The 64,700-nt window shown below is 44.4% G+C and overlaps 8 protein-coding genes and 1 long non-coding RNA gene across 11 annotated transcripts; 7 read left to right on the top strand and 2 right to left on the bottom strand.

Annotated features, from left to right (window-relative positions):
- The first annotated feature begins 232 nt into the window (after window positions 1–232).
- Window positions 233–3,749, top strand: LOC4335683 (uncharacterized). Its single transcript, XM_015778730.3, has 10 exons — window positions 233–531; window positions 625–696; window positions 1,136–1,215; window positions 1,366–1,465; window positions 1,547–1,600; window positions 1,710–1,787; window positions 2,320–2,417; window positions 2,515–2,572; window positions 2,999–3,120; window positions 3,387–3,749. The coding sequence occupies exons 1-10, from the start codon at window positions 277–279 to the stop codon at window positions 3,541–3,543; spliced, it is 1,074 nt and encodes a 357-aa protein (XP_015634216.2). The 5' UTR covers window positions 233–276; the 3' UTR covers window positions 3,544–3,749.
- A 2,722-nt stretch (window positions 3,750–6,471) lies between these two features.
- Window positions 6,472–9,753, top strand: LOC107280636 (uncharacterized). Its single transcript, XM_026024675.2, has 2 exons — window positions 6,472–7,773; window positions 8,911–9,753. The coding sequence occupies exons 1-2, from the start codon at window positions 6,587–6,589 to the stop codon at window positions 9,587–9,589; spliced, it is 1,866 nt and encodes a 621-aa protein (XP_025880460.2). The 5' UTR covers window positions 6,472–6,586; the 3' UTR covers window positions 9,590–9,753.
- Window positions 9,754–16,744: 6,991 nt separating this feature from the next.
- LOC9267337 (uncharacterized) lies at window positions 16,745–18,936 on the top strand. The gene is made up of 2 exons (XM_015779654.3): window positions 16,745–17,653; window positions 18,470–18,936. The coding sequence occupies exons 1-2, from the start codon at window positions 16,935–16,937 to the stop codon at window positions 18,681–18,683; spliced, it is 933 nt and encodes a 310-aa protein (XP_015635140.3). The 5' UTR covers window positions 16,745–16,934; the 3' UTR covers window positions 18,684–18,936.
- Window positions 18,937–22,976: 4,040 nt separating this feature from the next.
- On the top strand, window positions 22,977–25,319 carry LOC9268929 (uncharacterized). The gene is made up of 2 exons (XM_015779868.3): window positions 22,977–23,942; window positions 24,982–25,319. Exons 1-2 carry the CDS (start codon window positions 22,999–23,001, stop codon window positions 25,004–25,006), a joined length of 969 nt encoding a protein of 322 aa, XP_015635354.2. The 5' UTR covers window positions 22,977–22,998; the 3' UTR covers window positions 25,007–25,319.
- A 3,632-nt stretch (window positions 25,320–28,951) lies between these two features.
- On the top strand, window positions 28,952–32,154 carry LOC112938599 (uncharacterized). The gene is made up of 3 exons (XM_066309805.1): window positions 28,952–29,542; window positions 29,665–29,837; window positions 30,837–32,154. The coding sequence occupies exons 1-3, from the start codon at window positions 28,952–28,954 to the stop codon at window positions 32,152–32,154; spliced, it is 2,082 nt and encodes a 693-aa protein (XP_066165902.1).
- A 359-nt stretch (window positions 32,155–32,513) lies between these two features.
- Window positions 32,514–39,259, bottom strand: LOC112938600 (uncharacterized). 3 transcript variants are annotated; one of them, XR_010740547.1, is made up of 4 exons: window positions 38,537–39,259; window positions 35,449–35,617; window positions 33,132–33,375; window positions 32,514–33,033 (listed from the first exon to the last, which is right to left on the bottom strand). It is a non-coding gene; the product is annotated as an uncharacterized lncRNA (long non-coding RNA). The 3 variants fall into 3 exon arrangements; XR_010740548.1 differs by lacking the exons at window positions 32,514–33,033; window positions 33,132–33,375 and adding exons at window positions 34,427–34,838; window positions 35,076–35,151; XR_010740546.1 differs by lacking the exons at window positions 32,514–33,033; window positions 33,132–33,375 and having other exon boundaries at window positions 35,189–35,617.
- A 1,019-nt stretch (window positions 39,260–40,278) lies between these two features.
- On the top strand, window positions 40,279–44,271 carry LOC107275809 (uncharacterized). Its single transcript, XM_015779338.3, has 2 exons — window positions 40,279–40,749; window positions 43,380–44,271. Exons 1-2 carry the CDS (start codon window positions 40,397–40,399, stop codon window positions 44,065–44,067), a joined length of 1,041 nt encoding a protein of 346 aa, XP_015634824.1. The 5' UTR covers window positions 40,279–40,396; the 3' UTR covers window positions 44,068–44,271.
- A 1,624-nt stretch (window positions 44,272–45,895) lies between these two features.
- On the top strand, window positions 45,896–49,393 carry LOC136356344 (uncharacterized). Its single transcript, XM_066310095.1, has 2 exons — window positions 45,896–46,370; window positions 48,604–49,393. Exons 1-2 carry the CDS (start codon window positions 46,003–46,005, stop codon window positions 49,142–49,144), a joined length of 909 nt encoding a protein of 302 aa, XP_066166192.1. The 5' UTR covers window positions 45,896–46,002; the 3' UTR covers window positions 49,145–49,393.
- A 2,037-nt stretch (window positions 49,394–51,430) lies between these two features.
- LOC4335685 (membrane-anchored ubiquitin-fold protein 4-like) lies at window positions 51,431–55,523 on the bottom strand. Its single transcript, NM_001402352.1, has 3 exons — window positions 55,129–55,523; window positions 53,555–53,725; window positions 51,431–51,822 (listed from the first exon to the last, which is right to left on the bottom strand). The coding sequence occupies exons 1-3, from the start codon at window positions 55,307–55,309 to the stop codon at window positions 51,767–51,769; spliced, it is 408 nt and encodes a 135-aa protein (NP_001389281.1). The 5' UTR covers window positions 55,310–55,523; the 3' UTR covers window positions 51,431–51,766.
- Between the last annotated feature and the right edge of the window lie 9,177 nt (window positions 55,524–64,700).

The following is a 64,700-nucleotide window of genomic DNA, read 5'->3' on the forward strand; positions in this document are numbered from 1 at the left end:
TATTTTGTGGTTGAGGGGTACGATTAGATCTAAGGCAAGACAGGAGGGAGGCAAAGTAGACTTACTCGAAACCGTTATCGGGCCGCTGATTCCGTTTGCCCTTGAGATGGCCCTGCCAACATATTCCAGCCCAGCTCAGTCCAGCCTGCAGATCCGTGTACACGGGAGGGAGGGAGTTGGAGGAGGAGGAGAGGACACGTGTACTTACGGTGGCAGAGCCGCTGAGGCGCGCAGAGAGGGAGAGGAGACGCCATCACCACCACCACTCCACCTTCAATGGCAGCTCGCTCGTGCAGGTTCCTCTACTCCTCCTCCTCCTCCCCCATCGCCACCACCTCCCCGCTGCTCTCCCCCACCCCCTCCGCTGCCACGAGGAGGAAGCTTCTGCTCTCCTCCACCTGCGGCACGATCGCCTCCGCCGCCGCCGCGTCCGCCATGGAGGGGCAGGGCGCCCCCGCTGCTCCCGGAGGCAAGGGAAGCGCCATCGTCGTCGTCGACTCCCACCTCCACGTCTGGGCCTCCCCGCAGCAGGTGCGCGCGCGCCCTAGCCGTTGTTACTTACATTCCCCAATTTTTTTGAAGGTTTGCTTTGCTTTACGGGTGGCGTGTAATTCGCGCGTGCAGGCGGCGGAGAGGTACCCGTATTTCCCTGGGCAGGAGCCGCCGATCCGTGGTGACGTCGACTTGTTGCTCCAGGTTCTCCTCCATTCATCGGTCCCTCGCAAAATAATAATCATCTGCATTCAATCTTGTTTCGTCTTTTGCTAGAAATGTCTGTACATTTGGATGGGTGATAGCCTTGTTGGTTGGAGAATTTTTCATGTTTCTGTCAAAAATTTTGGGGATAACACTTGAGCTGCTCGATGGACAGTTTTTAACTTGGGAATTGGGACTTTATCGATTGAGGAAGACATGGCTATTCAATTCCTGTGATGGACAGAACCTGAATATCACTTAGCTGCTAAAATAGTGTTGCTAATTTCAGTTGAAATATCCATCCTGTTGATTTTTTATCCCCAAATGGTTTGGACTAACATCATGGGAGTGATGAACTGATGATAGTCAGTCTTTTGTGGTTATAATAGTTAATTGGAGATATTGTTTTGAACTCTGTTCCCTCCCTTTTTTTTTCTAGTGTATGGATGAAGCCGGAGTGGACGGAGCTCTCATTGTTCAACCTATCAATCATATGTTTGATCACTCATTAGTTACTAGGTAAATGTTTCTTGAATCCATCTGATCTGAAACTCATATGGTTTTATCGATAAAAAGAAGTTCAATTATAGGATTCTTTCTCTGATATGTTAATGCACATACCAACACAATAAACTAGGTTATAATTTGTTGATTTTGTTTTTGTTGTAGCGTGTTGAAGAAATACCCATCCAAATTCATTGGTTGCTGTCTTGCTAATCCTGCAGATGATGGAAGCGGCATTAAACAGCTTGAACATCTAATTGTACAAGTACATACCTTGGAACTTTCCCAAACCTAAAAACTGGTTCAAACCTACAGTCTGATATATGATTCATTTGCTTCTCACTAGGAAAAGTATCGTGCTGTCCGGTTCAACCCCAACTTATGGCCGTCAGGTCAAAAGGTTTGTAGGGGCAACTGTGCTGTATAAATTTTCATGTTCTCTTGAATGTTGATTATCGTAAATGATTTGGACTTCACAAGTCAGAACACAAAATGCCTTAAAATTATAGATGACAAATGAGGTTGGGAGGTCATTATTCGCTAAGGCTGGAGAACTTGGAGCACCAGTTGGAATCATGGTGATGAAGGTAAAATGCATTCCTCTGCCACGATGCATTGCAATGTGCATAGACTTGTCTTCTTAGGGTACTCACAATGTGCAAGTGTTACATAGTAGTTTAAGATTTTGTATGAAGTTATCTAATTCTAAAATGCCAATGGGAGCAAAAAGATTAGCAGACAAGGTGCAGGCTGGGTTTCGAAGTAACTGCTGAAAATAATAACTTCTATTGTTACTTGCCAAGTTTTTGCCAGCTGATTCTAACATTTGCATCAGTCAGGCTCTGAATGGCACAACTATGATCACAAATGTGAAATTCTTTTGTATGGAGGTGATCATTGCTGAAAGTCTGACTATTCTTCTCCTTTCAGAATACTGTTGGTGCCACCATTGCCATTTTACAATAAAGCCTACATTGTAACACTTGCACGTTTTGAGTAAAGTAAAAGGCATGTTCTTTTGGTCTACTAAGGCCTAGGTACTCTAGAACATAAAAGGAAATTTCATATGTTTTCTTTTGTCATTGTTAATCTATTCGTTCATGCTCTTTGCACATGCAGGGAATCAGTACATATATTCAGGAGATAGAGGAGCTCTGCACAGATTATCCAAAAACTACTGTTATTTTCGATCATATGGCTTTCTGCAAGCCACCAATGTAAACTTTTTTTATTTGCTTCTCCTGAACTGTAGTATTTGTAATCCTTAGCCAAGTGCTTCTTGTCTGTGTTAATGCCATTTCCATTGACATCCAGGAACATTGAAGAAGAGAAGGCCTTCACTTCATTTCTAGAACTATCCAGATTCCCTCAGGTACTTCATGAAACCATTCCAAATTAATGGCTTGTCTAATTCTACTTTAACCATTTACATGCAATTCTTTCATAGTTACCAATAACTTCTGAAAAAAATATTTATTGTAAATTTAAGCTACCTTTGGTACTTGTTGAAGCCTACATTCTTCCGTTTCTCTTATCAGAGATCATGGGTCAGTAGCTTTGTTTCCTGAACCGTGAGGTTTAGTACTCGAGGATTAATAGTATTTATGCAGTGATGAAATTATAGGAACCTAAATGAAATGAAAGAGATTGATATGATCTTTAGTTCCTATTCAAGTTTGTTGGTTGAAGACGGTATTGTACAATAAGTTTCTCAGCTATGAAATGGAATCAGTTCCTTCTGTTTGACACCGTTACACTTACACTGAATCACTGATGCTATAATGCTTGACTTGAACAGATTTACGTCAAATACAGTGCGCTCTTTCGTATTTCAAGAGAAGCATATCCATATGAGGACACATCTCAGCTTCTTTCCCGTGTGATCTCTAGCTATGGAGCGAATCGAATAATGTGGGGAAGGTAATTCACACCTTAAGTGGGACCTTCATTTTAACATATGCTCTGCAACTAGTAGTACCCCAATAAGAAGTCTTCTAAGGAATTATGCTAATAACACTACTATTGATCAATCGATTAGTGTTGAAGTCTTACAAAACCCTCCAGTAAGAATAACATAATCCGCACTCCTATTAGAAATCTGTAATGGACACGAATAGATGATCTCTTGCATGCTTGCAAACCCCAGTACCTGTATAAACTTCTTATGCTCTGCACTTATTCTGCAGTGACTTCCCCTTCGTTGTTCCTGAATGTGGCTACAAAGGGGCCAAGGAGGCGATCTCTCATGTCGCCGGCAAGATACCTGTTTCCTCGTCAGATTTGGAATGGATCTTAGGCAAAACAGTGACCCAACTGTTCCAAGGTGCATGGGTTTCTGCATGATAGGGGTGTCATTGGTTAGTGTAGCTTTTATTGGTCAGTAAATATCCTTGCAATGAGAGGGTGAAAAAGATTCTTGTATGAGAGGAAAACGGCGTTATCCAGTTAAAGCATTATTCTTTCTATTCGCTAATTGATAACCTGTTTAGGTTATCCTTTTTTGCAAGGTATTAAATGTTTATATACAATAGCTCGGCTCATTGCAAATCTTTCTGGTCACCCAACAAAGCACTTCAAAAGTTCATACTTCTAGTGCAAAATTGTCCAAAAATATTCAGCATGTGAAAATGATCTCAAGAAAATGATGAGATCATTATAAATCCAAAATCTCTGTTTCTACTCGATAATGTTTTGAGACCCGTTTGGCACTAAAATATCATTACTACGTTGTTTTCCTTGTGTTTCTTCATGGGATGGTTTGGGAGTTTAAGCAAACATCTTAAGCCGATGGGCTGAGAAATTGTCCTCCCAATCAAGGCCTCACAGTGGTAGTATTACTTTTCAAATCAGCAAGCTATATAGGCATCACACATTTTCTTTTTATTTTTTCTAGTCAGTAATGAATATGTATACCAGCCTTACATTACAACAGGATTAACAATAACATTGCATACAAACTCAAAAAGTAGAGGAGAAAAAGAGGAAATTATGGTCGAAATGTACAGGTAGACAACTGGAGAACACAACCAAGTACTGTAGCTATTATGTACTCCCTCCATCCCCTAATATAAGGGATTTTGACATTTTACTTGCACTGTTTGACCATTCATCTTATTGAAAAATTAGAATTATTATTTATTTTATTTTTGACTTACTTTATTATCCAAAGTACTTTAAGTACAACTTCTTATTTTTTATATTTGCATAAATTTTTTTGAATAAAATAAGTGGTCAAACAGTGCAAGCAAAATGTCAAAATCCGGAGCGAGTATCACTCTGCTTGTTTGGCACATATTGACCTAGCGTGGACTAAACCACATGATCAAATTGCGCCTGTACATGATATCATCACCATACTAGTCAAGTATGGACAATAAGAAGCTAACGATGCCATCGATGCTAGCGGCGAAGTGTTTTTTCCCCTAGTTAGTAGTAATTGTTAATGGGTGTTTTTGTAGTCGAGACATCAAGGCGCTTCATCAATGTCTCGACTACCAAAAACATCTTCTCCAAATACTTACCAAGACATCAAAACACAGTAATTAGTAACCAAACCTCTTGTTTATACCAGAGTTTGTTGGAGAAGATAATGATGCTGATATATATACTACATTAGTAAACTTTCAAACGGACATAGTGAGGGAAAAAAATATAATGAATGAAAAAGAAGAGGAATACAAATTAAAATAACATAAGTGAGATAACCTATGAGCTACCATGATCAATGTTTATGACATTTCAAGTATAGTTTCTAATGAATGAATTTAAGGAACAACCATCGATAGTAGACACCATCTCCATCTATTGAGGTTAGGGTTTATAATGTGGCACCAATTTTTGCTGGTGCATGTCTATATATTTTTGAAACCATATGGACAGAAAAAAAATTATTGGTACAACTAGCTATTCTCCTTATATTTCAATTATAAGTTCATAACATTAAATGATAACCTACATTTGCGGTACTATATAATTTTTCCACTATGTTTTGATCGTTGACGGTAGGTGTTGCTTGACCATTCAGAGCAACTTTCCATGCTCCATGTAACCGCTGACAGTCGTGGTAGGATACTTTCTTTTACAGATAAAAGAAAGAAAAACCATACATATATATATATATCATCATTCTAACATTTTTACATAAACAAGACAATAAGTACATCAAATGGCTCTACCGTTTTCCTTGTTTCCTTTACATCTACATATTAATTGTAAAACTATATAATTTTCTCTTTTATTTTTTTAGTCTTCATGAGGGGTCGTTTGACATTGTGTCTCGAACCGACCTCTCATGTTTTAATCATAGTTTAAGCACCATTAATCGTCAATAAGCGCTTAAATCTATTTTTTCCTACCTTTTATGATCCTCACATTTATATTTTCATGCAAACACGATAGTGAAAGGTTAACACATTAACCGGCTCTACTTTCCACGTTTCTATCACAATTTCTTATTAAATGCTAACCACATTTGTAAAACTATAGTATAACTTTCTCTTTTATTGCTAACCGTGTAAACGGTTACTTGACCATGTGTCCTTTTTCGGTGTTTCTTGATATAACCGTTAACGGTCAACTATGTGCCCAATATCCAATTTAGAGGAGTTTCTAGCTATAGCAGCTTCGACATATTCTCACCTAGATTATGAGAAGTTGTACCTATAGAATCCAGAAAATAAATTAGAAGTTAAAAAAACCAGCTACCAACCAACTGCTTTTCAGAATCTTAAAGCCTCATCGGTTACCCATATCCCCCAAAAAGCTAAAACGACTTATTAGGAAATAAAAATTATTAATTTATAAGTAAAACTTGTATATATTTGTTCGTAGCGACTTAAAAGTTAGTGTAAAAAGAAATTATGTCGAAAATATCTTAAAATTAGCTTCAAATCAATTTTTTGCTTTTGTTTTGGCTTATTAGTTTAACCGATAAGGATCTTATACTCCCATTATTTGGCTGATTTGAGAAATCAAACGAAACGTCATATTTACAAATAAAAAATAATTTATTAATAAAATTTTTATAGACGTGTTCTTAATGATCTAAAAGCAAATACTGAAAATAAATATCAAAACCAACTCTAAATTAAATATTAAAAATTCAAATTTCGATTAATAAGTATAAGCATAATAAAAAAAATTGAGGCCGTTACTTTCTCAAACATAGGCAAAATATCTCGATAGGCCATTTCCCGCACCTCTTCATGATTCCCAAATTTATTTTACCACCATCACGATATAAGTATTGGTTTTAACCGACCTTCAGGCTTCAGCCCGGCAAGGACGAGCGGATTGTATCTCTGCAAGTCTGCATCACGCGACCAAAAATAAACCCGCGGAGAAAAGAAAAAAAAAACACAGAGAGAGAGAGAGAGAGAGAGGAGACATGGGAGAGGAGAAGGGAGAGAGAGTAGAGAGACGGGAAGCGATGGCGGCGGCGGCGGAGGAGGAGGAGCCCGAGCAGGTGCCCATGGTGTTGGTGGCGCCGGGGAAGCTGGTGACCCCCGAGCAGTTTCAGCGAGCCCGAGCCCTACCGCGCCAGCTGGCGGCGGTGGCGGCGTCCCCGCGGCAACCGCGCCCGCTCGCCATGCAGCAGCAGCAGCAGCAGATGTCGCAGTCGATGATCTTCGGGCGGCCGTCCGCGCCGGCGCCGACGACGCTGCAGGGGTTCGGGTTCGGGCGCGGCGCAGGCCCTGGTGCGGCGGCGGTGGCGGCGCGTTCGGCGCCGAGGGGGATGGGGATGGCGGCGGGGCCGCGTCTCGCCATGCAGCAGTCGACGACAACGACGATGATGCAGCAGCAGAAGGGATTCGGGTTCAGCGGCGCTGGACCAGCGGCGGTGGCGCCTTCGCCGCGCGGGATGACGATGGCTGTGGGGCCGCGTCTCGCCGCGCAGCAGAAGCAGAGGCAGCCTACCCTCGCGCCGCCGCCGCCGCCGCAGCAGAATCAGGGCTTCAGCGGGGCCGGGGCTGGGGCGATGGGGGTGCCTTCGCCGCAGGGGATGGCGGTGGGAACGCGTCTCGCCATGCAGCAGCAGCAGCCGTCCATGATCCCCGCGCCGCCGACGATGACCACGCAGAAGCAGCAAGGAATGGTGTTCGGCGGTGGCGCAGCGGGAGCGGGGTTAGCGCCTCCTTCGCCGCGGGGGACGCCAATGGCGACGGGGCCGCGTCTCCTCATGCAGCAGCAGCAGCCGTCGACGATCCTCGCGCCGCCGCCGCCGACGCCGACGCGGCAGAAACAGCAGGGAATCGTGTTCGGCGGTGGCGCAGCAGCGGGGGTGGCGCCTCCTCCTTCGCTGCGGGGGATGCCGATGGCGTCTGGGCCGCGTCCCGCTAGGCAGCCGCAGCGCAAGCGGAAGCAGCGGACCCTCGCGCCGCCGCAGCAGAAGAATCAGGGCATCGGCGTGTCCGGGGCCGCGGCTGGAGCTGGAGCTGCGCCCGTGTCTTCTCCGCCGAGCGGGATGTTGGCGGCGGTGGAGATGGCGTTGGGGGATATGGCGGAGGACGCTCGGAAGGCGTGCAACCCGGACATCACGACGCCGTTCGCCTCCGTCGAGGACGCCATCAGCAGGTACGCGTGCTTCCCCTTCGCCGATCAATCTCCCTCCTCCTCCTCCTCCTCCTCCTCCTCCTCCTCCCGTCTCCGCCTCACTTTCTCTTCGTAGCGTTAAACTTTTTCTGCTGGTTTTTTTTATTAGTTCTTCTTCGCCGCGGTGAACAGCACCGAGATTGATCGCTGGTTCCTAGTTGCGATCGACTTGCGTTTGCAAGGTTTCGTCCGTGTTTTAGGGGATTCGGGCTTGTATGTTTAAGTTTTTTGGTGCAGCGAATCTGAATATCTGATCATTCGTTAGATGTTACATTCTCTGAAGAGGGGTTTATTCAGAGGATTTGAGTCGACGCCAAACTTCTAGTGCTTGCAAATCAATCCATGAACAATTTTAACGAAAAAAACATTGAGGAGTTTCAGAATTGTTCGCTGGGTTAGTTCATTAAAACAGGGAAAAGGGCACGATCAGCAACTTTGATTTTTCGGTTTCATCGTGTTCTGACGAAATGCTTTGGAATCTAATGTTTGGCTAACTTCATTGTGAGAATAATCCATTTTGAATTAACAGGGACATTGATCCTTGATTAATAATACTGAATAGGTGTTTTGGTTACGATCAATTTCTGATAGTATAATTTCTATCACCACACATTAGAACATACAGTATGTGATTTGAAACCAATGTTTCAGCATATAAATTTCTGTTGTCTCTGTTAGAATTGTGGCATGCTAATTAATCTTTACCCGTCTGATCACCAAAACTGTTTTTATCTTCTTTCGTTCATGTCTGCATTGTCAATAATGATGATGTAGCACACAATTCTTAACACTTGTCCAAGACTGATGCCATCATAGTGTCATGTATGTATGTTCACCGCATGGTATCCCAAATTCCCAATGATTCAGTGAAATTCATATCAATACATATAAGATTGATGCTGTCATATATGTATGTATGTTCACACTTTTGATGAAAGAAAACACTGAAATTCATATCAAGTATTGCTGCCAATCTCTGAATTCTGTATTGGGCCAAGAAGTTTCTTATGCGCAGTTGCTTTCATCCAGCTAACTACACTGAAAAAAAAAAGAATCATATACAGTGAGTATGTGTACAGTAACTATGTTGTTCATGGACTGTTTTAATTTGCCCCGCAGGCTGCTTCCATACAACGTGTACGCGGAGTACGAGGAGGACGAGATCTACGTCGAGGACCAGCCGCCGGCGAAGGACAAGTCGAGCGTGCAGGAGTGGGATGACGACCGCGAAGCCGAGGTGATCCGCATGGCGGAGGAGTTCGAGAAGCTGGTGCTGACCTACAACGTCGCCGTCCGGAAGTCCGGCGCCGGCGCCGCCCGCGGCGAGGAGCGGCTCATGGTGGAGAACCTCCTGCTCGCCGACGAGCAGCGCAAGTCGGAGCACGTCAGCGCCCTCGTCCGGCAGCAGCAGCAGCAGCTGGTGGCGCTGCAGAAGCAGCAGCAGCAGCAGGAGGAGGCGGCGCTGCAGCGGCAACGGATGCAGCAGCAGCAAGCCCTGCAGCGGCGGCAACTCTTCCTGGAGCAGCAGCAGCAGCAAGCAGCGCTGCAGCAGCAGCTCATGCTAGAGCAGCAGCAGCAGCAACAGATGATGGCAGCGCTGCAACAGCAGCAGCTGGCGATCTTGTTCCACGACCAGCCGCAGCAACCGGAGCCGCTGGGGCCGGCGTACTGGCTGGCGCCCGTGCATGCCGTGCCGCCGCCGCCGCAGCAGCAGCAACAACCGGAGGAGGGGCAGGCGGGTGGCGCGGCCACCGAGATGGCGCCGCAGCCGTTGAGGGAGCTTCGTGATTCGTGCTAGACAATGATCTGATCGAGCATGCGCGATCGTTTTTGTTGGCTTCGTGACTCTTTTTTGGTCCATATATAGATAGAGCTGAGCAGTGGCATTTGGCATGTGAATTGTGAACCTGATTCTTCGATTGACAAAGACCCAAGTTTTGGTTTATGAAATCTTTGAACTAATGTGGCTTGAAATTTCAGAATTTGTTCCGGGAGAGATAATCCTCTTGTTCAAGTTCCATCAGATGGGGACACGAACGAGGGCGCCGCACCCACCCCCACCCGCTGCCGACAACAAGAGGTACGTACGTGCCTTGTTGCTCTGTCTCTCATCTTGCTACCATCTTAATTTCGTCCAAGATTGAATAAATTGATCTCTCGTTTCGTTATTACTACTCCTGCGAGTCCGAGAAAAGATGATGCACTCTACGACTCGATCGCCACGCGCGAGAGTCCTAAACCGAACCTATGGCTACCTTACGATAACGGCTCTGTTTCTTCGATTAATTAACCACCTACTACTACTACTACTACTACTCGATCTAGTATATAAGTACCGCACCTGCGCCTCTTGCAAATCGATCTGCAACCACGAGATACGGCTTTCAATTACAAGAGAAATCCATGGACCACACCAAGGAATTCATCGACGAGCTCCACAAGCCCTTGACGGCAGAAGCGAAGGCGCGTATGGTGGCAGACGGGAAGAAGAAGGTTCAGCTTCAAGAAAAACAAGAGGACGGCACTGCGCTTCGTCAGGGGAGTCGTCTTTCGGCTACCGACCTCATCCGGTACACCCTCATGGGCATCCGATTTGCGTTCACGGCGGCGGATGCACTACTACCACTATACACAGATGCAGATGGTGCCCGAGCTTACAGGAACTACTTTTGGCGTGTTTTACAATTGTTTTCACTATTTTTTCATTGCTATCATTATTCTAGCTAGCTATATGGGTATTTAAGTCAGTCTTGATGGCTTAATCCAATAATATCGTTTTGTTTTTTTAAGTTCTAATAGGTCCTTTATTGTTTGTAAGATCAAAGCTTTACTTTAATAAATATTTGAAGTATATTTTGTCCTATATGGTAGTACCGTTTTATGCATATTTGTTTTTTTATGCATATGTGTGGTTGTCTTTTCCCGTTACGATCATTGATCATCGTGGGAAAAAAAATATTTTCGTTTCCCTGGTTACGATTTCTATTGTAATTTTTTTCGCTCTATCAATAGAACTTCGCACCGTCTCGTACTGAGTCGTTATAAAAAAAATTGTGGAGTTGGCTGTTTCGTTGTTCAACAATGAGCTGTGTAGAAACAATTAGTTAGGAATTTTTAGAGGTACTAGTTGAGTGCTCGTGCCTTGCTACGGGACAAAAGTATGTATCCATTTTAAGTCATCGAGTAAAATAATGTTAAGTAATCATTAAGTGTAAATTATAACAAAACCTTAATATAGCCCCACATTCAAAGAGACCACTCGATCTCCACACGCTTAACCTAAAAAAATCATGTTTATGTACTGTTGCAAAATTGATAAGAAACGTAAAAAAACAATGTATACCTTTTATATTGCCCTTGCATTATATCGATCACAATACATTTTAAGAACTATCAACCATCTGAAACCATTGAAAATTTAAAGCTCCTCGCAACCCTAAGAACCTCTATCCATAATAGCACAAGGGGATAGAATGGCATATAAACTTGCAGGTTTCCCTTACAGGAAGGAAGCGTATTTTTTTGCACTGCTGCTTCCCTTTGCCGATAGCCATCACAGGTCACCGATAGCAACCGCCCACCATGTGTTCTCCTTATGGGCCTCCTCTGCCTTTGCCTCCTCTTCCTCCACCTCGGCAAGGCACTTGGGTTTGTTTGCCCCAAGGGTAGCAGGTTTGTGCCTTCTGCAGGTGCTCCCCATCCTCAGCATAACTTGACTGCACTTGTTGAAAGGCAAAGCAAGAGGGTTATGTTCCATTCATGTCCTCACCATTCATCCACTATTGCAAGCGATTTGTGAAGTAAACAACAAATTCAGGTAGGATGCTTTAAAACACACTCCAATCATTTTTAAACGAGTGACTTGGATCAGTCCAATAAATCAACAACCCATAGGTGACGCAACAGAAACTAATATGCAAGTACCATCACCGATTGTTTTCTCAAACCAGTGCGCAACCTGCAGAAAAGTAAAAATTTGAAATTTATCTTAGGTGTCCGCATATTTACTTACCAATATTTCAAAAATTTGAACAATTCAACTCATCTAGGCGGGGGAGGGAGGAGGTGGTGGGTGGCGGCGGTGTCTAATTTGAAATTTTGAATACACAATAATTTGTAAAAAGAATATGATTGGAAGTTCTTAAGATAGTTCAAACACCAGTCAGTTGTTCATGCTATGCAATATAATGAATAGTCACCATTTATCTTTAAAATACTCTACAAAAGGCTGAAATGCCCCCATGAACCTTTGCTTTAACTGATAACAGTAGTGACTCAGGTAGAGTGCTTCTTTTTGCAAGTTCTTCAAATTACTGCGCCTAAGACGACGGCGCCAAGCTGATCTAGATCAGCTACGGCACTTGAGCTTGTCAATGAAGAAACCTTTAGAATGGTACCGACCAACTATGGGCTTCTCAATGTTTTGTATAACTGCTAGACAACTCACTCATACCAGGGTCTTTATTCTAGATGTGCAGCAAGAAATTATTAGAACAAAGCTTAATATTGCAGTCCAAAAAGGTACTTACCTGTGTACCACCATGATATGAAAATCCTTGCGCTGCAAACATAATACAGAGGAACATTGTTAAAATCTACAATAACGCATCCATTGTTAAGATATACAAACACAGGATGCATCGGTGTTAAAATTGAGTACTCTACAAAGGGACTCAAATAATTGTTTACCAGATAACATATTTGTGTTTGAATCATGTACAAATGACATCGCCAGTTCTCAACAAATTAAAGTAAGGATTCTAGCCCTAGCACTTGGGGAAAGCATGCACAGAACAGATTGTAATCACTCCCAAGTCTCAACTTTAAGGAAGCCAATGTTTATGTAAATACATAATGTATTAAAGACATTTTCCCTGGATTACATCTAGCATTCTGGCAAAAGGGACTAAAATATTCAGTTGGATGACTAATAAGAACAAACATTTTCAGTGCTGTAAGCAGAAATCCTTTGGTAGTAATATAGATATGCTGGCACGATATCTTACTTTTCAAAACAGTGACAAAAGATTTAATCTGAGATAAGGATATGCTGATATACAGAGCTCTAAAACAATCAAAGAGAAAAAAAAGGAGATCACTCAGCTAACACCTCCCTTTTGCCTTCAAAGAGGTGGAGAAATAAAGTAATAAAATGCTGCAGGAAAACAAAGCCACTATACTCTGGCCGAGTTTAGATCCAAACTTTTTCTTCAAACTTCCAACTTTTCCACCACATCAAAACTTTCCTACACACACAAACTTTCAACTTTTCCGTCACATCGTTCCAATTTCAACCAAACTTCCAATTTTAGCATAAACTAAACACACCCTCTTATCTTTTTTGTTCATGTGAAGAAGGGATTAGGCCATTAGGGAAAGTCAGAAAGAGATAAATTGGTGGCAAATAAACTTACTCAGATTTAACATGAAAATAAACCAAAGAAACATTTTGCCAAACCATATGCTATTAGCAAAATTGCTCTAAGATATCAGCATTGCACACGTATGTCTCAGATGTTTAGGTAAATATCCAAACTTATCCCCTATAACATGCAGTGATACAGGCAAACATGCAGAAGCCAAATATTTCGAAGCCATTTACTTACAGAAAATCAGCCAACCGGTTTGCAAGCAAATTTCTACTGCTCTACTGTCACTCCAATGCATCAGTTATCAATTCAATCTGAAATACGTGCAGCATGAGCATAACTTGATGAACAATATATAGGATGGATAATTTGCAGCCTATCAGTTGCTTCCCATTGTTTATTTCATATGTAGCAGATGTAGAAAAAGGAGGTAGGGGTGACAACAGCACAAGAAAATTTTGGAGCAGTCGAACACAGCAGCAATGACTAATAAGATGGACTCACAGTCATGGTGCCGACTCTCTTCCTGCTCTATGCTCTGGAACTGCCTAATTTACCTGAACAAAAGAAGAGGAATCAACAAAGAGAAATCTATTAAGCATAAAAGATACCGAATTGTGGCGGAGGGGATGGCGAGGAACGACACACCGGCCAGCAGCCCATTTTCAGGCAGAGGATTCAGATCGAGCGTCAGCGGTCGGACTTGGAGATGGATGATTTGCCTGATTGCCAGGACACATTAATTGCATCCTTTCAATCTAGCCGCGTGCGCAAAAATGGTAAAACCTCACCGCTTCCCACTCAAGGCTGCCTCCTCCATCGTTACCGACCAGATCAATGGAGCAACGGTGGTGACGATCAGGGAGGTGCGGCGTGGATGCCGCGAGCGGTCGGTTGTGGCGTCGGCGACGAACTCCACTCGTGGCCTCGTGGGCGTAGGGCACAGCAAAAATGGCGACGATGCCCTGATGCGGCGGCGGCGGCTGGTGATCTGTGGGGTTGAGGGAAAACCGGGCGAGAGGGAGGGAGTTACGACTTACGCGGTGGCGAAGTGAGGGGAGGAAGAGGCGCTCTCGATGCGGAGGGAGAGAAGCGATCTGACATGTTGAATTTGACGATCCACGGCTCACATTCCGCGTGTTTGCGATTGGCTTCTAAGTAGTATAGATATAGAAGTGTACTGTGTAAGCACTTCTCTTTTTTCAAAATAAAATTTCTAAGAAAATAATTCCCCACATGTCGAGCCGTTACGGTATGGAAACAGGCACGGGCAAATACAAATCCTCCATGGAATCTGAATCCGAATCTGAGCCGTTATACTCCATCCGTATTATAAGATATTTTAATCTTGCTTCAAATTTAACCCAAGATAAATTTATTGTGAAAATATATTCAAATATTGATATAGTATTATAAACATTACTCTATTTCTCTATAAATTTAGTCAAAAATATTTTATAATCTGCAACGGAGAGAGTAGTAGTAGATTATAAAGGATAGGTGAAGTAGATTAGGGTGTGTTCGGACACCCCTTTTTCCAACAATTCTCTCCCGTTTTCCGTGCGCACGTTTTTCAAATTGCTAAACGATATGTTTTTTTTGAAAAGTTTCTATATGAAAGTTGCTTAAAAAATCAAATTAATCCATTTTTTAAAAAAAATTAGCTAATACTTAATTAATCACGCGCTAATGGATCGCTCCATTTTTCGTGCGGAGGGTTCCGATTGGGAACAGGTAATAGCTAACCGAAAAGGCTAGTTAGCGCACGCGGTGCCAACGCGCATTTCCGGCCCACGCGGCCCACGCGTGCGCTCTCCTTTTTTTCGTTGTTTCTTTCTCTCCTTATTTCGCTGTTTCTTTCTCTCTCTTTTTCCGCTGTTCCTATCGTACCGTACGGTAACATAATTAGTTTAGATTAGTTTTTTTACTAGTGATTAGTTTACTAGTAATTTTTAAATCTTAACTTTAAAATTTTTAAATCTTAACTTTTAAATTTTAAAATTTGGACTTGAAAGTTTTTAAATCTCGAGTTGAAAGTTTTTGAATCTCGAGTTAAAAGTTTTCAAATCTCGAGTTGAAAATTTTCAAATCTCAAGTTGAAAGTTTTCAAATTTTTCACATCTGGACTTGAAAGTTTTTGAATCTCAAGTTGAAAGTTTTCGAATCTGAGTTGAAAGTTTTCAAATCCGAGTGGAAAGTTTTCAAAATTTGACTTTAAAATTTAAATCTTAAATCAAAAGTTTTCAAATCTGACTTAAAAATTTTCAATTTGTTAGTAAAAAAATCTCCCCATAAAAGAAAAAAAATCTTAAGAATGTTCCCTAATTACTCGTCATTAGTGTTAAGTAATACAATATAGTAGTTAGGGAGGTAATCCTATAAAGTAGTTAGGGAGGTGCTCGCTGCTGACGCGCACGTGCCAGCTAACAGCACCCATAGCTAACACACCCTGAGAGCATCCCCAGCAGCTTATCTAAATTTCTTCCTCCATGTTGTTATTTGGATGATCCTCCAAAAAGATTCTCACTCCATATTTCTCTTTACTCCAGCAGATAATCTATATTACATCCTTCATCCTATATTTTACAATTATCTTTCAACTGCCATATATTTGAAATTAATTTCTCTCTTCTACCTCTCCTTTCTCAACACTTCTTCTCTCTTCACTCCTCTTCTCTCTTCTCTCTCTTCTACCAGGTAGGGGGCGGCCGACGGGCGGAGGCAGGGGGCGGGTGGGCGTAGGCGCAGGCGGAGGGGGGCGGGCAGGCGCAGGCGAGGGCGGAAGCGGGCGGCGGGCGCAGGCGGAGGCGGATGCGGCGGTCGGCGGTTGGCGGAGGCAAGCGGAGGCGGATGCGACGGGCGGATGCGGCGGTCGGATCCCGCCGCCCCCCAGACGCCAAGCGTCGCCATCCCTGCCGCCCTTGGCTGTCGATCCAGTCGCCGCCTGTCTCACTCGCTGCGCCGTCGTCGCCCACAGCCGCCGCCTTGGCCGCCGGCCACCTCCTCCTTCCCCCACCACCATCGCCGCCTCCTGCTACGTCGGCAGCGATGTTGCACGCCACCCCACTGCCGCGCCAAGTGAAGAGGGAGGACAGGGACGTGCAACGGCGGCCGGCGAAGGTGGGATCGATCCGGACGGGGGCGGGAAAACTGGATGGCGTGAGGAGAGAGAAACACCAAATCCTGTTTTGGCGGATGTCTATTTTTGGAGGATGTTTTGGAGTGTCTGCTGGAGCCTCTTTTTTTGCTTCCATACGCCAGAGCTGCTGGGGATGCTCTAAGGTCGTAGAGTCCGGAAACCACAGGTCTCAGGGATGCCGTGTGGCGTTGCGGCCCATTGGAGGCCCAAGCGGGCCGAATCGGCCTATCAGCCTTGCCAGGTAGTTGCTGGACCTGATGGGCTCGGGCGTCCGGTGGTTTTTCCCTGTCGGCTCGGCTACTTAAAGCGAGTCCAGTGGAGCACAGAAAGTCCTGCACCCAAAGCAAACTCCTGCTTCCCAATTCGCACAGCCCAGCCAGCCCAAGGATGATGGCGCGATGTCTCCCCCGACTTCTCCGCTGGGTCCTCGCCTTCGCTGCGATTTGGAGCCAGCTGCTCCTCATCTACGTCACCTTCTTCGGGTTCACACATGTTATTTTGGTCTGGATCCGCATCGTCCGCATCGGCGTTGCCGCCGCCGTGGCGGCCTTCGTCCTCACCTATTTCCGCTGAGCGGAGGCGCCGGCGCCGGCGGCGGCTTCCTCCACGGCGCGCCGCCGGGCTCACCGCGGGGGATGGCGGTGGGAACGCGTCTCGCCGTGCAGCAGCAGCAGCCGACGAAGACGCAGCAGCAGAGGCAGCGGGGAATCGGATGCGGCGGCGCTGATGCAGCGGGGGTGGCGCCTCCTCCTTCGCCGCGGGGGATGCCGATGGCGCCGGGGCCGCGTCTCGCCATCGACCAGCAGCCGTCGACGATCCTCGCACCTTCTCCGACGACCACACTGCAGAAGCAGCAGGGGATCGGGTTCGGCGGCGCTGCAGCAGCGGTGGCGCCTCCTCCTTCGCCGCGGGGGATGCCGATGGCGCCGGGGCCGCGTCTCGCCATCCAGCCGCCGTCGACGATCCTCGCGCCTCCGACGACCACACTGCAGAAGCAGCAGGGGATCGGGTTCGGTGGCGCTGCAGCGGGTGTGGCGCCTCCTCCTTCGCCGCCGGGGATGTCGATGGTGGCGGGCCCGCGTCCCGCCAGGCAGCACAAGCGGAAGCAGCCGAACGTCGCGCCGCTGCAGCAGAAGATTCAGGGCTTCGGCGGGGCCGGGGCTGGAGCTGGACCGGCCCCGGTGTCTTCCTCGGCGCGCGCGATGGCGGAGAAGGCCGCAGCTGCAGACCCGGAGGAGGAGGCGCGAGCGAGGGAGCGCGCGGCAGCGGAGCAGATCGCGTACGAGGACGCGCGGAAGGCATGCAACCCGGACTTCACGACGCAGTTCGCCTCCGTCGAGGACGCCATCAGCAGGTACGCGTGCTTCCCCTGCTCCGATCAATCTCCTCTTCCTCCTCCATCTCCCGTCTCTCCGCCGCGCGCCGCCTCGTTGCTTTTCTCCTGTTTTTTTTTTTTTTGGATTAGTTCCTCGCTGCGGTGAACAACACCCAAATTGATCGCTGTCGAGTTGCGTTTGCAAGATTTCGTCCGTGTTTTAGGGGGATTCGCGATTGTTTAAGGTTTTCGGTGCGGCGAATCTGAATTTCTGATCATTCCTGTACTGCACACGATTCGTTAGATATTACATTCTCCGAAGAAGCGTTTCTTCGGAGGAATTGGATCGACGACAGCCAAACTTCTAGTGCTTGCAAATCAATCCACGAACAATTTTAACGCAAAAAACATTGAGGAGTTTCAGAATTGTTCGCTGGGTTTGTTCATTAATCTCCCGGTGATGGATGAACGGGGAAAAGGGCACGATCGGCAACTTTGATTTTTCCGTTTCATCGTGTGTTCTGACGAAATGCTTTGGAACCTAATGTTTGGCTAACTTCATTGAGAACAATGCATTTTGCATTAACAGGGACATTGATCCTTGATTAATAATGCTGATTAGGTGTTTTGGTTATGATCAATTTCAGATAGTATAATTTCTGTCACCGCACATTAGAACATACTGTATGTGATTTGAAACCAATGTTAAGTTTCAGCATATAAACTTCTGCTGTCTCTGTTAGGATTATGACGTTGCTAATTATGCGCCGTTGCTTTCATCCAGCTAACTACACTGAAAAAAAAAACCATATACAGTGACTATGCTGTTCATGGACTGATTTGATTTGCCCGCAGGCTGCTTCGGAACGAGGAGGACGTGGTCTACGTGGAGAAGCTGGTGCTGGCCTTCAACGTCGCCGTCCGGAAGTCCGGCGCCGGCGCCGCCCGCGCCGAGGAGCGGCTCATGGTGGAGAACCTCCTGCTCGCCGACGAGCAGCGGCAGTCGGAGCACGTCAGCGCCCTCGTCCGGCAGCAGCAGCTGGTGGCGCTGCACCTCATGCTAGCGTAACAGCAACAGATGATGGCGCCGCGCAGCCGTTGAGTTCAGGGAGTAGCACAGTACGTTGCTAGAGCTTTGTGATTCGTGATAGACATTGACCGACCTGATTCCTTGCCATGCGCGATCGTTCTTCGTGTCTCTGTTTTGATCGATAGCGAGTGAGATTGTGCATTGGCCTGATCCGTGGCTTTGTGCATTTGGCATGTGAATTGTGAACTTGATTCTTCGATTGACAAGACCGAAGTTAGTTTGGTTTATGAAATCTTTGAACTGGTGCTGGAGCCTGGAGGCAAGAGCTGGCGCTGGAGTGACGCGGATGACGCACGATGCGGACACGAGTGACGTAACGACGGATGAAAATGATTTGTGACATGGGTAAAATTGTTACTTTTTTTTTAAAGCAGGGATAGATTACAAACCAAAAGTCTGCTGGCTGCAGCCCGCATTGGTAAAATAGTCAATTGATGCTCATTGTCGTTCTATTGTTTTTTTCTTTTTAAATTTGATTTTACAAAACTACCTGATTGATAGGTAGATAGTAATAGTAATGCAGCTACAGGGAATTGGAGTCTATGCTGAACATATTGCATACATTTACGTAACAAAAAATTGAACAAGCACTGCCTAGAAAAAATACATCAAAAACAATACTATCACATGAAACAATATATAATATATATAATGAATATTTGTTAAACTAAAGCTTGGTCCTACAAACAAAGGACCAATTGAAAAAAGTATAGAACTTAAAAGATGACATTACTCAAAATCAATCCATCAAGACGAGTAGTCCTTGAGTTTACCTAGAATAAGGCCAATGATGAGAATATAGTGAGAACATGTGAAAAGATTGCAGAAAAGATCGTCTGTTCCTCGATGCTCGGCCATTAACTGTAAGGCCATTCACACTGCGCCGCGGAATCAGCAGGGGCTTTCTACCTCCACGTAAGCAAACCACGCTCAAAGCTACTCGGCTCACAATGCATGGCAGCATGGGTATCTAAAGTGGGCCCACCAAGTAATGCTTTTTCCCTACTTTTCTGGCTTCGGAGCTCCTCTCTCTCTCTCTCGCTTTTTGAGCCGAAGAACGTGTGACCAAAGTTGGTCACGCGGACTTCAATTTAGTGGGTCTAGAAGTAAACGTGGCACTGGATTGAAAAATCTCACAGATGTGGCAGCGTTGAGCTGAATGACAGATCATCCCACTGTGAATGGCCTAAATAGTTGTATTGTACGACCGCCAGAAGCGCCAACTGGATGAGGCCGATGACGTAGCTCCTCAAGCGACTCCTCTGACGAACCGTAGTGCCTGCATCCTTCTCTTCTCCTTGCGTCTTCTTCCCTTCCGCCGCCAACTTTGTCATCGAAGGTTTGAAGCCGGAATCTGCACCAGAAGAATCATTGTGGAGCTCATGGATGGAGTGCTCCATGAATAATCTCAATATGCTCTAACGTTTGTTTGGTATCAATGTAGCTTAATTTGCCTATGGTTACAGATCGATTGGAGAGGTCGTACGTTTGTGCAATATTTATAGTGGTAGTAGATTAATCGATAGTAGAAGAAACTGAAACGGAATCGATAGGCGAAGTGGATTACAACTCGCGGGGGTCACGTCGTCGTAGAGTCCGGCCACGTCGCGTGCGCGCGCATTGGAGGCCCAAGCAGCTGGGTGAATCGGCCTGTCATGAGGTAGGCCTTAGTTGCTGGACCTGACGGGCTGGCTCATGAGGCCTCGGAGATTGAATAAATTGATCTCTCGTTTCGTTACTACTCCCGCGAGTCCGAGATCGGAGGGTGATCGATGGCCGCGGCCAAATCGTTCAGCGGAAATCGAGAGATCACAAGCACACACGCGAGAGTCCTAAACCGAACCCAACCAAACCTATGGCTACTTACGATGCCGGCTCTGTTTCTTCGATTAATTAACCTACTACTACTACTACTCGATCTATATAAGTACGTACCGCACCTGCGCCTCTTGCAAATCGATCTGCAGCCACGAGATACGACTTTCAGAGATCATTGCAATTACAGGAGAAATCCATGGAGCACTCCAAGGAATTCATCGACGAGCTCCACAAGCCCTTGACGGCAGAAGAGAAGGCGCAGATGGTGGCAGACGGGAAGGAGAAGGTTCAGCTTCAAGAAAAACAAGAGGAGCTGACGGCAGAGGCGAAGGCGCGTATGGTGGCAGACGGGAAGAAGAAGGTTCAGCTTCAGGAGAAACAAGAGGAGGACGGCACTGCGCTTCGTCAGGGGAGTCGTCTTTCGGCTACCGACCTCATCCGGTACACCCTCATGGGCATCCGGTTTGCGTTCACGGCGGCGATGCACTACTACCACTGTACACAGATGCAGATGATGCCCGAGCTTACAAGAACTACTTTTGGCGTGTTTTACAATTGTTTTCACTATTTTTTCATTGCTATCATTATTCTAGCTAGCTATATGGGTATTTAGTCTGTCTTGATGGCTTAATCCAATAATGCCGTTCTTTTAAGTTGTAATAGGTCGCCTTTATCTCTAAGAACAAAGCTTTACTTCAATAAATATTTGTAGTATATACTCATAATCCTATTGGTAGTAGGACTGTTTATGCCTATTTGTATTGTTTTTTAAGCTCTCTTTTCTTTTTTTTTTTCCTAGGAAGGTCTAGGAGGCACCTACCGATCATATGTCATCATGCATGCATGCATGCAAAACTTTCTAAGCGAACTTTTTAACTATTTTTTCTCTTAAATTATTTATCCAAATCATGATTCGATGGCACCATTATATCCATTGCAATTAAATCTTTAAAACAAGTCCACACATGAATATAATCCGATGAAAAAAATATTTATCGTATTATTGAATTATTTTTAAATATTGCACGTTGTTCCACCAAGTATATCGGAGTTGTTTATCTAAGTATGTCGAAAATATTTCAATCGTTTAAAAAGCTGAAACATAACCAAATCAACTCATGGAACATTTTGCTACAACTTACGAAACAAACGGTTCCAAAAAATCGGGTGTTGTTTTACCATATATATAAAACAATGTTTCAGCAAATAGCTAAAGGATGTTTCAATTCACTGCAACATTTGATCTATACATAATGAAACATTACGAGTACACAAGGTGAAATATTTTTGGTGGAACAAAAAAATGAAATGGATTCCCTTAATAGAGGGATTCCATAATATGTGGGTGATTTGTTGCAAAAAGAATATTTCAATTCACTACAACATTTGATCCATATATAGTGAAACATTATTGGTACACTAGGTGAAACAATTTTGGTGAAAAAAAAATAAAGTGGATCCCCTTAATAGGGCATTTCTATTATATTGAGGCAATTGTTGCAACGGGGTGCGCTGTGGTGGGGACACGTGGCGGCGTGCGGACGCGCGTGGTGGGGTCTGGGTGGCAGCGGCGCGGCGCCCAATGCATGCACGCCTGCATCGGACGTCCGGCCAGAAGGATTTTATGAAGGTCTACTTTATTAGAAATCTAGTATAGTGTGATTGTCTTTTCACGGAGTTGGTTGTTTTGTTGTTGAACAATGAGCCGTATAGAAACAATTGCAAAAATGCTATGCGTTCGGCGTCTGATTTGGGGAGAAAAATCAGACGCCCGTACGGCGCACGCTCTGCCCGCCGCGTGTCCCCGCACCATCGGTGTGACGACGCCCCTGTCCGCCGACTACGTCACGAGAGAGAAGGTGAAAAAAAAGTGGGAGAGAAAGAGAGAGGAGGAATAAGAGAAATTGAGAGGATGACATGTGGATCCTACATATCAGTGGGACCCACAATATTATTTTGTATGTGAATGTCAGATGGGTCCCATAGATATTTTTTTAATTCTAATGGCACAAAAACACCACGTGGGACGTAAACCAGTTCAACACCGCCACGACAGTAAAACCGCCCTACAAAACCACTGAGGGAGTTAAATTGCAATGGTTTCAATAGTTCGGGGGAGTCATCCTATCTGGTTTTGCGGTTGATGGTCACGGATTAGATCCGGGTCCCTTTTAAGGGAAACGCAAAGTGGACTTATTGCTATTGCGCACAGTGGAGGCCCATGCGGGGCCAATCGGCCTGTTAGCAAGTAGGCCCTAGTTGATGTACCTGATGGGCTGTCTCATGAGGCCTCGGGCGCCCGGTAGTTTTTCCCCGTCGGCTCGGCTATTTAAATCAAGTCTAGTGGAGGCACAGCTGCGCAGTCCAGCACCCAAAGCAAGCACTACTCCAGAGAGCACCCAAAGCAAAGCCCAAGGAAGAAGAGGACGAGCGCGAGAGAGAAACCCATCCCAGCCAGCCCAAGGAGGCAAGGATCATGGCCCGATGGACCCTCCGACTTCTCCTCTGGGTCCTCGCGTTCGGGGTGATTCTGAGCCAGCTCCTCCGCTACGCCACCATCTTCGCGCTCGCCTTCGGGTTCGGGGACGGTTCGCGGAGGAGGACGCTCTCGTCCGCATCGTCGCTGCCGCCGCCGTGGCGGCCTTCTTCCTCGCCTATTTCCGCTGAGCGGAGTCGCCGGCAGCGGCGGCGGCTTCCTCCACCGCGCCGCGCGCCGCCGGGCTCCTCGACGAGGGGGATGGCGGTGGGAACGCGTCTCCCCGCGCCACCGACGAAGGCGCAGCAGAGGCAGCGGGGAATCGGATGCGGCGGCGCTAGTTGCAGCGGTGGTGGCGCCTCCTCTTCGCCGCGGGGGATGACGGTGGCGGCGGGGCCGCGTCTCGCCATGCAGCAGACGTCGACGATCCTCGCGCCTCCGATGACGGCAAAGCAGAAGCAGCAGGGGATCGGGTTCGGCGGCGCTGTGGCGCCTCCTCCTTCGCCGCGGGGGACGCCGATGGCGGCGGGGCCGCGTCTCGCCATGCAGAAGCCGTCGACGATCCTCGCGCCGCCGCTGACAACACAGCAGAAGCAGCAGGGGACCGGGTTCGGCAGCGCTGTGGCGCCTCCTCCTTCGCCGCGGGGGATTCCGATGGTGGCGGGGCCGCGTCCTGCCTCGCAGAGCAAGCGGAAGAAGCCGAACGTCGCGCCGCCGCAGCAGCAGAAGATTCAGGGCTTCGGCGGGGCCGGGGCTGGAGCTGGACCGGTGCCGGTGTCTTCCTCGGCGCGCGCGATGGCGGCGGTGGCGGAGAAGGCGGCAGCTGCAGAGACTGAGGATGAGGCGCGGGCGAGGGAGCGCGCGGCGGCGGAGCAGATCGCGCACGAAGACGCGCGGAAGGACTTCGTGACGCCCTTGGCTTCCGTCGAGGACGCCATCAGCAGGTACGCGCGCTTCCCCTGCGCCGATCAATCTCCTCCTCCTCCTCCATCTGCCATCTCTCCGCTGCGCGCTGCCTTGTTGCTTCTCTCCTGCTTTTTTTTTTTTTGGATTAGTTCTTCGCTGCGGTGAACAACACCAAGGTTGATCGCTGTCGAGTTGCATTTGCAATATTTCATCCGTGTTTTAGGGGGATTCGAGCTTGTTTAAGGTTTTTGGTGCGGCGATCATTCCTGTAGTGCACACGATTCATGAACTTCTAGTGCTTGCAAATCAATCCATGAACAATTTTAACGCAAAAAACATTGAGGAGTTTCAGAATTGTTCGCTGGGTTAGTTCATTAATCTCCCTGTGATGGATGAACAGGGAGAAGGGCACAGCCAGAAACTTTCATTTTTCCGTTTCATCGTGTTCTGACGAAATGATTTGGAATCTAATGTTTGACTAACTTAATTGAGAACGATGCATTTTGGATTAACAAGGACATTGATCTTTGATTAGTAATACTGATTAGGTGTTTTGGTTATGATCAATTTCTGATGGTATAATTTCTGGCACCACACATTAGAACATACAGTATAAATTTCTGTTGCCTCTGTTAGAATTATGACATGCTAATTAATCTCTATCCGGCCCGTTTGATCACAAAAACTGTTTTTATCTTCTTTCGTTCATGTCCTGCATTGTCAATAATCATGATGCAGTTCACAATCCTTAGCATTTCTCCAAGACTGATGTGTCATAGTGTCATTATGTATGTTCACTGCATGGTACCCCAAATTCCCAAATCCCAATGATACAGTGAAATTCATATCAATACATACAAGACTGATGCTGTCAAATATGTATGTTCGCACTTTTGATGAAAGAAAACACTCAAATTCATATCAAGCATTGCTGCCAATCTCTGAATTCTGTATTGGGCCAAGAAGTTTCTTATGCGCAATTGCTTTCATCCAGCTAACTACACTGAAAGTAATCATATACAGTGAGTATGTGCACAGTAACTATGCTGTTCATGGACTGATTTAATTTGCCCGCAGGCTGAAGGATCTGAAGGAGGAGTAGCAGAAGGAGGCGGCGGCGCTGCAGCGGCAGCTCATGCTAGAGCAACAGCAACAGATCATGGCGCGGCGCCGCAGCCGTTGAGGTAGTAGCACAGTACGCTTGCTAGAGCTTCGTGATTCGTGCTAGATTACATTGACCTGATTTCCTTTGCCATGCGCGATCGTTTTTTTGTTGGTGTTGGCTATTCGTGACTCTGTTCTGATCGATAGCGAGTGAATTGTGCAATTGCCTGATTCGTGGCTCTGTGCATTTGGCATGTGAACTGTGAACTTGATTCTTTCGATTGACAAGACCGAAGTTTGGTTTTTGAAAATCTTTGAACTGGTGCTGGAGTCGTCGTTCCATGGTGAGTCTCTGCCAACCGCTTGGTGATGAATTCGCCTGATCTTTTCTCGATCGATCGATCTGGTCCCAGCCCAGCAGTCGGTTTGAATCTTGGTAAGAGTCCAATTGATATATGGAGAAGACAATCTCGGCAAAGCCGAGCCTATTGCTGCATGAGCGAATCTCTCTCCGCTTTTTTCACGTTCCAGAATTCCAGTAGGATTGTGTGATTCACCGAGTTTGAATGTTTTTATGTTTGAATGTGATTGACCGAGTTTGTAACGACGGATGAAAACGATTGTGACCATGCGAAAAATTGTTACTATTTTTTTTAAAGCAGGGATAGATTACAAACCAAAACGTCTGCTGGCTGGCTGCAGCACGCATTGGTAAAAATAGTCAATTGATGCTCATTGTCGTTCTATTGTTTTTTTTTTAACTTTGATTTATCAGGTACAAAACTACCTGATTGATAGGTAGTATATAGTAGTAATGCAGCTGCAGGGAATTGGAGTTTAGGCCCGTTCAGGGGTGAAAGGTTTTTGTGTGTCACATTGGATATACGGATACGTATTTGAAATATTAAACATAGTCTAATAATAAAACAAATTACAGATTCCGCATGTAAATGCGAGACAAATTAATTAAGGCTAAATAATCCGTCATTACCAAATGTTTACTGTAGCACCATATTATCAAATTATGGCGCAATTAATCTTAAAAGATTCGTCTCACAATTTACACGCAATCCGTGTAATTAGTTTTTTCTTTTGTCTATATTTAATACTCCATGCATGTGTCCAAACATTCGATGTGACATGGTGAAAAGTTTTTGTCTGGAAACTAAACAGCCGCTTATCTTCATACCAAACATATTGCACACATTTACGTAACAAAATTCCAGGGAAAAAGATTGAACAAACACTGCCTAGAAAAAATACATCAAAAACAATACCATCACATGGAACAATATATAATATACATAATGAATATTTATTAAACTAAAGCTTGGTCCAACAAACAAATGACGAATAGAAAAAAAGAAAGGTATATATAGAACTTAAAAGATGACATTACTAAAATCAATCCATCAAAAACGAGTAGCTAGCTAGGCATCGTCCTTGAGTTTACCTAGAATAAGGCTAATGATGAGAATATAGTGAGAGCATGCGAAAAGATTGCAGAAAAGATCGTTGGTCCCTCGGTGCCTGGCCATCAGCTCCAAGTAGTAGTATTGCACCACCGCCAGAAGCGCGAACTGGATGAGGCCGATGACGTAGCTCCTCAAGCGACTCCTTTGAGGGAGCGTAGTAGTGCCTGCATGATCCTCCTTCCCTTGATCATCTCCTTGCGCCTGCTTCTTCCCTTCCGCCGCCAACTTCGTCATCGAGGGTTTGGAGCCGGAATCTGCACTAGAAGAATCATCGTGGAGCTCATGGATGGATCCCGTGGAGTGCTCCATGAATAATCTCAATATGCTCTAACGGGACAAGCGATTAAACGTTTGTTTGGTATCAATATAGCTTTGCCTATGGTTGATTGGAGAGGCCGTACGTTGGTGCAATATTTATAGTGGTAGTAGATTAATCGAGAGTAGAAGAAGAAACGGAAACGGAATCGATAGGCGAAGTGGATTAGAACTCGCGGGGTCACGTCGTCGTAGAGTCCGGCCACGTCGCGTGTGCGCGCATTGGAGGCCCAAGCTGGGTGAATCGGCCTGTCATGAGGTAGGCCTTAGTTGCTGGACCTGATGGGCTGGCTCAGAGGACGAGCTTCCCAACCCAAGGAGGAAGAGGACGAGCTTCCCAGCCCAGCCCAGCCAGCCCAAGGATAATGGCCCGATGGACCCTCCGACAAACGACTACTACAGCTGTTAAATTAAGTCATGCGAGATTGCTATTGGGCGATCAGTCGCGCGCCTCCCTCCCCGCGCGACTGCACACGTGTCGCGCGCGGAGAGAGGGCGGCGACGTGCCAGGAGTGAGTTTTTCGTTTTTTTTTGTTTTTTTCCTTTTTTTTCGTTTATGTTTGTTTTGTTCTTTTCTTCGGTTTTTTTTCTGTTTGGATTTTTTTTCTCCGGTTTTTTTATGGTCGGTTTGTTTTTCCCAGTTTATCTTCTTTCAGATTTTTCCCTTTTTTTTAAGATGTATAAATACAAAGTTTGTATTCGTATATATACCAAGTTTGTATTCGTACGTATAGAAAGTTCTATACGCGCATACAAACTTTCTATACGGGTATACAAACTTTTTATATGCGCATACAAACTTTCTACAGGCGTATACAAACTTTCTATACATATATACAAACTTTTTATACGCGTATACAAAGTTTATATACGCGTATATAAACTTTCTATACGTTATGTATTTTCTATTTTTTATATTTTTTTAGTGCATATACAGACTTTGTGTATGTGTGTATATATTTTTTATGCATTAAAATATATTCGTAAATATATACGTATGTATATACTATACACACACACAACATACGTATATATATAAGATGTATACAGTACCTAGGAGAGACTAGAGGGGGGGGGGTGACTGACCGCGCGCGTCCGGCTGATCGCGTATCAGCACCCCCCTAAGTCATGCCCAAGCGATCCAAGGAAAGCAAATTCTGAGTGATTTCCAAGAAAAAAAATCTGTCGCGTGATGTTTAGCAAAAAGGATATGGATGACTAGGGAAATGGGCACGATCAGAAAGTTTAATTTTCTGTTTCATGTTAATTTTCTGTGCGAGACATTGACTTGATCGAGCATGCAACTCTTTTTGTTTGTTTGTGTTGGCTTCGGGACTCTTTTTGATCGATGGAGTATGGTGTTGGCTATGTATGATCATGTTCTTCAATCTGGAATATGATGTCTAGAAACTGACTTTCTGAAACAATATAGATGATTTCGCATTTCATACATAGCCACCAAATTCATGGTTTTTGAGAATGATCAGCTATTATTGTTTGAGAATTATGAGCATCTTATTGATTGCCGAATCCAGGATAAGAACCATCTTATTGATCGGCTATTATTGTTTCATTGGTGGAACCATCTACCTGAGCAGCAGATATTTTGCACTGAACATTTACCCAGCCTCACCTACGACGCCCGTGGCCAGGAGAAGAACACGGGAGAGGAGGCACGGCGGCAGAGGAGATCGTGAAAGAGCGAGCCGACGACGTCGAGGAGAGGCGATTACGATCCGATGGAGGCGAGATGGGAAGGGAGAACGCGGCGGCGGGAATGGGGAAGCGGAGTTGCGGCCGGAGGAAAGGCGAGCCGTCCAGCTCGTTGACTCCGGCGGAAAGGCGAGCCGATACGAGCGAGCTGAGCTGACCCTTATCGTGCTGCGGCTCCAGGCGTGTGGGCGCGCCATCGGATGCACGCCTCTTTCACGCGTCGCGCATCTGACTCGGGTATGCATGGGCTGAGATTTGAATCCGGTATGCACCAAATTTTTTTCCGGTGACCCACGTTCGATCAGCCCAGTACGCCGCAGTATATATACTCCTAATTGTGCATTACACGCTCACGCATCCACGCGACCAGAAATAACCCAAGAAAAAAAAAAAGAAGAGAAGAGGAGATCGAAATGGGAGAGAGAAAGACACGGGAGGAGATGGAGGATGATTACGACGAGGCGCTGTCTCAGCTCAGGGAGCCGGAGGTGCCGTCGCCGCCGCCGTCCCCGCGCCTCCTCGCGATGCTGCAGTCCGCGGGCTTCGCTTCCCCGCCCCCGCCGACGTCGACGCAGCAGCAGCAGGGAATCGAGCTCTGCAGTGTCTGCGCTGAAGAGGCGGCGGCGGCGGCGGTGGCGGCGGCGCGGGGGATGGAGGCGCCGGGGCTGAGGCCCGCCACGCAGCAGCAGCAGCAGCAGGGAATCGGGCTCTGCAGTGTCTGCGCTGAAGGGGAGGCGGCGGCGGTGCGGGGGATGGAGCCGCCGGGGCTGCGCCCCGCCACGCAGCAGCAGCAGCCGACGGTCTTCACGCCGCCTCCGCCACCGCCGCAGCAGCAGGGGTTCGTGTTCGGCGGTAGCGGCGCTGCAGAGGCATCGGTGGTGCGCTCGCCGCGGGGGATGATGGCGGCGGGGATCGGGCCGCGCCTCGCCACGCAGCAGCAGCAGCAGCCGACGGTCTTCGGGTCGCCTCCGCCACCGCCGCAGCAGCAGGGGTTCGTGTTCGGCGGTGGCAGCGCTGGAGAGTCATCGGTGGTGCGCTCGCCGCGCGGGGGATGATGGCGGTGGGGCTTGGGCCGCGTCTCGCCATGCAGCAGACGCGGCAGGATTAGGGGTTCGGCTTCGGCGGGGCCGCGTCACGCTGTGCCCGTGTGCAGCAGCAGCCAACTCTCGCGCCGCCGCCGGCGCAGCAACCGCAGCAGAATCAGGGCGTTGGCTTCGGCGGGACCGGGGCTGGAGCGGCGACGACGGTGTCCCCTGCGCCGCGGGGGACGACGATGGCGAGGGAACGCGCGGCGGAGCAGCTCGCGTACGACGACGCCATCAGCAGGTACGTGCTCCGATTGATCTCCTCCTCCTCCATCTCCATCTCTGCCGCGCGCAGCCTTGTTGCTTTGTCTCTCCTCTTGCTACGATTTTTCGCCCAAGATTGAGTTGATCTCTCGTTCGTTCTTGCGACCGAGTTGTGTTGTGTGCTGCAAGATTTCATCCTATTTTGGGGGGAAACGACGCACGCGCGAGTTTAAGGTTTTTGTGCAGCGAATTCTTAACCCCATTGCATTCTCACGATAGAGGTTTCTTCAGACGGATTGAATCGATACCAACCTTCTACGTACTGCTTGCAAAAATCAATCCATGAACAATTTTAACATGAATTTTCAAAACTCTGCACTAGTTAATTTTTTCACTGCGATGGATGAACAGGGAAAATGGATTGATGACATTGATGAGCAACTGTAATTTTTCTCTGTCATGTACATGTTATTCTGACGAAATTCTCTGGAATATAATGTTTGGTTAGCTTCACTGCCCCATATATGTTGAGCTAGTTTTGGATCTGGAAGACAGCATATAAATTTTCAGAATGTAATATAATTTCTGGCATTGAGATCAACCTTTGATAATTTCTGTATGTGACTTGAAGCCAATGTTTCACCATACAAATTTCTGTTGTTTCTGTTAGAAAATTACGACATGCTAATGTACTCGTTTGATCATCAAAACTGTTCATCTTGTTTCATGCATATCTAAGTCATCAATGATCATGGTATCCCAGTGAATTGCTTCACACATTTGATTAAAGAGAAGAGTGAAATTTATTCTAGTAACCATGCATTCTGGTGGATATAGAATGATCGATAGAAATAAAATTCGCATTGAGTGAGTTTTGTTGCCAATGTCAGCATTCTGATATTTCTGAATTTTGCCAAAGAATTTCTTAATCACGTACAATTACTTTTTTCATCAGTGATCAACTCATAATAAGTGCGTACCTGCACTGTAGCAACTAACAATCAGTGTTGCTCATGGACTGAATTGATTTTGGCAGGCTGATCAACAAGTTCGCGGGGCACGACAAGGACGCGATCCAGGGGAAGAACACGTCGAACGTGCAGGTGTTCGATGACATCCACGAAGGCGACGCGATCCGCATGGCCGAGCTCGAGGAGTTCGAGAAGCAGGTGCTGGCATTGAACGCCGCCGCCTGGAACGACGCCGCCTCCTCCTGCGGCGAGGAGCCGGCCGTTGCGGATAACTTCCTGAACGGCGAGGAGCAGCGGGAGGAGGAGGAGGAGGAGGAGGCGGCGGAGCGGAGGAGCTGGACGCTTGAGCGGTGGGAGCTGGAGCTGAAGGCGAGCCGCCGGCGTGTGGTGGAGGCGAACGAGCGCGCGCGGGGGGTCCAGCGCGAGCGCGAGAGGGTGCGGCGGCAGGTGGCGGCGCTGCTGCAGCAACGGATGCTGAAGCGTCAGCAGATGTCCGCGCTGTCGCGGGAACGCGCGCTGGCGCACAAGCGATTCGTGCTCCAGCAGCGTCAATGGCGGCAGCAGATGGTGGAGCAGCAGCAGCAGCAGCAACGCGCGCCGATGCAGCAGCAGCGCATGCCGGTGGTGCAGCAGGCGGCGCCGCGGAAGCAACGAGTCTTCACGGTGACGGTGAGTCGGGCGTATGCACTTCAGCACCAACGGGGAAGCACGCCGGAGGAGCGGCGCGCGTCGGTGCGGGAGCGAGTCAGGCTAGAGCTGCAGAAGGTGGTTGCATTTCTGCAGCGACGCGAGCTGGAGCAGAGGTATGAGCGGGCGGCGGCACTGCTGAGGCAACGCGCGCAGCTGGAGCAGGCAGCGTTACAGGAGCAGCTCAAGCTGGAGATGCAGCAGATGCGGCGGCGGCAAGAGCAGCGCCAGCGCGCGCGTGAGCTGGCGATCATGCCGCAGCCGCAGGGGCATCGCGGCCGCGGCGGCGGCACGGCGCGGCACCCGGACGCCGCAATCGCCCAGGGGGGATCCGGAGTCGGACACAACCACCCCCGCGTGGAGGAGCAGCTGCCCGCGCAGCAGCAGCAGCATCGGCGGCAGCGCGTGCGATCAGTGCGACCGACGTTCGTGGCGCCGCGCGGCGTGGGCACGTCGAGCGGGCAGGCGTACCGGGCACCGCCCGCGAGGCAGATCGTTGTTCAGCCGCAGCCGCCGCCGCAGCAGCCGGAGCTGGCAGGGCAGGCGTTCCGGGCGCCGGCGCCGCAGACACCGCAGCGACCGGAGTCGGCGGGGCAGGACGTGCCGGAGCCGCAGCCGGAGGAGGAGGAAGGGGAGGCGGTGGGTGGCGAGGCCGTCGTGATGGCGCCACAGCCTTCGTCGACGAGGGAGCAGTAGGAGAGGCATGCAGTCGTGATCCGTGCGAGACTTTGGTCTGATCGAGCATGCGAGATGTTACTTTTCTTCCGTCTGTGTTGGCTTACGGCAATAGAGCTGTGGCATGTGAAGCCGATTCTTCTCTTCATCAAGTAACTAGATCAAAGTTTGGCTCCTGAGTTTGGGAATTGTGTTTTTGAACTAAGGTGATTTGAAATTGAAGTCATTCTGGTTGAGCTTCCATGCATGATCTGTGTAGTAGTTTGCCCCCCTTCCAGCCAAGGATTTTTTGAGTGTACCTCTGAAAGAATATGGACCGTTGAAGAGATAAGAGCTAAGGGTGGAAATTCGTTGCTACTACACCTAATAAAAAGGAGTAGTAAGGTAGTAGAAGGGTAATTGTGAAAAAAAAAATTATGTGGCATTCTTGTAAATTCAGTTTTTAGGGGGGTGTATTCTATAATTGTGCATGGATTTCAAATAGGGTTGGCCCATCTGATTGTAAGCCCACAGCGCCGTGCCGCCACACGCCTCCTTCTTCTTCTTCCTCTCGTCGCCGCTTGCCCCGCCTTCTTCTTCCTCTCGTCGCCTCTCCCGGCGCCTCCAGCGTACGCCTACCTCCCGTTCCTGCATCCGCGCCGTTGAAGTTGCCATCGCCCCCGAGGGCATCCGCAAGGTCAGTGATGGCATCCATGGAGCTAGATCGATCAAACCCCGGCGGCGGAGGGCTCGGTAGGGCGAGGTGTGGCGCTGGCCATACCTCGCGCCACCCACTAAACCCCCCAGCCCCGCGGTTTTCTCCGGGCAGGACGCTGAGCCGCAGAGAGCGCGAAGACACTCTGCATCAGATGAGCGACTGGCCGACATGCAAGGGCGCGAGGAGTTGCGTGCGCCATTCGCCTACAGAAAGCCAATTTTTTTTGACAATTTGACCCTTTGCGAAAACTTATTTCGCAAATGAACCGCGGCCAAAACTTATTTAAAAAATGAACACTGACCTCTGCGCCGATGCTGAATGTCGTGCCACCGTGGATGGGAGGCCGACTCGGCGTGCCAACGTGACAAAGCTCAGCGCCACCTGACTCGGCGCTGAGATGGCTAAGGTCAGCGCCGAGTTGTTTGGCGCTGTACTGGCTAACTTAGTCAAGCAGTTAGGTATGGCTTGGTGTAGTGCCAGAGCTCAGTGCCAAATATGTTGGTGCTGAAGTCGGCACTGTCCGTGCCAGGTTATTTGGCGTTGAGCTGTGCATAATAGGATAAAACTTATTTCTTTCAGACAAATTTGGAGTTGAAGTGAACACAACATTAAGTAATCAATCATTCAGTTCATAACCAGTGTGCAACCAAAGCAATGTTGCGATGTAAAAGTCAGAACAAAGCAAACCATGTAGCAGTAGTTAACTAGAGAACAAGTCTTAGCCGTACATCACATTCATTCCATTCTCTATGAACTACATGTCAATCTTAACAACAACCCTTACCAAACCCTAACCAAAACTTCTAACCAAAACCCTAACCAAACCACCCATTGCAACCTACCAAATCCCTCATTCCAACTAGGCTTCATTACCAATCAATCCTATTCCCCTCTAAATTACCCTCTCCCACTCAATTAACCGATAAATCAATTCAACCCTCATCCTTTCAAACCCTCTTTCTTCACCAAACCAAATCACAAAATGCAAAAAGTTTTGGATGGTTTCGAGGGCATTACCTTACACCACAATATCCACCACTAATCCCCTCCCAATCCCCTTGATTCCCCAAGGAATCGAGGAGTATTAGGGCTTGCAGGGGATAGGCGCTGTCATTGTCGCTGTGTGCGTCGCAAGAGGAAGAGAAATGAGAGAGGTTGCCTCTCTTGGCCGGGGCGTGTGGGCCTAAAAGACTCGAAGGTCAGCGCCAAACCGCCTGGCGCTGAATCCTGGCACCTCAGCGGCGAGTCGAGTGGCACTGACCTTTGACACGTCGAATCACCGAGTCAGCCTCGAATCCACGGTGGCAAGGCATTCCGCGCCAGTTGACCTGGCACCGACCTGTGCAAGTTCAGCGCCAGGTTATTTGGCGCTGAGCCACCGGTTTATTTTTGAAATAAGTTTTTGCCACGGTTCATCTGCGAAATTACTTTTTGTAAAGGGTCAAATTGACAAAATTTTTGACAGGAAGCAGGCCAAGGTCCATTAGGCTTGTTTTGTATAAACGTGGCTTTTGAGTATCAAACCCTACACCCAAACTTCTCGAGTTCTCTATCTCTACTTCCATCAAATCCCCTAATACTAGAAGAAGACTTTTACGGTACATTCTACTCAACAATGTAGCCTGAAAACATAATATCCTGAGATCACTCATCGTGATTCTGAACATTGAACAGTAATATAGTGCAGGAGTTAAGCACGTTCTTGTCATCAATACATACAAGCCGTGAATACTAATTGTCACCTAACTAATATTTTCTCCAACACACCAAAATATTAATCAAAATTGAGCCAAGTACAGTGAATATACTAATATCCATAATTTGTTTAAATTAGAAAAATAAGAATATGTCTGAAATATTTAGATGCAGTTATTTGTAAATCCTGTTGTTATTATTCTCCCGGCCAAACACCCTTGTCGCCACCTGCCTATTTCTTGTATGTTGGGATTTCAGTGTTATCATTCGATGCGGAGCCAACCAAAATGGCCGCTAACTTGCGTTTGAAGATCTGTATAGTATGCATATGTATAGTTTTTTAGCCTTAAATTTGAATTGATGGGTTTATATACATGCTTTTGTAGTAAACTACATACTACCTCCGTTTCAGGTTATAAGACTTTCTAGCATTGCTCACATTTATATAGATATTAATGAATCTAGGTTCACATATAAATCTAGATTAATTAACATATATATGAATGTGGGCAATGCTAGAAAGTCTTATAATATGAAACGGAGGAAGTACCTGCTTAAATTTTGTGGTTAACTTTGATCCATTCCAGTGTTCCATACACTTCAGCATGAAGAGACCACATGAAGACCTATAGAAAGATGTTCCTTAACATAACAATTATTTTTGTAAGAAAGATAATTGCATTTAATCCAAGAAGGGTAACATACAAATCTTTCTGCCTAGGTGTGCTTATCACACTAAACACATGCCAAGTCGACAAATCAAAATCCGGCTAGATGGTTTGGTTAGATCTTTCATTGTATCTAGATATTTCGAAATATCTTTCCATTCCTTTCAGCTTTGATCATGCAGGAGATCAAAATATGAATAAATCATAAGCATGTCATTTACTAATAGAAAGCTGTACGGGAGATTATAGGCTCACCACTAATGACAGTTTCGTGCCTGTTTCCCGGTGCTAGGACACGAATTACTCCATACATGATTTTTTCACGCTTTCTAGCCTTCTTCTCATCCCAGTATTGTATCAGTGGTCTGACACGTGCGGTGGAAGGATCTATATGACTCACTCGAAACTTCTCCCAGTACCAAAGCTGCAAGAATTTTTTTAAAAAAAATATGTAGTCACATCATACAAACTTAAACCATATCTGGAATTAAAATTACACGTAGAAGAATTTGGTTGCTCTTAAGATTGACCTTATCATGTTGGAAACTGACGATAGACCTCTTGAGATAGTTTAGGGTTAAGCTAGCCTAGTTGGTTCTCTTTATATCTAGTATATTTATGAGTAGATTTAGGTAATTTGAATGGACGAATCTCTCAGTTGTAGGACATAGGATCAGTATATAGCACAAACTGCCTTTTAAAGTGATCATCAGAAGATCTGTTCAAATTCAATGAATCCCGCAAGGCTGACAGAGTTATCTTAGTCCCCCTTTTGTCTTTATATAATGCAAACATAGCGGCCTTTGTTGCCTGTAGAGCTTCGTTTTTATCTGTCCTTTGGGGCATCAATGTCAACTTGGATTGCTTGTGGGACTTCAACCAGTTCAACACCTTTTGATGGCACGCTGAGCATGTGATCCACATCTTCAATGGTTTGTCTCTAGCATGATTCCATTTATATTGAAAGCTCTAGACTGCTCATCATCATGCCTAGCAATTTGCTTGCATAAAAGTTGGCGAATCTGGACTCCATTCATTTTTGTTAAGCCGGCAAAACCTAGATCATCTATGGCTTGCATCTGTTCTTTGTCTAGAGTCTGTATGAATTTCTAGTAGGCTACTTGTGAACATACTTGCGTTCCCTGCGATAATAAACATCACAATTTAGTTCATTATTGCATAGAGAGTGATCGTAAAGTCAAAAGAATACTTGCTTACCGGTTTGTTGGCTCGAATATTATTCATAGTCATTCTCGGTGGTGGCTCATAGTTGGGCATATCATCGAGGATTATATTCTGTGATGCGATTGGAATAATTAAATCATTTAAAAAAATTTAAACAGTAATGCATGCGTTAATACAATGGAAATTAAGAGATGAAGTGTGGTGCTTGCTGATGAGCCATTACTTCAGCAACTACGAAAATTCAAACTCTAAAATGAGACCAGGGGTTTACTTTCTAACTACGAAAATTCAAAAGCGTAGAACCGGGACTGGGACTGGTCCAGAGAATTAATTCGGTCGTATATTAAGAGTGGTTTAATTTCTAGTTTGTTGTGTACAACACGAATTACAGCCACAGCAATCATCTACCTCGTGTAATTTGTGTGAATGTAATTAGCATACCTAAATAATTAGGTGATGTTTCCTGGACACTTCATGTGGTGTATATATATGTAGTACATCGTCACTTAACTTGATCCATTTCCATGCACGCGAATGACACAAGTTCGTCCAACCACAGGAAGTTAATCACATGGTTGGACGGAATTGTGTGTCATTCGCGTGCATGGAAATGGATCAAGTTAAATGACGATGTACTACATATATATATATATACACCACAGGAAGTGTCCAGGAAACATCACCTAGTTATTTATTTATGCTAATTACATTCACACAAATTACACGAGGTAGATGGTTGCTGTGGCTGTAATTATTTACAATTCGTGGCGTGTTGTACTCAACAAACTAGAAATTAAACCACTGTTAATATACGACCGAATTAATTCTCCAGACCAATCCCTGTTCTAAGCTTTTGAATTTTCGTAGATAAAAAGTAAACACCTAGTCTTATTTTAGATTTTGAATTTTCGTAGTTGCTGAAGTAATGGCTCATCAGCAACCGTCACACTTCATCTCTTAATTACCATTGTATTAACGCATGCATTACTGTTTAAATGTTTTTAAATGATTTAATTATTCCAAACGCATCACAGAATATAATCCTCGATGATACCCAACTGTGAGCCGCCACCGAGAATGACTAAGAATAATATTCGAGCCAACAAACCAGTAAGCAACTATTCTTTCGACTTAATGATCGCTATCTAGGTTTTGGGGGCTTAACAAAAATGAATGGAGTCCAGATTCACCGGCTTTTATTCAAACAAATTGCTAGGCAGGATGATGAGTAGACTAGAGCTTTCAATATAAATGGAACCATGCTGGAGATAACCATTGAAGATGTGGATCACATACTCGGCGTGCCATCAAAAGGTGTTGAACTGGTTGAAGTCTCACAAGCAATCCAAGCTGACGTTGATGCCCCGAAGGACAAAGATAAAAACAAAGCTCTACAGGCAACAAAGGCCGCTCTGTTTGCATTATATAAAGACAAAATGGGGACTAAGATAACTCTGTCAGCCTTGCGGGATTCTTGAATTTAACAAATCTTGTGACGATCACTTTAAAAGGCAGTTTGTGCTATATACTGATCCTATGTCCTACAACTGAGAGATTAGTCCATTCAGATTACGTAAATCTACTCATAAATATACCAGATATAAAGAGAACCAACTGGGCTAGCTTAACCCTAAACCATCTCAAGAGGTCTATCGTCAGTTTCCAACATGATAAGGTCAATCTTAAGGGCAACCAAATTCTTCTACTGGTAGGTGTAATTTCAATATGCTCAAAGGAATTGTGTTTGGGATCTGTGTGACTTGACTTGCAATAGTCGGTCTTCAATTAGTCTTCTGAACCACTTCCGACGCACTCACAAACCTCCAAAACGACGAAAACAACAACTAACACGCAAAATGAGGAAAAAACTAAGAAACTCCAAATAAACGGTACATAAAAAGTAAACAAACATGTAGATAATGATTTTAGATGAATTTAGAGACTTGAACGGCCTCATTCCGACTTCATATGATTTAGTTATGAATTTTACAAGATTAATCTGATTTTAGCCTTGTACAGAAATGGGTTTACTATTTATTTTAGAAAAGGAAAACAAGCGCTGACGTCATCACCGACGAGTGGCTAATCGCCGGCGATCTAGGGCACGGCAGCGCAAACCGAGGGCACCGGAAGAAAGAGCACGATGAGGAGAGCTCACCGAGGGGCGGCACGACGACGAACGTCAACGGGAGATGGCCGGCGACGAGCTTCGAGCGGCGGCGAGATCGGGACGACGGCGACGGCGGTGTTCCGGCGGACTCCGGCGGAGGAGAAAAGGTGAACGGCCTTCTACGGGTCCTCGCGAAGCCAACGGAGGAGACGGCAAAGCCTGGCGACGACGGGAGGGGCGGCAAGGCTTCGCCGGAGATCAAAACACGGCGACGGCTCGGCCTTCACGGTGACGGCGGCTTCCGGCGCAAAAGAACGGGTGGACGAGGTAGAGCTCGGCCTTGCGGAGCCGTGGGAGGTGGCGCCGCAGGAGTACGTCGGCCGAGGCGGCGGCTAGGGGCGGCAGGAGCGACCGCCGGCGGCAAGAGAGAAATGGCTAGCGCGGGGAGAGGCGGCGGCTAGGGCACGGGAGCTCGAGCAAAGGAGGGGAAAGAGAATCGGAGGAGGGGAGAGATCGGTGCGGATTTGAGGGGAATCGGAGGCGGTTTAGCTTAGGGTTCACCGGAAAATAGCAGCTCGAAACCGCGTCGATTCCACGCGATTTAGGGGGGTTTTTTTGGATAAGATAGAGGAGATCGTAGGGAATCCGTTTTTGCGATCATGGAAGGGGAGCAACGGATTTGATGGAGGAGGCGGCGGCTGCAGGGCACGGACACGGGACGGGAGAGAGACGGGAGCTTGAAGACGACACTGTGCAAGGGTCCCATGCGTCATAGAGAAGGAAGGAAGAGGGAGGTAAAGCAGAGTTTGGTCGACGGAGAGACGCGGGCTGCGGGCTGCGGGCTGAGGAGGAAAGGGAGCAGGCCTCGGGAAGAGAGAAAGGAATGGGCCGAAAAAGGCCCAAGCTGAGGAGGAGGATTTTTATTACTTTTCCATATAAATTAACCAATGAATGATCTTTGAATTTTAAAAATAATTCCGAGATGATGAATATTAGTGCTATTTTTTTTTTAATTTCACAAAGTTGCAGTGGCATAGATCCAATTAACCTTTTGATTTTTGGGGGATTTTTTCAGACTTTTATTTTTGCGTGCGGATGACATAAGCACCCGCCATGAAAATCGGGTTTCCGCTTGCTGGTGTGCCACCCGCATAAAAGAATAGTGATTTCTTTTCGAGCAGATGGTTGGCTCAACCGCACGTAAAAATATGTTTTAGCCATTTAGAAAAAATGTTTTCTATAGCAGTGAATGGACCTTCTAGGCATTAGCGAACAGTCCAGGTGGCTAAGACCCCCAACGCTTTCGTCCGATCTGCCATTGTTCTTCTAGGTGTCTTCTGCCGAAGCAGCGACGTCCATGTTCTACACCTCTGCCCTGCCGAAGGAGGAGAAGGACAACGAAGACGGGTGAATGTTGTTAGCCGGAGTCGCAAGATATGTCGAGCACCACACCTCGCCCTACGCCACTAATGATTTAGTCACAATCTCCAAGTACTACATACATTGTGTAGGGTCAGGGTTACTGATATCTTTTTTTATCAAATACTAACCTACATTAATAAAACTATACAATTCTGTTTTCTATTTTCGACCCTGAGGTTTATCCACGTGGCATATATCTACGATTATAGAGCCCACCTCTTCCATTTCTCACTGTAACCGGTAACCGTTAGGACTGTTATAATAGCACGTCTAATAAATAAATATCTTAGTATGCTTTTTTCCCCCAACATATTACTAATATTCTCTCATTTATATTACCATCACCACCACCGTTATCACCAATATTCAGCCCGGACACCCGCATCACGCGGCCAAAAATAACCCTAGAAAAAAAGAAGAGACACAGGCGGCGGCGTCGTCTCCGCGGCAACCGCCGCCACATCCGTGCCTACTCGATCGATCGCCATGCAGCAGCAGCAGCAGGAGATGCCGCAGTCGAGGATCTTCGGACAGCCGCCTCCACCGACGCAGCAGCAGCAGCAGCAGCAGCGGGGATTCGGGTTCGGCGGCGCGGTGCCTTCGCCCCGCGGGATGCCGATGGCTGCGGGGGCCGCGGGGCCGCATCTCGCCGTGCAGCAGAAGCAGCATACGACCACCCTCGCGCCGCCGCCGCCGCCGCAGCAGCAGAATCAGGGATCTTCTTCGTCGGCGCGAGGGATGGCGGCGGCGGCGGAGCAGATCGCGTACGAGGACGCGTGGAAGGCGTGCAACCCGGACATCACGACGCCGTTCGCCTCCGTCGAGGACGCCATCAGCAGGTACATACGCGTGCTTCCCCTTAGCCGATCAATCTCCCTCCTCCTCCATCGATCTCCCGTCTCGCCGCCATCAGCGTTAAAACCTTCTGTGCACACGATTTCTTTAGATATTGCATTCTCGATCTGAAGAGGGGTTTATTTAGAGGATCTGAAATTCTCAATCTACGTACGGTAAACTTCTACTGCTTCCAAAACAATCCATGAACAATTTTAACGCGAGAGTATTTGAGGATCGATATCTCAGAATTGTCCGCGTTGGGTTAGTTCATTAATCTCCCTGTGATAGACAATGGTGAACCCAAATATCGGGTCCTATACAAATCATAACATATACAATACTTTAATTTTAAACTAATAATATTATTGATATAGACTAAAACAATTAATTAAAGATTATAATTTTACACGGATCATGTAGGACTGGAGCTAGAATGAAATAGAGTTGGGGCCACTCGCTTGCTTTGGTCCTTTGAATCAAGTTTAGGTTGATGCACGCGTCTAAATTTGAACCGAGGAGAAAAATTGTGACTGCATCTGTGGGAAGTGGGAACCCCTCGATAAATGTAACTATGCTCCTAGGTCATGTGAATCTGGGTACAAAATAACGTAGGATCGATGGATGAACATGGAAATCAGGGCATGATCATGTACTTTAATTTTTTTTTAACGAACTGGCATTTAGGTGTGAAAATTTCGTTAAATATAGCAGAATTTAAAATGTTTGTACTATAAAAGAAAAACAAAGTTAAGGTAGATCTTGAGAGTGGTAGATTTGGTCCTGCTAAGTCTAAGTTTTAGCCTCTTTCTTAATTTTCGACATAATGGTCAATGGTTACGTCGAGAGTTCTCTATTGTGGAACATAGTGGCGGACCCAACACTAAAATTTAGCTATGGCAGGTAAATATGCTAGGACAAACTACAAAATTAATTATCAACAAAATAATATAAATTCTACTATCTAAAGGTTATGTGTTGCAATGGAGATAGAAGCAAAACAATATAATTAGGTGACTAGGCAGCCATGACCAAAGAATGTCATATTCAAAGTAAAGGCTTTCACGTGTGATCGTTTGGAGACCTTATGGTCCCACATACCATCTTGTGACGTTAGAGGCGGATTTGGACACCACCACTAGTATCATTTAAAGTACTATAGATACACAAACCCTATTATAAATATGCTTATATATTACTTTATTAGAATATATGGCACTAAATACAATCAACAACTACACTCTTACTGTGATTATTATTTGGCCTAAATTTGTCATGTAACTATTATCAGCGAAGTGACTTTTGCAAGTGTTTTCGTGTTTCATAGACATGCTTTACTTATATTTTCTCTTTTCCCACACTCCGACTGTGCCTATGCTTAAGCAACGGTCAGGCCGGTCAATAGTTCTTCTGAAGGAAAAAAAAAAGGCATTGAACTAGTGGGCATTCACTTATTTTAGCATTTTCATTTTACTGGTTAATATTTTTTTGTTGGACTATTAATTCATTAATTTATTTTTTGCAGAAGAAACACCATAAATCGTTACTTCCAATTAATTAAACATATAAATGTCTAATAAATAGCCAATTAATCACTTGATTAGCATATAAAAATCAAAGTCCACACGGCCAATGGCTATTCCCCCTACTTCCTTTGCTTGTGACATATAGCTATGGCCAACTCCATGACTTTCCACAAGAGAAGGTCGGCCATCTTGGAACTTAGATCTGGTTTCTCTAGAGCTTCTTTTGTATTTTCTATGTCGTTAGTAGAACTAGTGAGGGTGTGTATTCTTGTTCATTTTTTTAAGTCCCGGATTAATTTTTCGTTTCACGTTGTCAAGACGACATGGTTTGGAATCTATTGTTTGGTTAGCTTCATTGAGCACAATGCATTGTATTAACGGGCCGGGGACAAAAACTCATTAGGAGTTTTTGGTCAGGGCATCTGGGGACGATAATAAGTGAGTTTAGAACATTAGGATCAATCTCTGAAACTATAATTTCTGGAACCGCACCTCGGAACATATATATAAACTTGTGTTGTCTCTGTTAATTAGAAACTAAATTATAATTATGACATGTTAATGGTCAATTATTTTTATCACCAAACATTTTCACCTTCTTTCGTTCATATATCAATGGACGTATGTAGGCATGTAGCTCAGAATATTTAATACTTACCCGAGACTGATGCTGTCATGTATGTATGTTCACTGTAAAATAGTACTCCCTCCGTATTTTCATGCACGACGTCGTTAACTTTTTTATTAACGTTTTACCATTTGTCTTATTCAAAATTTTTATGTAAATATAAAATTAGTTATGTCATGCTTAAAGAACATTTAATGATAAATCAGGTCATAATAAAATAAATGAAAATTACATAAACTTTTTGAATAAAACGAATGGTCAAACGTTGGTAAAAAAAATCAATAACGTCATACATTAAAAAAAATGGAGGGAGTATGTAGTATATGTACGTTATGTTTGATGAATAATATATCAAGTACGTGTTCTTGTTGCCAATCTTTGAATTCCGAAAATTGCACCAAGAAGTTTCTTACATCTGCTGAAATCTGTACAGTAACAATGTTGTCTCGATTTGTTCATGCATGGATTGATTCGCCTGCAGGCTGCTTCCGTACCACGTGTTCGCGGAGTACGAGGAGGACGAGATCTACGCGGAGGACCAGCCGCCGGCGAAGGACACGTCGAGCGTGCAGGAGTGGGACGACGACCGCGAAGCCGAGGCGATCCGCATTGCGGAGGAGTTCGAGAAGCAGGTGCTGACCTTCAACGTGGCCGTCCGGAAGTCCGCCGCCGGCGCCGCCCGCGCCGAGGAGCGGCTCATGGTGGAGAACCTCCTGCTCGCCGACGAGCAGCGGCAGTCGGAGCACGTCCGCGCCCTCGTCCGGCAGCAGCAGCTAGTGGCGCTGCAGAAGCAGCAGCAGCAGCAGGAGAAGGAGGCGGCGGCGCTGCAGCGGCAACTCATGCTGGAGCAGCAACAGCAGCAGCAGGCGGCGCTGCAGCAGATGATGGCGATGGAGCAGAGGCAGCAGCAGCAACAGATGATGTCAGCGCTGCAGCATCAGCGACAGCCGGCGATCGTCATGCCGCAGCAGGGGCATTCGTCCGCCGCCGCATTGGATGCGTTCCTGGATGCGTACGCTGAGGTGGGGCCGCCGCGACAGCAGCATCGGCATGGCGTGCAGGCGCCGCAGCAGCCGGAGTCGTCGTCGACGTCGGGGCCGGCGTACTGGGCTCCGGCGCATGCCGTGCCGCCGCCGCCGGAGAATGGCGCCGGAGCATTGAGGGAGTAAGGTGGTTGGTCCATTGGTGTTGGTTTCTGTTGACATTGCTAGGGCTTCAGTTCAGGCCTGATTCGTGCGAGTGCGAGACTTTGATGTTGATGTGTTGATGGAGCATGTGAGACTCTTTCGTCCGTGTTGGCGACGAAATGCAGTTGTGGCATGTAACAAGACCAAAAAGTTTATTCAAGCAGTTTTTTTTAGAAATTTAAGACATTTTTGTTGATTTAACTTGACCTTCCTTGCATGGTTACTGTGTGTAGAGTACAACTTCAACTAGATATTGGTGAAGGTCTGAGCTAGCTAGCTGCAGGTCCTATTATTTTCAGCTCACGAATTGCGGGCACGTTTCCTAGTTCCTACACTCCTAAAATATCATGATTTTTTAAATAATCACGGGCATGTTTCTAAACTAAAATGTCATGATATTTTGTAAAAAAAACCCATCAAATTTTGTCAGGAAACTTTTCTAAAGCTAAATGTGGAATGGGATGATCATATATTGTAAAAAATCTCAAAAAGTAGAGGGGAAAAGTGGGGAAATTATTGTCGAAATGTGTAGCTAGCCAGTTAAATTAAGAACACTGGCTAGTGGCTACTGTGTATCACTCTGCTTGTTTGGCACGTGCGAACATAGCATACATTAACACAAGTTTAAACTACGTGCGTACATCAGCTATATTATATAGCCATATCACTTATCCGCAAGGTTTTAAATCTTTACCTATAGCTGCTGCTATTTCTCACTGTATAGCTGTTTGAGAAAAGTTTTAGTTATTTACTCTCGTGTACAATTAACCACTATATTTTTATTTAGCTCATTATAATTGTCGCTGTAGCTGTTTGAGAAGGCTACACTAAATGTTTTGGCCCGTTATTTAAAACACTTCTTATTAGTCAAGATAGTACCAGAGCCAACCACACCATCTAGTCTAGACGATAAAGTGATTTTTCTTAGTTGTTTCTAGTGGAAAAACACGAATGATCACCTGATTAGTCCGGGAGGTAGTTCAAAAATACTCTCCAAAACCAAACAAAATAAAGAGAGAATAATAACTACACTTGTTGTTTATACCATTGCTCGTTAGAAAAGAAGAAGATGATGGTGATATACACATAAGTAAACTTTCAACCGATCAAATACAATCAGGAGTGGGGAAAAAGTATTTTACAGGAGATAATGCACCGAACTAGCACGATGGCATCTTTACCGTTACATTGATTGCAATCGCAATCTCCTCATGTTACCTACGTTTTATTAATAGTTAGAGTTACAAGGCAACATCAATATTTACAAGGAGTTATATATAACTTATATATTTTTGAAACCACACCGATTGGGAAAAACCAATATTATATTATTACTCACCATTATCATTCTTATCAAATGCTAACCTGCAATAATAAGACTATACAATTTTTTTTCCTATTTTTGACTCTTATTGAGGGTCGCTTATTCACGTGACATATGTCACTCTATACCATAAAACCAACCTCTTCCATTTCTCACGTAACCGTTAACTGTTAATAGCGTGTCTAATAAATATCTTATTAGGCTATTTTTCTCCTATCTTATTAATATTTCCTCATCTATAGTACTACCAAATTACCAATCACCACCACCATTTCTCACCAAATATTCAGCCCGGAGACCACATCATGCGACCAAAAGAAAATCCTAGGAAAAACAAGGGAAAATTGGAACCATGCCATTATAATTTTGCAAAATTTGAGATATACCATCCTAACCCACATGTCATTGAGATACCCTACACGTCATTGAGATACCGATAACATATCTCAAACTTTACAAAATTATAATGGCATGGTTCCAAATTACCCGAAAAACAAAGGGGGAGACAGAGCGGCGGCGTCGTCTCCGCAGCAACCGCCGCCACATCCGTGCCTACTCGCTCGACCGCCGTGGAGCAGCAGCAGCAGCAGGAGATGTCGCAGCCGACGCAGCAGCAGCGGGGATTCGGATTCAGCGGCGTTGGAGCTGCGGCGGCGGCGGCGGCGCCTTCGCCTCGCGGGATGCCGATGGCTGCGGGGGCCGCGGGGCCGCGTCGTCTCGCCGTGCAGCAGAAGCAGAAGCAGCCGGCGCTCGTGCCGCCGCCGCCGACGCAGCAGCAGACTCAGGGATTCGGTGGTGTCGGGGGGGCTGGAGCGGCGGCGCTGGTGGTGGGATCTTCTTCGTCGGCACGAGGGATGGCGGCGGCGGCGGCGGCGGAGTGGATGGCGCACGAGGACGCGTGGAGGGCGTGCAACCGGGATTTCGCGACTCCCTTCGCCTCCGTCGAGGACGCCATCAGCAGGTACGCCGTACGCGTGCTCCCTCCCTCCCCCTGCGCCGATCAATCTCCCGTCTCACCGCCATCAGCGTTAAAAACCATTTCTCTTCATGTGCTGCTGCTGCTCTGTCGTAGTCTGTACACCGGACACGACTTCTTTAGATATTGCGTTCTCGATCGATCTGAAGAGGGGTTTATTCAGAGGATCTGAAATTCTGAACCGCCGCCAAACTTGTTCTGCTTGCAAATCAAATCAATCCATGAACAATTTTAACGCGAAAACATTTGAGGATTTTTCAGAATTCTGCACTGCGTTAGTCCATATATATCCTTAGGATGAATGAACAGTGAAAAGGGACGATCAGCAATGCTCATTTTTCCCTTTTTTTTGATTTTTTAACGAACCAGCTCGTTTTTTTAGTATAGCAGTCGTACATGGGTCTGTACTGTGCAAGGAGAAACAAAGTTAAGGTATTATATATAGGACCCAAGTTTTAGGCTCTTTCATGATTTTCCACCCATGAGGGCTTACCTTTGAGAGTTATATGTATTGGAACTTTCTCTCTCCTTCCATATTTCCACGCCGTTAATAGAATTAGGGTGCATATTAATTTTCTTTTCTTTAGCCACGGACTAATTTTCCATTTTAAGTCATTCTGACTTCTAACGGTGCGGTTAAAAAACCGGTACCTATAATATATATAGTATAGGTACCGGTTAATTAAAAACCGACACCTATAATATATTATAGGTACCTGTTTTTAAACTCATCAAACCGAGCTGGCGAGACTGCATCCTTATCCACACCGAGACGCTCCTCTCTCTCTCTCTCTCGTCAGATTCAGATCAACCCCCCCCCCCCCTCCTTTGCCTCCTCTGCCACCAGTCTACTTCCCCCTTCCCTACTCCCTCGTCGCCTCCTCCCCCTCCGTCTCCGTCAGCTTCTCCCTCCCCACTCCCTTGCCGCCTCCCCTTTCCCTCCCCCACTTCCTCCTCCCTTCTCCCTCTTCCCTTCCGGTGGCGCTGGCCAAGGACGGCGGCGGTGGCCACAGTGGCACCCATGGCGGTGGCCGAGGGCGGCGGCGGCCAAGGCAGTAGCTAAGGGCGGCGGTCACGGCAGTGGGTAAGGGAGGTGGCCAAGGGCAGCGGCAGCCAAGGCGATGGCTAAGGGCGGTGGTAGTGGTGGTGGAGGTGGCCCTCCCTCTGCATCCATCTCCCCCTCTTCTCCTCTTCCAGATCCAGCGGACGGCGATGGTGGTGGAGGCGGCCCTCCCTCTGCATCCACCTCTCCCTTTCTCCAAAGGTAGAGAACAACACCGGTGCTGGCGGAGGGCAAGGTGGTGGATCCGCGTATTATATATGCTACTAAGAAACCTTTACACTGTCTCTGTGCATGTGCATATGCGAAGGTTCATAGACACCACTCAATGGGATGCTTTTGCATGATGAGCACCATGACCAGCTTGAATCATACGGCAAAACAACACGATGGTAGTAGAGAATGTAGAGAGAAAATGAATGTTGTTCCTTGTATTTACAAGGATTACCCCTAACTCTTTTATATACCTCGGAAGACCACTTGTCTGGTGCTACGCGGCGTCAAAGCCGGATCAGCTCCGAGAGAAACAACCGCACTTACTCATGTCACTTGAAGTTAAGTCTTTAGGTGATTGATACAAGGAGATATTTCACCGAGAAATCAACAAAGGTTGCTGCATCTGCATGCAAGCATCCATCCATCTAGCACAGACTCATCGTACGGCTAATATTTGACACCGTTGACTTTTTAACACATGTTTGACCATTCATCTTATTTAAAAACTTTTGTGAAATATATAAAACTATATGTATACATATAAGTATATTTAACAGTGAATCAAATGATAGGGAACAAATTAATAATTACTTAAATTTTTTGAATAAAACGAATAGTCAAATATATTTAAAAAAAGTCAACGGCGTCAAATATTTAGAAACGGAGGGAGTACATTGAAATAATATACTTATAGACATTAATTATTTGGCAGAATTGGTTATATAGTATCGAAAATTGACGTTTTTGGTTTTATAGCACCGAAAGATACCGGTTCACTTTAATAGCACTCAAAGTTTACCCCGTTCCCATTTTTAACACTTTCGTCAATTCTCGATCGTTTTCCGTCTGTCTTGATCGTGATTGACCCAGCCACACACACGATATTTTCAATATCTACAGTAACAATGTTGTGAATTTGTTCATGGATTGATTTGCCTGCAGGCTGCTTCCGTACCACGTGTTCGCGGAGTACGAGGAGGACGAGATCTACGTGGAGGACCAGCCGCCGGCGAAGGACAAGTCGAGCGTGCAGGAGTGGGATGACGACCACGAAGCCGAGGCGATCCGCATGGCCGAGGAGTTCGAGAAGCAGGTGGTGACCTTCAACGTCGCCGTCCTGAAGTCCGCCGCCGGCGCCGCCCGCGCCGAGGAGCGGCTCATGGTGGAGAACCTCCTGCTCGCCTACGAGCGGCGGCAGTCGGAGCACGTCCGCGCCCTCGTCCGGCAGCAGCAGCTGGTGGCCCTGCAGAAGCAGCAGCAGATGATGGCGGAGCAGCGGCAGCAGCAGCAACAGATGATGGCAGCGTTGCAGCAGCGCCAGCAGCCGGCGACGATCATGCCGGCGCAGGGGCATCCCGACGCGATGGATTTGTTCCTGGATGCGTACGCCGCCGGCGAGCAGTCGGCGTACAGCTGGATGACGGCGGCGCATGCCGTGCCGCAGCCGCAATCGCAGCCGCGGCAACAGCAACCGGATGCATGAGAGGCAGCAGGTGGGTGGTGGTGCTGGTTTTTTTTATTATTATTATTTTTTGTCGATGTTGCTTCGTGATTCATGAGAAACTATGATCGAGCAAGATGAGCAAATGCGACTTATTCGTCTGTGTTGGCTTAGAGCAAATGCAGCGGCTGTGGCATGGGAATGGGGAACGTGATGATTCTCTTCGAGTAACAAGACCAAAAAGTTTGTTCGTGTGGCTTTTCGAAATTTAAGACATTTGTGTTGATTTAAGTTGACCCTTCTGCATGGTTTCTGTGTAGCAGTCGTCCCCCTCCAAGCTCCAACCAAAGTAGACCACGCCCTCGGTCCTCCATCCTAGAAAAAACTCACCCTCGTACTGGATGTTGACACTTATCCAAAGTCAAAAGTATCAGAATGTGTCAACATGTAGTATGAGGTAATTTTTTTTTTTCAGAGGGAGTACTCAACTAGGTATTAGTGAAGTGGTCTAACCTCATGTCGTATATTAGGTCTAATTTATACTCCCTTCGTTTTAGATTATAAGACGTTTTAATTTTGGTCAAAGTTAAACTGTTTTAAGTTTGACTAAATTTGTAGAAAAGAATAACAACATTTTCAACTCAAGACAAATTTATTATGAAAATATATTCAACTATTGATTTAATGAAACTAATTTGGTATTATTAATATTACTATATTTGTTTATAAATTTAATCAAACTTAAAGTAGTTTGACTTTAACGAAAATCAAAACATCTTATAACCTAAAACAGAGGGAGTAGTAGATAATTTTTTTTATCGACTCTGTGTACCAGTTTGCCCCTTCCAACCAAAGTAAAGTACACAACTGGTCTGAGCTGGTTTTAGTAGTATTAACATTTTAGTAACCAACTTTAGAATTAGAACAGATGTACTTTACTAGTGTCCTTTGGTTTTTTTTTTCTTTTGAAATCGCTCAATCCAGTTACATTTGGGCCCATAGTAGTAGTAGTAGGGTCAACACTCAATAGCAGTCCAGTTTGCACAGTTTAGTCCACGCCCAAGTCCTGGGTCCCAATTGTTGGGCCAGATTAGATCTAGGCCTCGTTTAGATGGGCCAAAATATCAGCCCATTCTTGATTATGACTACAGCCCAGTGTCACTTATATGTGATACCGACTGTTCTTCTTTTTTTCTTCCTAGCTATAGCGACATTCAAGCCCCACGTCGGACAAAACCACGCTACGCAATCGCCCAGTTGGATGAAATCTCCATCAAAACACCGCTCGTGGAGGCAAAATGCACCAGTATTAACAATTGAGGGAGGCTCTATATCTAGTTTTATGGTTAAGAGATGTGAATTAAATTCGGGCTATGCTTGAGGATGGAAAATTGGACTTTGTCCTTTTTTTAATTCAATTTTCCTATGTGTTGGATTGACTAGCTTTGACTTTTGAGGCTCTTCCAAACAAACCCAAGTGACACATACGAATATTATTACCTTTTTGTATTATTATTTGAAGACATGCTAACATTGTTAAAGACGATTTTCCAAGAGAAGATACATATATAAGGAATATTTCACATTTTTTTCCATAAAAAGAATATCGGGATACGAGAATTGAACTCAAGTCTCTAATAGAGTGCACAGATTTAACTTTTGACGTCTTGCGTCTATGATAAAATGTCAATGTTATTGACACTGAAAGTACTAAAATGAAATCAGAGAGCGTGTCTTCTCTTCATGCTACCCTCTTTCCCGTTCATCCTCGTAAATGTAAGAATTTTTACGATATTTTCGTAGGAATTAAATCTATTTTTCTAAAATATCTTCACTCCAAAGGGTGCCAAACGATAATATCTATATCTCGTAGACACGGATCCTCCGTAGTATAACTACAGGAGCAGCCACTAGGGCCCACACATCAGCGATGGCTACTGCAGGTGTAGCATTACATACAATCTCCACTTATCTCTCTTTTTTTCAGAAGATAATATCCACCGTATCTCATACCTGATGCAATTTCTTTAAAACAGGAGACATGTGGCAACATCACAAAGGCCATCCATGATTTCTGCCGTAGCTATTCGAAAAGCTCATCCATAACTTGGGGCATGACTAACTTGGACACATGATCTCACTCATTCTGATGGAAGCAAACCAGGTAGAAGAGCCAGATGAGAGTGGAATTGCATTCGGATTGGAAGGACCGATCAGCTTAAAAGTTCAGAAAAATTGACACCGCGACATAGACTGATGACTGGTGTACCAGTGACGGGCATCAACACAGAATCTCAAGTGAAAAATGGACCAAACTCCCAGTTGGCTCACCAAGAAACCTCAAAATTCTGAACTGAACTGAACTTGACACGGAAAAACAACCAACTTCTTCCTCCAGAACAGCATGTATGTGTATATTGTACATCATATAGAAACATTTTGTTGGGTAAAACAGACAAGCAACCGACCGAACGACATCTATTTTTCCCTAGCCGCAGAGGGACGAACTCTCTGTAGTATCTAAGCTTACAATTACAATACAATCTCACAACACATCGGACTCCTCTGGCACCAGATTTTCTTCAATCTTCTCTCCATTCGTTGTCTCTCTGCATAATTTTCACGGACATACAAATTATTGTCGATGGAGTTGACACTGAACCTTCATAGTATGGTACATGAGCAGCGAGTGGTCTTTGGCAACTTGTTGGTCTTCTTGTCTGCCACAACAAAAAAGGGGAAAAAAACAGAGAAAACAGAATCCGGGTTTCATCAGATTTTAGCATGTGCTGTTGACAATTGAGACTGTAACATGTGTAACTTGCAGTCCCTATTACCAGAATCATTACCTCAGTGTTCATTGACTGAAATACTAAAATAGAACATGTTCATATCGTTTGTATAAATGAGCATTCTTGGCAAACAGTTGGCCATCACAGTTCAACTAGCTTATGACTTCAAATTACATAGCACAAAAAAAAATCGCTAAGCAGTAACCAAGAGAACAGCACTAAAATCAGAGTAGAAGAGGGATAATCCATAGTTCTAAAATGTTAAAAGGAAGTTCTTCAATAGTACACATTAGTCCTATCACATCCTTACTTTCTTACTTAGTCTCTAAAATAAAATTAACACAAAAAAGGTCTAAGTTGACATATATATGAATGTACAAGCTAAACTTTACGGTTAGAATTATGTAATTTTTAAGTGCTCCATATCTATGAATGTTCAATTAAAAAAACTATCCTTTCTTAAAAAAATATCACATCATGTACAATTTTATTTTTATCTGCAGCAGAGCCATGGGGATTTAGCTAATATAGCTTACACTAGCAAACTAATATTTTGGCCAAGGCATGCTTTTGAATCCTGGACAGCCTTCAGAAAATAAACAACAGGTTAGACCATTTCTTTGGTCACATCTTCTAATACAATGCTAGCCGACTTATTTCCTGCACAATTGTGTGCCGCTAGATCATACTCCCTCCATCTAAATTCGTAGTACTAGGATATGTCCCATCCATCCAAAATCCCTTATATACTAGGACGGAGGGAGCATTTTAATATTCACTATGAATTATAGTTATTGAGAGAATTTATTTCGGTATTCCTATGGACCTTAAATTGCCAAAAAAAAAAGCTGTTAAGAATTTCAGCTATATAATGTATTTTACATGGATTATTTTTCTTTGATGTTTTAATCCAAACTTGTATTGTATTTGAATTGTATCTTTAATATTTATGAATATGTAACAGCACCAAAATGAAAATGGTAAATTTATAGCTTTGAGAGTTGAGAGCAAATGTGTAGGGTCCTTTTTTACCTTTTTTTAATTACGTAACAGTAACACTGTTCATGGTGCTATATTTGACAAATCTGATATAGTGGCATATTTCAAGTATAGGCAGTTTGTTGTTGCCTTTGGCCAATTCCAAAAGTGGTGATTACTAGAGGGAATCAACCGGAAAACAAAACATATGCCCTGGCAGGAGAAGCCCTAGTAACAGCTTTGAAACAGCGAAGGAAAGGTCATTATTTTAACTACTCCATCCAGTCATATTAAGCTGATGCCAGACAGCTGCTGTCAACTCTGTGTGGCATCAACTATTAATAACCAGAGGTAGTACATATTGCAGGATAGCTGACAGCTTACTTCGCTGATTCCTAAACAGAAATCTCGAACAGTTCCAAATTTAATGTCATCTCAGTGATATTTTAAGAAAAAGTTCACTTCAGGAAATCAATGAAATCTATTGCACTCAACTTTTGCCAAAACAGATTTGGCAAAATATGAATTATGAATTAGTGAAATCATAATAAACAGAGAGAACAAATCCAGAGTAAGCAAGAGAAACAATTTACTCCCTGGTTATCATGATTGTTAACACAAGCTATAAATCTAGACTATGTCAAGCAGTCCAACATACTTTCTATGAAGTAATATAGCTCACCAGGTTTTGATTTGGCTGATGATGGCTGCACAACAACGTGCATTGTGATAGCAGTGCTCGGAAGATCACCAAAAGGTGCTCTGCACTGCGCAATGTTCTTGTCGTTTTCTAGAATTTTTCCTCCACTTATCAGTTTGACATCATTAGCAGTCTTCGGGACAATTGTTTTATCTACAACCAAATCATTGCAGAAATTAGAAGCATCGCACAAATATATTACAGATAAATATTATGAACATGTGTATAGCAACACATATGCTTGTTATGGGGAAAAAAAAAACTACCCACATACATTCGCGGGGGGGGGGGGGGGGGGGGGGGGGGAGGGATTTTGTATTGTATAAACTATCAATGTACGGTCCAGAGTGAAGGTCAGTAGGTATTGTATCACATCAAAACGAAATGAAGTATCGGAGAAAGAGCAAATGTGTATCATGAAAGCAGCTATTGTTACCAAAACACTTTCAATGAGACAAGAACAAAACACAGTGTCCCATATTATTTATATGTGTGCAAGAAAAAACATGGAAATGTATTGGGCAAAATCAGAACTAACACCACAGGATGGCAATATCTTTCAGGCTCCTACCAACTGAAGTAGAGAATATGGTGTGCTCTCTCATGGTCTCATCCTCCTGTGTGGATGTGACAAGGATTTGATGAGAATAGGATAGCTGCCAACAATGCAATACGTAACCTCAGCTTGAACACCATGAGTTCTCTTGGAACTTTGCGTGTTGCAAAGCTTCATGGCCTTCCTATTTTGCTCTCTACAGGCTACTCTGCTGCAGCCAACCTCTTCAATGCTCCATAGCAACAATCCTGAACACTGCCGACTATCTCAGATGCTTGGGCATCACGTCAAGCTCCAGAAGCTTTTCTCCTCTTTTAACAGCATCCTAAAATGAAATGATGCGACCATGCCTGTTCAGGGAGTCCGAGTGAATAGTTGCACATATGCATGAACCTAAGATGCCTTGCATAACTTTTGATTGCGTTGAGCCAGTTCGATTAATCGATTGAGGGGGATCGGAATAGGATTTGTTTTTAATCAAAATTAAATCCCAACCTAATCCTCCTCATACATCCAACGGGCAACCATAAACACATTACCATCTCTTCATCACATTACGCTATGGTCCCGATCGCAACCAAAACATCCCACCAGCCAATCCCACTTAGGTACCAGAGACCATCATGAATAATACGCATTAAACACCCGCCAATTTAAACTAAACCTCCATTTAGAATATCAATAAAACAAGCTTTGCTAATAATAGGTGCACCCCACCCCCCACAATTCTTTTCCCCGAATCAGAGACAAGTGTCAAACCATCTAGTCATCTCACTACTAGTCACTAGGCTAAGCAAATCTAACGAAGCAAGAATCTATCTATCCCCAAGTCAAAGGAGCGTTACTACTATCTCCTCCTCCCGTCGCCGCGCGCCGCGAAACAAATACTAGCAAAGCAAAATCAAGGATCCCTCTACCAATTCAGCACCACGGATCACGCAGGGGACAGTGAACAGCTAGAACCCGGGGGGTGATCCGGGGAGAGACCGGAGAAGCAAACCTTTGGGCCAGTCGGCGACGACGCGGTCCTTGAGGGCGGCGACGGTGGTGGCGACGGCGTTGCAGCGGAGGGGCCCGATGTCGGAGCCGTCGAAGAGGCGGAACTTGACCTCCACCTCCTCGTCGGCCTCCGCCTCCGCCCCACCCTCCGCCGCCACCTTGCCCTCCTCCTTCTCCGCCATTTCTTGGCCTTCCCCCCTTCCCAACCCCCAACCACGGCCTCACCTCCTCCGAGCTCCCCAACTGGCGACTCGTCCCACCGCGAGGCTGCTCCGAACTGGAGCTCGTGAGGCTGGAGATGGATTGGGCTGCTCGTGCTAGGGTTTGGTGGGAGGCGAGGAGGAGGAGGAGGAAGAAGAGGGTAGGAGAGGAGAGGAGGGCTCTCTCTTTTCCTTTGGAAGGGAGGAGGAATTTCTCTTTCCTTTTTGCCTCTAAAGCAGGGGCCTTTCTGCTATAAAAACAAAGTACGGGTGGTATGAATAAAGATTCGGTTAAATTTTTAAAACTTCAATAGATTTCAGTAGAAAAATATTATAGTTTTTTAATTTTAATCAAATTTACGGAAAAATATGTCAATATTTTCGATACAAAACAAACATACTATCAAAATACATTAAATGCCAGTTTTAGTGAAATTAATTTGGCGTTGTAGATGCTGCTAAATTTTTCTATAGTTTGATCAAATTTAAGTAAGTTCAACTTAAAAAAAAAATCAAAACAACTTATAATATAAAAAACGGAGCGAGTAGTAAAGATTGATGATAGGAATTTTTTTAAAAAAAATTGCCTTGAACATCAAGTATTCATGATATTGGAGTAAATAGTTGTTTCTTTACTACAAAATCAGGAGATTTATTTTCCTTATGAGGTGATTCTTACTCATGATGACAAATATACAGTGTTAATATATGTATAGGCATATTTAGTATTTATTATCGCAGTGATATGGATGTGATTGTGTGGCAAGAAATCGAATATATAATTATCCCTTCTGAAAACTTTTCTACAAGGGAAGAGGGTTCTCTCTCCTTTGCTTTGTAAGGCAGGAGGAATTTCTCTTTCCTTTTTGCCTCTAAAGCAAGGGCCTTTCTGCTATAAAAATAAAGTACGGGTGTTTTATAGCATTCCATCCTGCATGTGAATATTTAACGTTTCTGATGAGATTCGGTTAATTTTTAAAAATTGATTCTTGTTAGATTTTGAAAACTTATTGTAATGTATAATCGATGACCAGGATATCAAAAGTTCTCTTGTTAAACGTCAAGTATTTATGACGCTGAAGGAAATAGTTGTTTTTTAATTACAAAATCAGAGGGATTTTTTTCCTTGATTAGGTTATTCTTCTTACGCATAATAGCAAAGATATACTAATATATATATGTACACGCATGTAGGCATATTTATTACTACCTAATACGTAAAATGTAAATCACGCGCTCTCGATTTCTTCCTATCCAGTGACGCACAGTGATCCATCTGATCGGCCGAGGATGCTCTAGATACGACGGCGCTCTCTGTGTTACTCTACTGAAAATATATACTAATAGTCCATCAAGCAAATAGGAATCACCTATGCTTCAAATAAATTTTTCTCTTAAATTACACCTCCGATCTATGATCCGATTACGCCGTTCTGTTCATAACAATTAAATCTTTATAACAAGATCTCACATGGTTATATTTTGATGAAAAATTATAAATTACTTTTATAATATATCTAAATTACTTTTAGATTTCACTAAATTACTTCTTAGACATATAAAAGTAAATTTAGTAAAGTCTCGAAGTAATTTACACAAATTATAAAAGTAACTTAAAACAAAAAGAAAGTAACTTTGTCACGATATTAGAAGTAAATTCGTTGTAGGGATAAAAATATGACTCTACCTAGAAATTAAATTTAATCAGCACAGATCAGCACAAGTAAGTTTAATAATTTTTAAAAGTAATTAACTTCAATGTTAATTAGAAGTAACTTTTGCATGGTTCAGAAGTAACTTTATATAAATCTGTTTTAAACACTGATTGTTTTTTCCCTTTCACTTTTGTTTTTCATGTAGTATGAGAAAAGAAGATAAAATCTTTGATGAATTGTAAATAGCATCGATGGAGTAACTAATGAGAATTAATCATATATATGATGTAAAAGCATAGGTTACTTCCTAACATGTAATAAATTACTTTTAAATTAACAAAATGTTTAAATATATTTAATATGGATCTTGTTTTGTCCCATATTCTAAGTGTAGCATAATGGTGCAAATAGATTTTAAAAACAATATGTGATTTAAAAGATATAAGTTATTAAAGAGGTTTAAAAAATGCACACACTATTGTATTTATACTTGATAACTTGATAGAGTGATAGCTGGGTAAGAGAAACCAGCTACCAGTAGCTATCTAGTCACGTGCTATTTATTACCACGGCAATGTGGATGTAATATATGACAAATAATTTTGGAATAATTGGCTCTTTTGAATTTTTCTCGGTTGATTTTACCTCTAGTTGTAACAATGAAAAAGCGTGTTTTCGTTTTAATTTTCTCCCTTCTTGGAGCTTTTAAACATCCTACAAAATCAGCCAGAGAAGCTACAAACCTTTTTGGGCTGAAGACGCTTGAATGTGCCAGCTTAACTGAGAAAGTGACCCAAGTTTGTTGGGTGTGTCTTATCTAACTTCCAGAAATTTTCTGGCACTTTTTTGATGGACTTTTTGTTGGAGAATTTTTGGGCTTATATTCTTTTCAGAAGATGAAACTTGGGCCAGGGTAGCACGGATACTCAAAGCCCAGCAAAACCGGGCTTGTCAGCCTAACTGGGCTGGTAGGCTAGATTATTAATGGATTCAATCACTGCTGGCCTGCTGCTAGTGCCGCTTTTGTCAGGCATTTGGAAATTATGCAATTTTGCTCTAGTTTTTTTTTTCTTATAGTGCAGTCTTTACAACAACAACAAATAAATAAACAAATAATCATGATCAAGTGCCTTAATAAAAACTATGGTGTAGTACTTAGTAACCATGCACCATAAATTTATAGTCAATCTTGCGTCCATGTATTTTACTTACATTCAATCTTGCGTCCATGTATTTTACTTACATTCAATCTTGCGTCCATGTATTTTACTTACATTCGCAAGTATTTGAATGTGGTGTATGTCATTGTGTAGTGGTGTTTGCGCACGTGCGTATTCTATGTAATAAAAAAATTAGACAAACCTGTGAAGTTTTCCTTTGTTTAATTACTAGTATATATATTTATATATGATCATGCATGTTCCCCTAGCTTGAGCTAAGATCTAGCTTAGAGTAATCATCAACAACGAAACAAGATGATCGATCAAAATCCCATCTGAAGACTGAAGGATAGACAACGTACTTCAGTTGAGGGCTTGAGGTACCCCTGATCAAAGTACTGTGACATGCATGCATGTATTCTCCGATCGAGTGCTTTTTTAGGCCAAATTATTGATCTAATACTGGTACATTAGCCACTAAACATGGAGAACATGTCCCTTTGTCACTGTCCTTGCAAGGAGAGAAACAAGAGGCTCCTGTCAAGCTCTAAAACTAGTGCAACCATGCCTTTTTGGCCTAATTAAACAACAAATTAAGACTATTTTCCCTTTCCTCAAACAAATTAAGACTCTTTTCCCTATACTATATGGTCCCAAATATTGGAGATGAGGAGCATCGACTGCATGCTAGCTAGGGCACAGGATAATGCATGTGGTTGGGCCCACTCGAGCTATAGCATGGTGATTGGTGAGTGATGTCACACAGGCAATACTAGCTAGCTAGGCAGGCATAGACACTGCATATATGCATGCCTCTTTCACTGTGGCCAATGTGTAGTGTTGATCGATCTGATTTGGTCTCCTAGAAACAGATGATGCTCATATGATTGTGTAAGTGTAGTAGCTAGCCGTTGTTGGGCTTTGCAGTACTGTTTGTTGCCTCAATGACTTTGTTCCCTGTGGATGTGTGGCCGGCCTAAGGAAGGAGTGTTACAAAGTAAATTCTTCCCATGGAATTAGGCTAACGCCCTCTAGAATGGATTGAATTGCCTAAATTAAGCACAATTGAAGATAAATTAACAAGAGGGAATCTATTTTATACCACTGAGTTTATACTAGTTCAACAATTTGTCACTGACATTGGCTCTTTCTATAATATATCAACGACTTTATCAATTGTTCTGCAATTCGTCATTGAGCTGGGCCTTATTCTAAAAGATACCCAAAATACCTTTATGTGCATATAAGTTTAACGATTGATTTATCTTGTTAGAAGTTTAAAAAATATATGAAATTTTTTGTATGGCCTCCTTACACAACATGGAAGTTTGTATATAATTAAGTTTCAAGTTTTTTTTTTGCATTTTTACTTTTTTTAAAATATAAATTATGTATTATATGCTATATGAAATACTTTTCATGTTGTTCTTTTTAATATAAATGATATTTCATATGCTACATAAGATATTTTTGTGCTTTTATCTTTTGTGTAAGCAATTTCTCACTCATAAACCACACATTTTTTTTAAAAAAATAAATATACCAAAAAAAACTTGAAACTTTACAAATTTCCATGTTGTGTAAGGAGAAAACATAAAAATTTTCATATTTTTTGAAACTTCTAATGGAATAAATTAATTGTTAACCTTGTATGTCTCTAAGGGCATTTTGGTTTTTTTTTTAAAAAAAAACTAGCCCAATGACATACTCCATCCTTCCAAAAGTCTAATACCTATTTTATTTTATATATGGTTTTTCCAAAAGTCTAAGTCTTATTTGCAGTTATTATGTGCTATATTAATTTTTTTATTGGAATCCAAGAAACCATTTTAGTCCTTATTGGTTAATATTCGATTTTGTCACACGATGAATGAATTAATTACTCCTTGGCCTTGATGCAAAAAGAAATAGAACTTAGACTTTTGTATGGAGGGAGTATTGCAGAACGATTGGTAAAATCACCATTATATCATAGAAAGAGATAATGTTAGTGGCAAATCGTTAAACTAAAATAAACTCAGTGGTATAGAGTAGATTCTACCAATTAAAAAGGGACTCTCGGTGCATAGCCATCACTCAACTATTCTCCAAGCAGCAGAAAAGCAAGAGAGATTAAGGGGGTATTTAGATTCAGGGGTGTAAAATTTTAGCGTGTCACGTAGCGTATTATATATAGGGTGTCGCATGAGTTGTTCGGACACTAATTAAGAAAAAACTAATTACAAAATCCGTTAGTAAACCGCGAGATGAATTTATTAAGCCTAATTAATCTGTCATTAGCAAATATTTACTGTAGCACCATATTGTCAAATCGTGGAGCAATTAGTCTTAAAAGATTCATCTCGCAAATTAATCGTAATCTATGCAATTAGTTTTTTTTAGCCTATATTCAATAATTCATGCAGGTGTTCAAACGTTCGATGTGATAGGGTGAAAAATTTTAGAGTGGGATCTAAACAGGGCTTAAGATCAAATCTTTCAAGTCAATATCAATGGAGATGGAGAGAGAGGTGAATAGTGGTGAATCAATGCATATATAAGCTCTGGTGTCGAACTGTCGACTGATCTAACAACTTTTTTAAAAACACCTCTATAACCCTTGATTTTTATGTATAAATAAAAAATAGAGAAATAAACACACTTAAATATAAACTAGTAGTAATTGACTCTCACATGGTTAAATTCCTGGCACCATGACTCTACATGGGAGATCTTGTAGTAGTAGCTTGTTTATGGCCTTTTGGTAGAGCTCCAAAACTCATAAATTTAACTTTAAGAGTTAAGTCAGAAGTATTAATCTCTTTAGTTTATTTTACGAGAGCGTTCCAATCTGCTTTACTTCTTTTTTGAATGAAGAGTTTGGTTAGGTTTTAGTAGCTTCCAAAGAGACGGAGACCTAGAATTAAAACTTAAAAGCTGAAGCTCTATTAAATTAACAGACCCTTAGCAAGTTACTAGCATACTACTCCCTAGCGCGCAGGCAGAGAAGATCATGATCGATGGAAAGCGATCTCAAATTTTTTTGTGATCAGTCTTCAATCAACAACGACGCATGCAGTACGTAACTACAGTTTGGTGGACCACTGATCTCGCTAGTAGGCCATCAGTCAATGGACATCGCGTCAGCCTCGGGACGCTGCAACGTACGCATGCCTGCACGCCCACACCACCCTCAGCTCAGCCTGATCTCCCCACAAACTAACCACCAGCAGCGGCGGCAGCAACGAGAATGAAGCTAGCGCACCGCGGCCACCACCACCCATGGCGGCTGGCCGGCAGCGTGCATTGCCGCGCCTCCGGCTTTTAGCTTCTTTTCTCTCCCCCCTTTTCTCCCCTCTCCCTTCGTCTTCTCCTTTCCTCGGGCGCCGCATAGTAGTAGCCGAGATCGCATGCAGATTGCAGGGGAAAGCTAGCTAGGAGCGAGGGAGAGCCTTTTTTGATCGCCCTAGTGCTCCGATCGCTTTCTCTGCATGCATAATATTTGCATCGGTCGACGACGACGAAGACCTCATGGCCTGCGCTGCATAGAGCATGGCAGTGGCAGGCAGGAGAGACCAGCAGACAGGCACGCCCTGACATGCATTCTCATCGCAGGATCTCATGGCCAGGACGTGTACGTTTGTACCGGCCGGTCGTTTATACTACCAGTAGTACGGCGTTACTCCCGAGTGTATTGTTATACCTTTTGATATACAGTGCTCATTTGTTTGAGTAGTTAGGTTGGTTAGTTAGAGCAGGTACAATAGCAGGCTATAAGCCAGCTATAACCATATATCGAGAAGAAAATAGAAGAGAAAAAAAAAACTATAACCACATATCGAGAAGAAAAGGGAGAAAAAAACAGGCTACATATTTGTAGCCAGCTATAACACGGACTTCAATACGTTATGTGTGTATGACAAGTGGGACCGAGTATTAATGGTGTGGTATATTTTTATAGTTAACTATTGTATGATTAGGCTATTAGATTAGCTATAGATGATTTGTAGCCAGTAGTTGGCTATACCATTAAACTTGCTCTTATATTCATCACCTGATTTCTACATGCAGTGAGCCAGCCCCCAACTTTGCCACTGCTAAGAGCAAGTATAATAGTGAGCTATAAGTCTACTATAAACTTACGTGGAAAAGAGAGATAACAAAAAATTAAGGGTGTTGGCTTTCATGCAAGAGCTAACTTAACACAAGCTCCAAGACAAATACATTAAATGTATAAGTGAGAGATAAAGATAGGAGGAGAAAATTATAGCCAACCTTATAACTAATCTATTATATATGTTGGCTTTAAGATGGGCTAATAGTAGGAAGTGAGCTATACTATTATACTTGCTCTAAGTGCTAAGAGAAAGTTTGATTGTATAGCCAACTATTAGCTCTACATCATATATAGTCAATTTAATAGCCAAGTTATACAATAGTTATCTATAAATATATACTACACTATTAATATTTGGTCCCACCTATCATACTCATATAGTGTCTTGGAGTTCATGCTACAGCTGGCTACAAGTCTGTAACCTGCTGCTCTTCTCTTTCCTCTTTTATCTTCTCGATATGTATTTATAGCTGGCTTATAGTTGCCATTGTACCTACTCTAGTATTGTTGGCACTTATTTATGGTGAGAGAGAAAGGGAGAGTTCAAAACCATGTTTATGTGGTTAATTAGAAAATTAGGAAATGCTCATCACTGGTGACACCCGCCTCCGGCAGATGATCTACATATTATAGGGTTAAGGTTTTTGGATAGTGGTTGGGAGTTGGAGGAGGGTGAAAAGGGCAGTTTCCCAATGCTTAAAGGGATGGCCAAGACGGCGACAAACTGGCAGCTAGCAACGAAACAAGGTTAGGTAGCGAGGCGGCACCGATGTTTTTGGAGCCGTGGGGCTGGAGGAGAACAGTGGGCAGGATCAACAATGGGGGCGTCAAATTTGAAGTGGTTAAGAGATATGAACGACGGTGGCGTATCAACAATGCGAGCTACAAGAGACAGGGACGACAGGCAATCCGATTGTACCTCACCATCATTCAGGCGTAGGAAGTAAGAGCGAGGAGAGGGGCAAGGTGGAGGGAGGAGGCCAATCGGGTGGGGCTCACCGGTTTTGTTGGGGTGCGGCTTCCAACACTAGCAAGCCCCAGGCGACATGCGGGGGAGGCAGAGGAACTCGGAGACCTTGTGTGTGCATGCGTGAATTGATGAGAACATCACTCCTTTGGATACACACAATACTCCTTAAGTTATTATGTAAGGTCCAATTACTAAAACTTGCACCCGACAATTAAACTTACAGGTGAGCTTGTTCTTAAGTATTTTTGTATGTAATTTGGAGGACATATTGCTACCTAATGATTTAATTATGATTAGGAATTATGGGAAGAACCAGGGAGCACTTGAAGAGAGGCTAGAAGATGGACAATGTCATCATGGGCATTCAAGTCAAGATGGCGGCCTAATTCATATCAAGTTCAAGTCCACCTCGGACTCCAGGAGCGGTCCACACTAAAATCATTGCCTGGATTGCATTTGGATTCTCATTCCGACGTTCTACATATCTATGGAAAGCTAACGACCACATTTCCAATGGATTTGGTCCCACATCAAAATTTCTTCCAAGTTAATGGGAATCATCGAAATAAGAATACATCGTGTCAGAGTCCAATAGGGACGCGTCCAGGAGTCCAAGGTCACCTTAGAACCTACATATTCAGTAGTTGTCATGGACTTAGGGCTGGGTTCAGATTATACCTACCATTACAGTTTTGCCATTCATTAGTTTGTGGAACCCCAACTTTGAGTTCTTGAATAATCATTCATTTGCAATTGAGTTGTTGTCTTTCTTGTTCTTGTTTGTGTTCTTCGTTTGCAATCAGCGAGGTCAATCAGGTGTCCGCACGGTTGATAACCAGAGGAGACATGGTGCTGCGATTGCAAGGTTCGGATTATGTGCGTCAAATTTCCACCAAATTGATAGCTATATTTACCTGACGGAAGATTGGGCATCAGGTTGCCATCATAAATGGGAGAAAGGGTAAGCACGATTGTCTATGCAATCCTAGCCATCTGAAAAAAAATAAGTGAAATTTTAGCCCCTAAATGGTGACTAAAAATTACAGCCCCCAAAAAAAAGTGTGCGCAACAATTTCAACCAATAGTGGAAGGATTTTTTTTTTCTAATATAAAATCAATTGTAGGCTGGTGCTCGAATTTCCTAGGTAGGAGAAACCGCTTGGACTCGCTAACATGTGGCATAGAGTGGTCATATAGGTGACCAAAGGCCTTGATCTGCCATGGATAAAAGGGGTTGTGTCGAGAATTATATACTACCCTCTAGTTTTTATAATTTGTAGACTTTTCAATATATGTTTGACTATTCAGTTTATTAGAATTTCTATATTTTCGCGCATTTAAATCAATGTTGCATTTTGATACAATTTTCGAACCATAAAAATGCTTGTATTTTGGAACGGATGGAGTAAAAAAAATTGTATAATAGCCTCTACTTTAAAACATTTTCTTAGTATATGTTAGCCTCCAAGATTTTCACTAAAGTTCATGTTGA

The sequence above is a fragment of the Oryza sativa genome, chromosome 4 (assembly GCF_034140825.1).
Source record: "Oryza sativa Japonica Group chromosome 4, ASM3414082v1".
Taxonomy (NCBI): Eukaryota; Viridiplantae; Streptophyta; class Magnoliopsida; order Poales; family Poaceae; genus Oryza; species Oryza sativa.

Excerpts from the sequence above, each read along its gene's own strand:
- LOC4335683 (XM_015778730.3), top strand. The coding sequence starts at position 277 with ATGGCAGCTCGCTCGTGCAGGTTCCTCTACTCCTCCTCCTCCTCCCCC. Across the intron at positions 1,216-1,365 it reads GATCACTCATTAGTTACTAG|CGTGTTGAAGAAATACCCAT; the intron begins GTAAATGTTTCT and ends TTTTTGTTGTAG. Across the intron at positions 2,418-2,514 it reads GCTTTCTGCAAGCCACCAAT|GAACATTGAAGAAGAGAAGG; the intron begins GTAAACTTTTTT and ends ATTGACATCCAG.
- LOC136356344 (XM_066310095.1), top strand. The coding sequence starts at position 46,003 with ATGTCGCAGCCGACGCAGCAGCAGCGGGGATTCGGATTCAGCGGCGTT. Across the intron at positions 46,371-48,603 it reads GTCGAGGACGCCATCAGCAG|GCTGCTTCCGTACCACGTGT; the intron begins GTACGCCGTACG and ends ATTTGCCTGCAG.
- LOC9267337 (XM_015779654.3), top strand. The coding sequence starts at position 16,935 with ATGGCGGTGGGAACGCGTCTCGCCGTGCAGCAGCAGCAGCCGACGAAG. Across the intron at positions 17,654-18,469 it reads GTCGAGGACGCCATCAGCAG|GCTGCTTCGGAACGAGGAGG; the intron begins GTACGCGTGCTT and ends ATTTGCCCGCAG.
- LOC4335685 (NM_001402352.1), bottom strand. The coding sequence starts at position 55,309 with ATGGCGGAGAAGGAGGAGGGCAAGGTGGCGGCGGAGGGTGGGGCGGAG. Across the intron at positions 53,726-55,128 it reads CGTCGCCGACTGGCCCAAAG|ATAAAACAATTGTCCCGAAG; the intron begins GTTTGCTTCTCC and ends ATTTGGTTGTAG. Across the intron at positions 51,823-53,554 it reads ATCAGCCAAATCAAAACCTG|ACAAGAAGACCAACAAGTTG; the intron begins GTGAGCTATATT and ends TTGTTGTGGCAG.
- LOC9268929 (XM_015779868.3), top strand. The coding sequence starts at position 22,999 with ATGGCCCGATGGACCCTCCGACTTCTCCTCTGGGTCCTCGCGTTCGGG. Across the intron at positions 23,943-24,981 it reads GTCGAGGACGCCATCAGCAG|GCTGAAGGATCTGAAGGAGG; the intron begins GTACGCGCGCTT and ends ATTTGCCCGCAG.
- LOC107275809 (XM_015779338.3), top strand. The coding sequence starts at position 40,397 with ATGCAGCAGCAGCAGCAGGAGATGCCGCAGTCGAGGATCTTCGGACAG. Across the intron at positions 40,750-43,379 it reads GTCGAGGACGCCATCAGCAG|GCTGCTTCCGTACCACGTGT; the intron begins GTACATACGCGT and ends ATTCGCCTGCAG.
- LOC112938599 (XM_066309805.1), top strand. The coding sequence starts at position 28,952 with ATGGAGGATGATTACGACGAGGCGCTGTCTCAGCTCAGGGAGCCGGAG. Across the intron at positions 29,543-29,664 it reads GCGCTGGAGAGTCATCGGTG|CAGCAGCCAACTCTCGCGCC; the intron begins GTGCGCTCGCCG and ends GCCCGTGTGCAG. Across the intron at positions 29,838-30,836 it reads TACGACGACGCCATCAGCAG|GCTGATCAACAAGTTCGCGG; the intron begins GTACGTGCTCCG and ends TGATTTTGGCAG.
- LOC107280636 (XM_026024675.2), top strand. The coding sequence starts at position 6,587 with ATGGGAGAGGAGAAGGGAGAGAGAGTAGAGAGACGGGAAGCGATGGCG. Across the intron at positions 7,774-8,910 it reads GTCGAGGACGCCATCAGCAG|GCTGCTTCCATACAACGTGT; the intron begins GTACGCGTGCTT and ends TTTGCCCCGCAG.